Source organism: Saccoglossus kowalevskii, chromosome 20 (assembly GCF_978046115.1).
Source record: "Saccoglossus kowalevskii chromosome 20, keSacKowa6.1, whole genome shotgun sequence".
NCBI lineage: Eukaryota > Metazoa > Hemichordata > Enteropneusta > Harrimaniidae > Saccoglossus > Saccoglossus kowalevskii.
In genome coordinates this window covers 22,289,172-22,350,119 of record NC_140660.1, presented here as the reverse complement: position 1 = coordinate 22,350,119, position 60,948 = coordinate 22,289,172, and the positions used below count along the sequence as shown (strand labels likewise).

At 37.7% G+C, this 60,948-nt stretch overlaps 2 protein-coding genes across 2 annotated transcripts; both read left to right on the top strand.

Annotated features, from left to right (window-relative positions):
- Positions 1–2,572: 2,572 nt before the first annotated feature.
- LOC102803935 (visual pigment-like receptor peropsin) lies at positions 2,573–9,046 on the top strand. Its single transcript, XM_085494457.1, has 6 exons — positions 2,573–2,596; positions 2,866–2,989; positions 4,965–5,075; positions 7,570–7,749; positions 8,045–8,448; positions 8,678–9,046. Exons 1-6 carry the CDS (start codon positions 2,573–2,575, stop codon positions 8,960–8,962), a joined length of 1,128 nt encoding a protein of 375 aa, XP_085350583.1. The 3' UTR covers positions 8,963–9,046.
- Positions 9,047–15,344: 6,298 nt separating this feature from the next.
- On the top strand, positions 15,345–35,079 carry LOC102800811 (methionine--tRNA ligase, cytoplasmic-like). The gene is made up of 18 exons (XM_085494291.1): positions 15,345–15,543; positions 17,912–18,002; positions 18,623–18,704; positions 18,979–19,098; positions 21,022–21,294; positions 21,685–21,800; positions 22,282–22,398; positions 22,660–22,863; positions 25,456–25,657; positions 26,002–26,076; positions 26,559–26,828; positions 27,465–27,582; positions 28,116–28,329; positions 29,718–29,849; positions 30,899–31,003; positions 32,881–33,064; positions 33,176–33,358; positions 34,062–35,079. Exons 1-18 carry the CDS (start codon positions 15,432–15,434, stop codon positions 34,233–34,235), a joined length of 2,772 nt encoding a protein of 923 aa, XP_085350417.1. The 5' UTR covers positions 15,345–15,431; the 3' UTR covers positions 34,236–35,079.
- The last annotated feature ends 25,869 nt before the right edge of the window (positions 35,080–60,948 follow it).

The following is a 60,948-nucleotide window of genomic DNA, read 5'->3' as shown; positions in this document are numbered from 1 at the left end:
TAGTTAAGCCAAGATAATTGAAATCTTTAACTATATTGATTTCTTTTCCTTCATAAAAGAATATTTCCTTGTTAAGGAGTCTGTTACACTTATTGAATATCATTATTTTTGTTTTATCTGAGTGCATACTTTGAGGTATCTTCGTAATAATCTTATTATTATACCAACAAATGTACATCTTTTCCTTCCAAGGATATATCATGAGAATGCCGGAAACAGAATCAGCGAACTTCTTTGTGTGGAGTCTGGTCAAACCCTGGTTGCAGCCATGTTGAACATTAAAGGGCGGCAGTCGTCGTGCCGCGTCCTGTTCGATATGGGACTCACAGCGACGTATACAACGCGTGTAAAATACATTGTTTATTTACATGAAATTCGAACAGGCGCTGCGCGACGACCACCGCGCTATAATGATGCTGCATATCAGAAATTGTATGCCTTACAAAAACACTAATCAACACGACATGGGGATATAGTAATAAACAAACAAAAAAAGAGTGCACTTTCGCAAAGAACTTCACATACAAAGAACACGCATGCGTCAGAGTTGTCGAGAACAGGTCGGATTAGGAACTTCCGGCAGCTTATTACACTACTATATATAAGTAACTAAAATCCGCACAAAAATAGACCTGTCATAGTAGTCAGAACGAGAGATTTACCAAATTCGTGTTTTCAGAGGAATTATTATATAAAACAATGAATTGAAATGAAAAAATGAAAATTGCAGGCTCATCAAACGAAACATACACCAGAAAGCTTGATTTGTCTTTGTTAATTGCAAATAAAAATAAATTTTGAACGGGAATCATCAGGTAATCACTTCACGCAGTGTAATTAACTGGTCACGTCATTATGTCACGATTTTTGCTATTATGAAGTTGCCATGGTTACTGTGTCATCATTATTCACCATTCGGATTAAAGGAAAACAATGTTTCAAAACCTATATTTATGGCTGTGCCGGAAGTCATGTGATTTGAATCCACCAGACATGTTTATGCCCATTACCAACCATATGCATGGCATTTCTTTTTCATCTCTGAACCTAGCTGGATATATTTTCTACTGCATAATAAAATTGGCGCATTTTCCCAAAATTCAATCCTGTCAACCCCATCACCGTGACTCTTCAATATTTTCACAGATGTTCCCCCCTAAATAGTCTTGTTTAATAAAAAAAAAACATCCTCGACAGGGAGAGGGCGTGTTACATTCTCTTTTCGCTGTTTCCATGGTTACATAGGTCAGCAGAACATTGGACATGATGACGGTAGAACGAGATCTATTTCAGAACACCAAATATTATTAAGATATCAACTGTTTTTATTTTCGTAATAATGTAATTTAAATAAACAGAACACCCAAATTCGTAGACATGAGCAAGATGTAAAATGTAATCAGCTATTTTATTCGTCCGTAATTTGTACAAAGATATTATTTTTTGTAAGCGTATAAATCATTTTCCAAATTAAATGTTGTAATTACTCAAATTATCAAAAATATTATAAAAATGTAAAATATAATTAGGAATTTGCTTTATTCAGTCTGTAAGTGTAAAAACCTATTTTTTCCTGTAAATGGAACTTTCATTTTTTCCCTGTAAAACGGAAAATGTCGTTTTTATTTCCTGTAATCTGTACCAGCTACCCCCCCCCTGCTTCCTCTCTATTAAATATCGGACGTATTCTATGGCGGCCTGTTATACGGCCATCGTTTAAATAGTGTATCCAACGACGGATTACGAAATTAAAGGCACGGGGCTGTGTACACAATATTTTACGACTGTGTTTTGGTATAATAACTGTGAATCGACATTGAAAATAATAATTTGAAGATATGCGTAATTTATTTAAATGAATGTCACGCTGAAATGCATTGTTGGTCTCGACACAATTTTCTTTATCATTAATTTTAACAGATTGTATATTGTATTTATATAAGACAAGTGAATCAATGTGAACAAAGTGGACGTTAGTTTCCAATTTTTGATAACATTATTATATCTCAGTTCTCAGTGAAACTGTATTATAAACGTTTAATCAATCAACGTTCAATGTCAAGCACACGTCATACACAGTTTAGAAATAAAAAAAAAACGATATAACAACACAGTATTACATAATGACCATACACCTGTGTTTCAGATTGATATTTAAGATCCATATTATCAGTTTTTGTTATCTCTTCAGTCCCAATTGTGTGCATTCAGTTACGTAACTTCCATATATATATATATATATATATATATGTATATATATATATGTAGTTTGCACGCATGCGCAATCGTGGTATAAAACCAGTAGATGTTAATTGGCAGTCCTTTCACGATAATTGTATCGCCGTACCAATATTGCTAAGTGTAGGTTGGGTGTTTTTTTTTCGACTGAACTAGCCAATAATTATTAGCATTCCTCTGGCGGTATATGTGATATGAGAATCACTCATTAAAGTCACTTATGAACATTAAATGGTGAAACATATTGTGGTGGACGTTCAGTGACGTCACTTGGATACGTAACAATACTTGTGCTTACGGCATCATGACGTCACAGGGATTCATGAAATAGAAAATGGTTAATAAGTCGATGAAGTTGGTAATATGGTACATAGGTAGATTACACTGATATGGCTGGATGTGTGGATTTTCAAATATTGTTTTCAGCTATTTATTTCAAAAAATGATCTTTTTTACTGCATAATTCCAATACCTACGTCGAAATGGTTTCGTCTCAATAGATAGTGATTCCACAGCTCCTCCTCTCACCACTCTTATCGCCCCCACATAATGAATTGTCCCTATAGTGATAATACCTTGGGATACATTGTCAACTGATCCCTATCTCTTGGTCACTCTTCATTTCAGAACTGTCCTGGTCCCAGCATTGCCAAAAAGATGGACGACAAAACGGGTACCGACGAGCCGTCAGCCTTAACTACATTTTCTGAGAGTGGAAACATCGTCATGGGTATATTCCTTTTGGTAACGGGTGAGACAAATTGATATTTTGGTTCTATGAATTTGTGTTAGTTAAATATTTGCCTCATTGTATATAACTTTACGCAAACTTTATGTTCACAGTCGTTTCATGGTGATATTTTTCTAATTTTATTGAATATTGTTTTTGTCATTTTTTGTAAACGATTTTGATCACTAGAAATATTCTGTGTCAACTTTTGAACTTCCATTAATACTCAGGCTGTCAATTCTACTGTCGTCATATCATACAAATCATTTCATAGATGCGTAGTTGTCTTTGATCATCAAACGCTAAAATACAATTTTAAGATTTTTGAGAATTAGAAAGACAATTTGTGATATTTACAGCGACGAAGACTTGTTGTATGTTGTCACGGTTCATTTCAGCCGTCGGTGGACATTCACCCTGGTAAATCAGAGCAATATAATTACATATATTCCTGTTTCAAAAGTGTTTGAACATTTAAAACAACCCTTAGAACCTTATCAGACCGGCAATAATATCTCTTTGCAAGAGTAAGCACCCCCGCCAAATTCTAAGACAAATCAAAAACATGTAACGTGTTATGCAAATTCTTGAAATTTGATAAAAACAAGCAAGTTTCATCTGTGAGCAACAGCTTAAAATGAAACCATATTGTAAATGACAACGAAATCAGGATATATATATTTTAATGGAGACCAACTACCTCAATTAGTGTCTATGTTACTGATAGGAAATTAACGACTGCACGTGTTACTTCATCACTTCAAATCAGGCTAAACATAACCACATCTATATATCTTGTTTTTATCGCTGTTATTTTTAATATTTCGATATGTGTATTGATGAAAAAGTTCATATATCATTTCCTCGCCCATAACTCATACATACAGACATCAAATATGGCTCTTAGCGTGTGAACAATAGGAAACTTGATGCAGTTACCATGGTTGCAAATAACCGAAAGCGATACATTAATGAATTGATAATTATAATACAAATGAATACAAACCCACCTGTCTGTGATCTACTAATTGAACGAATCCTTTTAGCGAATTTATTTTAGGGTGGAATAACAACTTTAAAACAGAGGAGTCGTCACCTGCGCATGCGTCAGATGGTCATAGCGTGTCATTGTTTACAAACAAACGTCTACCATTAGCCTTTGCGTTTTTAGCGTGTGTTGTTATCGTCGCTTGGGACTCAATTCCCGCGCGTGCGCAGGTGACGGCCCTCCCGCTTTAAGCCTTGAGTGCTGTTTCCGTAATAATCCCTGAGAGCACTAATTAAACGCCATATGTCTGCACTAATTATAACATACACTGCTCTATATAAACAACATTTTAATGTAATATATATATAATATATAATATAAGCATATAGACCGGACTTATGTAAACATCACAACCACATAGGTATACAATGCAATATCTTGCCACTCCATACTAGTTACACTGTTTAGTTGCCACACAGTTCCGAATAAACCTAAGATGCAAATGGCCGCCGAAATCTCGTTGAGAGCGAGAGTACCGCGAGACTTGTTTCCGCCCTTTCAAATAGTGTTAAATTTCTCCCAACATCGCGTCCGCTGTTTCGAATGCCATGGTTACGCAGGTCAGTGGAACAGTCTACGTTATGACTTGGAAAATAAAGTGTGTGTGGTCTATTAGTACGATAAATCGCCAGCGGTGATTGGCTGCCAGTGAAAGTAGCCGCTCGCGTAATGAATTAAAGCTACGGTCGCACCTCTCGTTTCTTCCCTCCGATGTCGGTGTAGGGCCAGCTAGCTTTGAGACACCACTAACGAGAGTATACGATAGAATATCTCTGGGTGCGACAGTGTATTATAAGAAATACCTCAAATCCACCATACTTAAACTTTACCCGACGTGATTTTCAGTTTCTCAAAACTCTACATTATTTTTTTCCCTGAATAAACGTGTTTTCATGACCTGTGCAATGTATTGCACTTAAATAATCACCGTATGGTCTATATTTGTAGCTGTACTTTCAGTGATTGGTAACAGTGTCGTACTTGAAATGTTTCGCCGTTATAAAGAACTATTATCGCCATCTGCTATTCTTCTTATTAGCCTGGCTCTTGCTGATCTAGGTAAGTTTCCTATTTCGTGACTTTTAATGAAACGCATTTTAATGATTTTGTCGTCATAAAAGATTACGAAGAACACTAAATGTAACGTTTTTTTGTGATTTGTACAACAAACTGAAGAAACGATAGAGAACATTCAAACAGTCTAAATGTAATAATCTAAGCAAGTATCCAACGTCATCAGTCACGTGATATCCGTCCATTTCAACGATATTGTCTGGGCTTAAAATAATCCTAGTGACCGACAACACAATTTCAGTTTTAAAGCGGGGGAGTCGTCACCTGCGCATGCGTCAGATGGCCATAGCGTGTCATTGTATACAAACAAGCGTCTACCTATGAGCCTTTGCGTTTTTAGCGTGTGTTGTTATCGTCCCAGTCGCCTGGGACTCAATTCCCGCGCGTGCGCAGGTGACGACCCTCCCATTTAAAATATTTTTTGATTAGATGGTTATGAACATTTACACTGTCCATATCATTGTGTGAGTACAACACAGATTGTGGCTAATGTTTCATCTTGTCTCACGCGATCGTGGCGTCATAATGAATACGTAAACTTGTTTCATGATTGGCGTTATTCACTATTTCTTAAATGTTGGTTTAGATCACAACATAGTAATCTTTATTTCAGTGTCACTGTCATGTAGATGTACACACACATTTAATAACAATTTATCAATTGACTACTTGTAAAATTAGAATCAATAAACAATATTCTCCCTTCAAATAAAATTCCATGCTTGCTTGGAAAATGAATATTCATATTATATTAACGATGTCATTAAATTATGTTCAAAGGTGATTAGCCGTGTAGGGGATTATCACGGATAATGATGATTAAATTTACACCGTCTTCCATATATCATTAAAGATCAACAACAACTACTGACAAACACAGAAAGCCAGGATGCCTGGATACTCGTTACTATGGCAACACATGTAGCTAACAATGTAAAGTGTGTGTATTACGTAATCATTACTCAATTACTATCAAACATCATGGTACCAGTGAGCGACAACAATGAATTCATTCTGTATAGTTCATATTTCCCGATTTTACCGCAGGCTAGTGATTTGGTAATGACTTAAAGCCAAACGAAAGCGACTAATTCCGTGTTCCTGGCCATCTTATCGGTTTATAATTAAATGGTGAAACAATTAATTCCCTGTTCTGTATAGTTGATATTTTCCGATTTTGCAGTGGGCTATTAGTGATTTGGTAATGACTTGAAGTCAAGCGGAAGCGACTATTCCCGTATTCCTTGTTCCTGCCCATCTTTCTGGGCCATAATTAAATGGTCTCTATTTTAAAGCAGGGGAGTCGTCACCTGCGCGTGCATCAGATGGCCATAGCGTGCCATTGTTTACAAACAAGCGTCTACCCATGAGCATTTGCGTTGTTAGCGTGTGTTGTTATCGTCGCTTGGGACTCAATTCCCGTGCTTGCGCAGGTGACGACCCTCCCGCTTTAAACCCAAGGACTACATCAGACAAGTGACATTGGTGTTATCTAGGATCATCTGTGTAAAAGTGTTATTGCATTTAACAACACGCTCACTGCATCTGCCAGAAAAAAATAAACGCTAATCGTTCTCCACAAAACCGCCGTATTAATAGTATAAGACCATTTGTTTTAATATCTGCATATCTTCCGCAGGCCCGCCCGGGCATGGCGAATTAGTTTGAAAGTGTACACCCGATAGTTAGGAAAGAGTGGGATATTACTGTAAAGGTGTGGGAAAATTAAAGTAAAATCACCTCTCTTGTAAAATAGTCTGATAAAAAGCTAGCACTTAAAATTCAATGCACTGATTTACGAATGAAGCTGTAGAAGAATCAGATTCTGTAGTCTCTTTCATCTCCTTCACGTACATCATCAAAATATCAGAATATGGCTTTTTTGTTTATTTTTAACAAATTTTCGTAAACAATCAATTTGCATATTAATTAGGGAATCTGCCACCAAGAGAGCACAATTTGCTTTCAAGAAATGTTATGTTGTCAATGAGAAATTCTAGCAAATTGGTAATGTAAATTTCAGTGTGAAATGTTTTGCATCAGTGTAACAAAGTAAGTAAATTGGAAAACAGATAACAATGTTATTTACGTGAATGAAAAAACGCAAGAGCAGAAATAATTAATTAGTTATTAGTGTCAGACCAGCCAATATTTTCTGATTCTAATTACAAACTACGATTGGATACTTTTATAATAATAATGGTCGTCATGGTCGCGCAGCGCGTGTTCGAATTTCATGTAAATAAACAATGTATTTTACACGCGTTGTAAACGTCGCTATGAGTCCCATATCGAACAGGACGCGGCACGACGACCACCACCCTTTAACCAACACTAAATTTTACACCTTCATAACAATTATTAATATTAAAATAAAACACAACTATTCATGTCTTATAGCTAACTTAATGTAACACACTTTCATAAGTATAATATATGAGCCCCGACATTATTTACTATTTTTTTCTCCTTTCAACAGGATTGACAATCTTTGGAATGTCGCTTTCGTGCGTCTCTAGCTTTGCAGGGCGATGGCTATTTGGAAAGTTTGGTTGTTATTTCCATGGATTCGCCGGAATGCTGTTTGGACTTGGAAGTATTGGCAATCTGACTGTTATCAGTATTGATAGATATATCATTACATGTAAGAGGAGTCTACGTAAGTATTACTTAAAGGGCGATGATTGTCGCGCTGTGCATGTGCGACATTTGTGTTGATAACATTGATTTTCCCACAATCCGATGTGCTCTTCAATGTTAATCAACACAAATGTCGCACATGCGCAGCGCGACGATCACCGCCCTTTAAGCGGTTACTGTTACGTCAAACGTGGTGTGTGTCATTTTAATGCGAAACAAATAGGGGTCGCGTATTGCAAATATTTCATTATTTTACGTTTTCTATGTTTACTCATGCAATCAGAATTTTAATTATAAACTTCATCTATTCACAGAATGGTCATATCGCCATTACTACGCTCTACTCGCAGTAGCCTGGTCAAATGCCTTATTCTGGTCGATGATGCCGCTGTTTGGATGGAGCAGCTATGCGCTAGAACCAGAAGGTACATCGTGTACCATAGATTGGATGAACAACGATAATCAGTACATTTCTTACGTAAGTTGTGTTACTGTCACGTGTTTCATTCTACCGTGTGCCGTGATGACATATGATTACCTCGCGGCTTATATGAAGATGGTGAAAGCTGGATACACACTGAGCGAAGAAACAGAGAAACCGAACAACGATGGCGAAAAAATTGAGAACATTGAAACTGGAACTCGTGTGAAAGGCGTATCCATTCGTGTCAATTCATTTATCCGTCCAGATTGGAAACAAACAAAGTATGCCACTAAGGTAACAATAATAATACTGTAATAATAATATTCGAATTCTGTGAAATTTTTACAATAATTTCATACAAATTGACATAATGTGGGCGCAAGTAGCATACAATATGAATCAAGGCATTGCTATAGGAATATGAACCACGGCATTTCTGTAATAATATTTTAACACATAATCTGACAAAACGCACCTGGCCGTAACCGCAAAATATCATTTCCCTATTTTGATTATTTTTCAGATGTGCATTGCCCTGGTTGCTGCATTCCTGTTGTCATGGTTCCCATCTGCCACTGTATTTCTCTGGGCAGCTTTTGGCAATCCGGGGAATATTCCATTATCATTCACAGGGGTGGCAGATGCCTTCTCCAAAATCCCAGCAGTCTTTAATCCTGTTATTTACGTCGCCCTCAACCCTGAATTCCGTAAATATTTCGGAAAGACGATAGGATGCCGAAGAAAAAGGAAGAAACCAATAGCTGTACGACTCAATGGAAGTGAGCAGAATGTAGTAAACACGATTTAAATACGTAAATACGATTTAAGGTAGAGATGCAGTTTACCTGACAGGTATTTTAATTAGTTAATTAGGAAATCAAGATGACCTCCCTTGTCCACAAAACTATATATTTTCGGAAAGCTTATTGTATGAATTTTAAAGTTTTGTTAGTATTTTATTTTTATGAACACTGTAGTTTGAAATATGCACAAAAATGTGCTTTTTTGGTCAAAAGTGATTTTAAAAAAATAGCTTCTAAACCATGCTTCTGTTTCCTGTCAAAATTGATATATGGGTACATCTGTTTACGATGAAGAAAGCGCCGTCTTGAAAACTGTCTACCAGTTGTCAATTTTGTAGGGCAGCACTACTTCAAGTTTATGCATAAATTAACAGCCAGGCTAGTTGTCTGTAGATTGCTGTAACACTATTTAACTAAAACAATGCCCCGACGACGGTTTGAAGATAAACACATTGTCAATCATTTGTGAAAATTTCAAAACAAAAGGTCAAAGCGTCTAGAAGCTATTTTTTTTTCTGGAATGTGCACTAAAAAGAAGCTAAGATAATTGCTAATTTGCATAACAATTAACTGAGTAAGAAGTTTGCAAATGCTCATAATTAAAATGGCTGTTACAGTTTCAAATTTAAATGTATTATCGTTTTGTAAAAAGTTAAATACAGTGCATAATATGGAGATTCCGTCATTTCTTTTTTTCACCATGTTTTTTTTTTATTATTTTTGGACAGCCTTGCTAAATCTTGCTAAGAATTCAAAAGAGATGATTTTGCACCTGTTATCTATATTTTAAAATCGTTTTTTGAGTATGTTCCACTATTCACAATTCTACAAAATTTCAACAGTCTATAGCCAAGACTTTTTGGATAATAAAAAGCAAAAAAAAAATATTCACTCCCAAGTGGCCACGAACCTGCATCTCTACCTTAAATACGTGGTTGTGAAATAAATGCATTACATAATCAATTTCAACGCAGCACTAAATTTCTTTTGAATCCACAAAGAATGGAGATAAAGTACATGTAGTATAGAAGAGAAAACAGGTTGATATAGGGGAGGGTTTTGAGAAGAGTGTATCATAGAGGAGTTATTGGTGGGGGTGTTATTGCAGGCATATTATATAAGTGCTAGTGTGGGGAATAATATAAGAGGGAGTATTTTAGAAAGACGTGTTAGTATTATGGGATGAATTATTATATGTGTCAGTGTAACCCTAAAGTGCGAGAATTACCAAGCCACCATTTTTTTTGTTATTCACAACAAGCTTAAAGCGGGGGAGTCGTCACCTGCGCATGCGTCAGATGGTCATAGCGTGTCATTGTTGTTTTTTTTTTTTTTTTTTTTTTTGGTTTAACTATCTTTTATTCCATACAATAGAAATTCTTTAAAGCACAATGTCAACATACAACAAATGTCACAGCTAGTATAACCCATACAAAATAGACACTGAATACCCATTAACAATTGAAGTCTCCCCACTTATCCAGGAAAATGGACATTGTATTTCTTCTATTTGAAATTTCTAACTCTATCTTCTGCGTGTAACGTATGTCAGATTTTATGAGATTAAGGCATGGTAGTTCCTTTTTTAATTTACACGTATAGATATTTCTTTTAACAATTATAATTATATGGTTTAGTAGAGGGGAGAAGTCCTTGTCTCCTAATATAATCTGTTTTGCTGACAATGTTCTTGGGCATCCTAGTTTTGTTCCCCATAGATTAAAAATTGATGTCCAGAGGACTTTAATAGACTCGCATTCAACAAAAAGATGCACTAGGTTCTCGGTGGTACCATGACAAAATGAGCATAAATTTGACGATACTAATGGTGAATTCATATGGAATAACATTTCATTTGTGTACAGGATATTGTGGTTTAATTTCTACTGAAACTCCCGTAGTTTGCTGCATAGAGTTACCAAAAAAGGCATGGAATAATAAAATTCCCAATCCTTGTTGTCCAGATTACACAAAGTATTAAGAAAGAGTTGACTTTTGGGTGTTGTAAAGACATGGGAGGTGAACAGCTTACGTAATTGCTTTTGGGTGGTATTTTCAAGTATAATTATTTGTTCACCGGTGACTAGACTAATAGGAGGCTCTGGACGTACACAAATTGCACGACTATTTTTCCAGTCTAATGGCAGTGCAGAGATAATGCCATACCACTGAAGTAGCTGAACATAATTGAGCCCCAGTGCCTGGAAATTAGCCCAATTTTTAATTTTACCATTTGTGTCAAATATATCTGCAATATAAATTATTCCTGCATTAAAAAACGCTCTGTAAAAGATACTTTTATTTTGAATGAGGATATTTTTGTTATTCCATATGATTTCATATTCATGCGAGATGTTTTTATTAGGCCCAACTTCACTCCACTGTTTTAGTAAAGTGTAATAGAATAATGGGAGTTTAACATTGAGTAAGTCAACAGAAAAATTACATTTAAAAATGAAATCTCCTCCCACATATTCCAGGTAATTGGAAAAAATAATTTCCAAGGGTGAAATTTAGGAGATAGGTATCGTTTTACCCACCCAACATTAATGGCTTTTTGCATTGCATGTATATCAATTAGAAAGACGTGTTAGTATTATGGGATGAATTATTATACGTGTCAGTGTAACCTTAAAGTGCGAGAATTACCAAGCCACCATTTTTTTTGTTATTCACAACAAGCTTAAAGCGGGGGAGTCGTCACCTGCGCATGCGTCAGATGGTCATAGCGTGTCATTGTTTACAAACAAGCGTCAACCCATTAGCCTTTGCGTTTTAGCGTGTGTTGAACGTTTTTAACGTCGCTTGGGACTCAATTCCCGCGCGTGCGCAGGTGACGACCCCCCCGCTTTAAGTGACTTTACCAGTGTAATTTAGAAGGATTCTGTATTTATATTAGCATTGTTTTGAATATACTTGTCTTCATTTTTCATTAGGGTTTGGATCTTTATTTATTTAGTATCAGTCCGTATTGTATATTTCAGTCTGCAATGATTATTGTAATATTCAGCGAGCTCAGATATTTCTTAAATTAAGTTTTTTGTCATATCAAATTTATTACTCAGCCCGGAGTAACACATTATTGTATTCGATTTGTAGACAATTCAATGGCACTTGTACACTATTTTGTGGTAGATACTAATACCAGTATGTTGCAATTATTTGATCCTCTGCACTGGCGGATCCAGAAATTCGATAAGGGGGGCGAGCTCCGTGACGTGGCCGAAGTAGACCTCTGGTGAGCTGGGTTTGTCAATTGATTTGTCAATTATTTTGCGGGCTGAAGGGAGGGGGCGTCTGGCGCGCCTCTCTCTAAATCCGCGCGTGCTCTGTAAGTTGAAATAATACTATCCAAACACGTCGGGCATTCTTGGAGCATGATATAATAGTAATTAATGTTATGAGTAATTATTTTTGAATTCTTCAAACTTGTGGTAAGATTAAGTATTTGTCCAATCGGTGATCTCGATATTGTAGTTATGTGATTAAACTTAAGTTTTTACACCAAATGTTCATTTCCGGGTTATTTTTGCGTAAATGTTAAATGTTTAACACAATTCCATTCAAAAAAAAAAAAAAAAAAAAATGTTGCACCGGTTCCCATGGTCCCAATGTCCACGAACAATCAATAGGGTTCAAATAGACTTGGACCTTAACTAAACCTGCTGACTGCTAACAGCCATATTGTGGGTTAAGTTTAGACTTAGGGACGATGTCATGAATTAGTTTTCGCATATCTGTTGACTGACTTATTTAGCTGATCACTAGTGAATGGCTGTGTTATATCTGTCATCATTTAGGCTCATAGCGTGTCATTGTTTACAAACAAATGTCCACCCATGAGCCTTTGTGTTTTTAACTTGCGTTGTTATCGTCGCTTGGGACTCAATTCCTGCCCTTGCGCAGGTGACGACCCTCCCGCTTTAAAGAATCAAGTCAGGTCGGCTTTCTGACTAAGTTTTTTCACCTACTGTGGGTGGCTACTTTTATACTAACACGATAAAGACTTTCCGTTTTCGACATTGTGAAATTCTTTCGTTTTTTAGTAGAAGGAACCCTGAAAAAAAAATTATTTTGACAAGATAATTCAGAAATTTATATTAAGAATAATTTATAACGAAATGTATTCCCTGTGCGCACATAAATTATTTCCATTATTACCGATTACACAATAATATATACGATGTATTGCTATACTCTCTGTATTTTTTACTTTTATTTGAATGTCTTGAAATATGACTGAATGAAATTACAAACTATTTAGTGTGTTCAACATCTCATGTATGAACAATAACTTTGATAAATATGACTTTTACTTGGTAAAAAAACTGTATTTTTCTGCATAAAAACGAAGGAATTTCACAATGTCGCAAACGAAAATTAATAAGGAACTGGCAAGTTGATAACCACTATCTGAGGGGCACTTTCACTGCAATTTCTATATAATTTTACATTACATTATCAATGACAGAATGGGTATCGAAACTATATCAACTATACGGAGGCGTTATATCAATGATTGGAAGAGACTATATCAACGATGGGGTGGGGGAGGCTTTTGGAGCCATATCAATGGTTGGAAGGGAGCATCTCAACGAGGGTGGGGCATTAAAGCGATGGGGAGAAACCATATCAACGACGGGGTGGAACCATATCAACGATGGGGTAGGGTATTGGAGCCATATCAATAGTTGGAAGAGAGCATCTCAACGAGGGTGGGGCATTAAAGCGATGGGGAGAAACCATATCAACGACGGCGTGGTACCATATCAATGATAGGAGGGGACCATATCAACGATGGGGTAGGGTATTGGAGACATATTAACGATTGGAGAGAGACATATCAATAAAACCTACATAGAAATTATGATGTTGGGAAAAAACTCGATCAAATCTGCGATTAATTGAGCTATAATTGTGTCATATAATTTTTTCCGAATTTTCACACTGTTGTGCAGTTCAAAAGTGACTTTGAAGGCAGTTGGGATTATTCGAATGTCGTTGCTGATATAATTAGACAATACATGTACAAAGCACATATCTAGGGCAAAGGTCACGTCGTTATGGTAATATACACCAATCAATAGGCTACTGTACCACTATGTCCGCCAAGTGTCATTTAGATTAGATACTTTTGTTGGTGAAGATGAAGAGAACTAATGACAGGCGGTACTTGTTTAATTTAACTGATAAACAATATTGGCAGCATATGTTATTTTCCATGCAGTCTATGACGTCAGTGATGACTGTAGTGTCCTGTACTGCGCTGAACACACAGTCTCAAATCTTTTGTCCGAGTCTCCTTATTTGAACTCAAAGTTTTACGATATAGTCTCGCCAACTGGTTGTCACGCGAGAATCCGTCTTGCAATTAGATTATAGACTGTCGACAGTTCTCGGGCCTAAAAGAGTCACTTACTTCCAAATGCCGTAGGCGTGTTAACGGAATGCCGAAGGCATTTCAAGCGAGGGTCGTGAGCCCCGAGAGACTGTTATAGCATGTAACGCCCTCGTGCGGCATTACGTGGAATTTGCTCGGTGACGTTACTGTTGAGTCTTGTCACTCAAACTACTACTACTTTTATTGGTGACCCGTTTCGCTCATGATTGGTTGGTCAGTGTATGATGTAATCGTTTCCGGCCTATGCCAGTGATACTGATATTTTCACTGAAGACAATTATTCCTCGGTCCATCATATTTTTTGTTTCACTATGGACACAATATATTGTCGCCATGGTTACTTCTCCTTACAGCACATGTTTACCTTAACTGATAACTTGATTAGATAACTAAAATCGATGACAATTCATTGTTTACGAATACTGAATACACCGCACAGAAACGCAAGTTCCAAAGTTCTTACTTAACCTTTATACAGATAAACATATCGTCAATATAGTTTTAGTGTTTTTAACTCATAGGATACACAAATTGCTTTTTAAGATCTTAGGAAAATGTACACTGGTGTGGGGCAGTGGTCAGCATGTTCTCATACGAGAGACTGTAGGTTTGATCACACAAGCTTAATTTTTGGTGAGGCAACGCCCCCAACATTTTTGACAAACTTTGACACATATACATGATTTTTGCTATTTTTAATGGCTGTTTATTTTTCTGTAAATTTCAAATGACGGTTAAAAACAACCAGGCCAAGCACAGTGTTTTAACAATATTTTATAAAAGTTCATGCCTTTACGAAATTCACAGTTATATCATTTACATTTTTTATCGTTTTCTTATTTTACTATATTTCCGAGTCGATGAAACAAAAAACTAACACGCACGGTGCGTTTTTCACATTTCCGTCAATCTGCTTGTTGCTGGGAGACTGCGAAATACGCCATCTACGACGACGATGACGACAACTTAAAGATTCACTTCCGGTTGAAAAGTGAACGAACTAGCGTGTTGCAAGACCACTGAAATCTATAGTAAATTCCGTGTTATTATCAAATAATTATCAGACTTCTGAAATGACAGCTATGAAACTGTATTGTGATCGAGGAAATCAGCATTACTTGAAAATAGCGATAGCAGCTGATATCGCCGGTGTCCAGCTGTCCGTACAGGAAGTGGAGCACAGCGGTAAGTTCTCGTGTCATTTATCGCATCCAGATCTGACGACTGTTTTGCCATTTTAAAATGGCTGTAATTATGGTTGGAGCTGGGATTAAATGTATTCATTTTCAACAGCATTACACGTGTACTTACGCCGACTTAGTCAACCGGTTTGTCTAATTTTAGGCTGGGTTGGATGTTGGGAGTTCAAAGCAAATAAAACAAATACAGTACGTACGTGTGGTTCTGATTAAACCATGCCCCCAACATTTTTTTGGAAAGACCCCACCCCTTACCCTAACTCTAACTCTCCAGCCTCCCAATTCAGTACATGTCCCTCTAGATAACTATAAGTGTCCTCAAGAGGGGAATATACAGTTACTTTGAGGGGGAAATAGGAGGGTAGGGGGTCGGTTACGAAGTACTATACAATAAAAAAAAATATCCGATTACAATACTTTATTTTCACTTGGAATTAATTTCCGCTATTTTCGCTGAAGGAATGATTCAGTGAAAATAAAATCCAATGAATATACATTTTTTTGTATATTTTAAATTCCATACAAAGCACCAAAAATATCTTTTCAACAAAATTAATTCCAGCTAAAATAAAGTATTTTGCAGTATTTTACAGTACTTGGATTAGAGGCTGTGGTACAGTGGAATAACATACAAAGATAATTTGACCTATACAATATTTTCTTTGAACTTCTTCAGAGAACTGATAGTCTGAGAGTTAGGGTGATCAATGGTACTCCCAGGGAGGGGTAGTAAATTGGAAAAAATGCTCATACAATAATTCTAATTAAGTATAAATTAATTTAGTTTTTTGGAGTGTGTGGTGGGCCCTGAAAATGGCCGTTTTGTTAGTGTTTTTACGTAAAAACTCGTTGGAACTTAACGACGTAAGATGAACCACGCAGCATGTGGCCACAGTCAGCTGGCATCGGTGTCACTGGGTGTATATGATAAAGGGAAGTCTTTATTACAAAAATGCTGAAAAACTGTGAGTTTTTGCCTTAGTTATTTTTTTATCGGCGAAAAAACTGCGAACTCGGCAAATTTGGTTGCACAACTTCCCTCTATCATATACACCCAGCGACACCGATGCCAGGTGACTGTGTATACACCCAGCGACACTGATGCCAGCTGACTGTGGGCATTACGGTCATGTGGATTATTTTTCTGTCGTTGAAGAAAAAACATTTTGCCGACCTCAAGTCCATTACGATAACCATAATGAGGCATGCCGACGATGGGAACTTGTTGCATCATCATTATTTTTGCCATTTAGATATGTTTATGTATTCACAATAGTTTGTAAACATTTCACATCAGTAATAAAAGGTTTATTTGTTTCATAACCCTGTCTGCTATTCTTCAGTAATTACGATGCGATGTATCAATACGTGCGTGAACATAATTATGCTAATGAGGTCATCGCCTTCTTGGATTACAAGCGGTAGTTTTTCCCGGCCGTTTCGACTTGCACTGATCACGGTTACTAAAAAAGTAACCGTGCATTGATTGCAATACTTACCATACTTTGTAGCCAATTTCAGTGAGTAATACAACTTCATTTGCTGACATAAAACAAGTTTTATTCTTGAAATTCGACCCTGTGTCTTAGTGTTCCCACAGTTCTTGACCCAGTGCTCACGTTTATTGAAACCTCGCATAAATCAAGAAATAAGTACGTGTACAAAGTGTACGAAAGCATTCCTTTATTTGACCTTATCATACGATCACAAAAACAACTTTTTTAAATCCTTTTTGAGGTGGTCCTCGGGTAAGCGCCCACCCCCAATTTTTCCCAATTTTGTATGTTCAGGCCCCTGGGCGCATGCCCGGGGTAATACGGTAGTAGAGTCTGATGTAAAACAAGTATTATTGAAATATTCTCAATTTGTTGGTCTGTGGGAGAATTTCTAATTGTTACATGAGGGTAATTTTCTAAAAATGACAGACAAACAAACATTCACATAACACGAGATTCCAAGTCAACCACTCAACATTACTAACTGACTCCAAATAAGTGAACACCCCCCACAAGTGACTAATGGAAAAAAAAGATTAATTATGTACTGTTCTTGTGTGAAAATGCAGGTTTGGATGACCTTTAACCCCACTTTTGTCACCTTCCACAGACTATATAAGCCTGCCTAATTTAATAATTGAACTGAATAAAAAAAATACATCATGAATTCAGACACCTCCAAAAATAACCATTTTCTCATGGTTCAATTTATCCCAATTTATTTATAATTTAAAACATAAATAAAATTTTAAAATAAATTTGTATTGCAATATTGTGGCATACGTATGCTACTATTGTCATGTACCAAATAATGTTATTTTGTCTTCAAATAACCAAGTATTCTTGATTTGTTTTTAGCACGCATTGTTCCGTATTTAGCAAGGAATAAACTACCTGTACTTGAACTGAACTCTGGGGATTTCATCTTCTCAGCAAACATAATCACAAGGTCAGTTGAAGAGTGCCATCTAGTGGTGACCTTTGTTTTTGATTTAACATTTTTTTGTCTGTATTTGCTGCGTTTAAATGACAGCATTTTATCAGAGCCCTACGACTTGTGTCAGCAAAATTGGTCATGTGTACGCATTCAGCTCGAGACGGCATGAGCCAAGTTTGGCTCCAATAAACCTTCTGGGTTGAGCTCTGATAGGATTAGGCCACAACATTAACTCTGAACATGTAATCGCATCAAGCCCAATGATCAGGCCGAAATCGAATATAGCTATCTCACCCCACCAATGACTACTATGGGTATCTTGCCACACTGTGCGGATAACTAAAGATGAACGAATGGTAGCGCACGATTGCAAAAATAAAGAGCTATTTAACGTTGGCCAATAATTATTCACAGCATCGTTGCTCGTCTTCTTTGAGCGTACCTGTTTCCCAAGGAGAGTATATTCTGCATTGACCTTCTCTGTCGCTTTCATCGTGCCAAAATCGTTTTCACCTTATTTTCATCTTCTCACAAATATGATACAAATATTTAAAATAGAAATATCCAGGGTACATGTATTTGTGGTCAAGTGCAGCTTGTACAAAGATTCTGTATTATTGATTGATTTTTAGGTATTTGTTATGTAAAGCTGGCAAAGATTCTGATGATATAGAAGTAGATGAATGGATAGAATGGGAAGCCTCTCAATTACAGGTAACACTCCATTAATTCATAAGTGATCTTGACCTTAATTGGCTTAATTTGATATTGTGGAGTAATGAGCTTGATTATTTGTTTATCCATTTATTTTATAATTTGTGAGTGCGTATTCAAGTATCTGTGACATTTGCATGAATAATCACTTTTCTGTTTGGTTCACAATAATGTTGTGTACAGACACCCCCCCCCCCCCTGTTTAACATGTGACTGTGATACATGTATGTTTCACTGTATGTGTAATTAATAAATATGTTCTTGTATATTACAGCCTGTATTGCAGCCTTATTTGGTTGGCATGGCAAGTAAATCCAAATGTGATGTTGGCTTGGTAACTGGAATTTTAAACTACTTAAATTCATCTTTGAAAGGCAGTGGATATCTGGTGAAGGTAGGTGATATTCATAGATAAAATGTTACTTAAAGACATTTTATCTGTTTTGTAAAGTTTATTTTCACTAATTTTTGAAGAGTTGAATGTAAAATATAGGAAAAAAGGTGTTTTTGCTTGATTTTGTTTTCACTGATTAATTTTTTCAGCAAAAAATAAACTGTAAGTGAAAATAAAGTACTGTACTGTTTGTAGCTGATAGGAACTAGTGTATCTAATTTTTAGATTTCATATTGGTCTTATAGTTTGGTGGCCGTATTGTGTTGTTTGACTTTTCTATTAAGAAAACCTGAAGATGTACTCTTAGACTGTTTCTTATACTTTGGGGAGTCTAGTAAATTTAAATTTGTTGTTGAACATTACCATATTGGCGACTTGCAATTAAAGTAGTGAGAGGGGAAAGGCAATTAATACTGTAGGATGGGAATTTTTGCGCAATGAAATTTTTGCGTGAAAGCAAATATCTTCTAATTCGCGCATTTTATTATTTGGGTTCTCCTTGCAGACAAATTATTAGTATTTAACTTTGACCTTTCATTTATACGTGTTTGTCAATAAATTTGAAACAGAATCTTAACGAATAAGAACATTTATTATTCAATGTCTGTTATTAATTCACACATTAAAAACACTTCTACTAGCCAAAACACTATTATTACTGCAGTTCACACTCGCCAGCCATTTTGCCAAGTAAAAATTACGGAAAACAATTCATTTGTATTTAGACACTGTTATCATTCTGTATGTGACATCGACATGCAAGAAGCTAGGGTTACCCAAAGAACAAAAAGCCCTGGCAATATTTTTTATGTATTTAGATCACATCAATGTGAAGATTTTTTATTTTTTGAAAAAACTAAATGACAACAACATCGTGACTGTGTTTGTTCCGGCCTGTTGTACCGATCTGCTGCAACCCCTTGAATCTTGCCATCAACAAACCTTTCAAGAAATCTAGTTTTTAATTTTGCACACTTACAGACTGAGCTCATATTGCCAATCTCAAAGTCAATCTTCATCTTTTGGAATTAAATCCACTTCATGCTAAATGGTTAGTTGAAGCCATGCAGTCTATTGAAAATCGCCGGGAATTGTGTAATTTTTACGTTTTTAACTACTATTTGTGTTAAAAAATATTTATTGACTGTAAATACATTTTTTAACAATGAAATAAAAACTTTACAGCGGGGGCAAGATATTTTACATACAGCCAACTCCTGCACCCAGTTGACAATTACCAAGGGAATTTGCAACATCCCCAGGCACTTTCCAATGACTCCAATGATCATTGTAGATGCAAAAAAGTTACATACACACCTACGTGACAGTTAATCAAAACACCGGACGTTGTATGCCTTTGATGTTTGGCCATGAGGAAGGAAGGATAGTTGGACTATTCTATTGCTATGTAGTAACAAAAATTATTGCTGTGTAACACTTGAGAGAAATATAATGGAAAACCTGGGAATGAATATTAACAAGAAATGATAAATGTAAATTCTTTTGGTTTGTTGAGATGTTGTCAATGTTCAATATCAACAATGATTACAGCAATTCCAGGCACTGATTTGACGCTGAAGTAGTGCTAGATGTTGATAACTTACTACAATAGGTTACACACTTTGTTTTCACATTTACAGAAGTTGTAACTAGAAATATAAACATCTCCTGCAAATCAGAGGAATGATTGACAGATATTGCCCACAATGTTTTCTATATTTGCTACAAAGTCAGGTACACCTTGACCTAGACTTTGAGGTGCGTCTGTCTTTCAGTCACTTTTTGTCAGTCATCGTGTTGACGCATTTTTTGTGGCTTTTGTAAATTTGTTGGAAACATTATTTTAAGTGATAACTATTTGTCTTTAAACTAACTATTCCTCATTTCTCTTTGTGTTGAATTCTTCATCATTTCTGTTGCTAGGATACACTGTCTGCTGCTGACATCATTGTCTGGTCTTCACTCTATCCCCTATTTGCTGAAAATACAACACTTCAATCCCAGCATGCATCAGTCAATAAGTGGTTCCAAGAATTACTCAAACAGCAAATGTTTCAATCAGCTGTTACTATGGTAACCCAGGGGAAAGGTGTCAAGATGTTTTATGACTCCATAGCAATGCAACCTGTAACAAGTCCATCAGTGGTTCATCATAAAAAACTACAATCAAAAGGAATAGTCAGTGAAGACACAGAGGTAAATATGAATAACTCAAATAATGTAGTGTTATATGTATTCCAGTCACATGACATGCTGTAATCTGGTCAAATGACATTTCTTAACCAATCTCTTACAGAATATCAAATAAAAATCAGTAAATGAAATACTGTAAAACACTTTGAAATAGCTACATGTACACACAAAAATGTACATATCATTTTAGCGAATTTGACTCGATGCGTGAATTAACTGAATCTTAATTTATCTAAAGTGCCAATAATCTTACTTACTAATCTTAAGAATATACTTTATTCTAATTAGTGACATCTTAATTTCGGATTAGCTAAAATAATGTGGTAGCTAAAAAGACATGTTTTACAGTATTACGTACATTAAGTTCACAAATTTTCACATTGTTATTTGTAGGTTCAATCAAACGAGAAGTGTACTGTGGCTAGTCCATCAGAGGTTGCTATGGCAACAGATGCATGGTATAATGGTTGCAAGTCAGCTCCATTGCCGTATAGACCCAGCCATCCAATGTGAGTTTTAATAATCTTTTAGCCTTTGGTTTAGGTCACATGATTGCCAAGATCAAAATTAAGACAAAAATGGGACAACTATTGTGAAAACTAGTTGTAAACGTAAAAATATAGTTGTCTGATAAAGTTTTTTGTACGTAATTATTTAAAGGCCAAAATTGTCTTTTGTCAGCTTTTACAAAATAAATCTGAAAATGTTTTGGCATCTACAACGTGAGTCAAATTCATGGCTGGACTTCAACTCCTCAAAAGAAATGTCTAAACTATAAATTGTTTCAGCAAAAATATTGATTGTGTGATGAAATTGTTATTTTTGTTAATTTTAATTTTAATTTTAATGTTTGTCCAAATGACAACCACTTTTGATATTTAGTAATACTTCAGGACATCCACTAATATAATTCCTTTGAGTGTATTACATCATCTTGAGCTATTTGTATTTTGGTTGTTAATTAATTTTGTTTCTTTTTGTTGACATTAGATATCCAGTTGAAAATAAAGAAAATATTCTTATTACAAGTGCATTGCCTTATGTTAATAATGTACCACATCTTGGTAATATTATAGGATGTGTCCTCAGTGCTGATGCATTTGCAAGGTTAGTGTCTGGATATATAATCTTATCATGATGACCTCTGACCTCGGTCATAATTGGTTGCATGCATATTTTGAAAAGAAATAACTTTTGTATTTACATTGTCAATAGTTATAGTTTCTTACAAGCTTTCTGGGAGATGACCTCTGACCTTAGATTAACTGCATGCATGATTTTGACAAAAAATAACTTGTACTTTGTCATTTGTAATGGTGTAGTACCATGCAGTAGACACAAAACAGACCTAAAATATTTTTTTTCCAGGTATTGTCGATTACGAAATCGCAATACACTCTATATATGTGGGACTGATGAGTATGGCACTGCAACGGAAACCAAGGCACTGGAGGAAGGATTAACACCCCAACAAATCTGTGATAAATATTTCAAGCTGCACGATGAGATTTACAAATGGTTCAACATTAGTTTTGATTATTTTGGACGTACTACAACTCAACAACAAACAACGTAAGTATCACAACACACCAACAAACAACATAAGTACCACAACACACCACCAAATAACCACAGTACCACAACACACCACCAAATAACCACAGTACCACAACACACCACCAAATAACCACAGTACCACAACACACCACCAAATAACCACAGTACCACAACACACCACCAAATAACCACAGTACCACAACACACCACCAAATAACCACAATACCACAACACACCACCAAATAACCACAGTACCACAACACACCACCAAATAACCACAGTACCACAACACACCACCAAATAACCACAGTACCACAACACACCACCAAATAACCACAGTACCACAACACACCACCAAATAACCACAGTACCACAACACACCACCAAATAACCACAGTACCACAACACACCACCAAATAACCACAATACCACAACACACCACCAAATAACCACAGTACCACAACACACCACCAAATAACCACAGTACCACAACACACCACCAAATAACCACAGTACCACAACACACCACCAAATAACCACAGTACCACAACACACCACCAAATAACCACAGTACCACAACACACCACCAAATAACCACAGTACCACAACACACCACCAAATAACCACAGTACCACAACACACCACCAAATAACCACAATACCACAACACACCACCAAATAACCACAGTACCACAACACACCACCAAATAACCACAATACCACAACACACCACCAAATAACCACAGTACCACAACACACCACCAAATAACCACAGTACCACAACACACCACCAAATAACCACAGTACCACAACACACCACCAAATAACCACAGTACCACAACACACCACCAAATAACCACAGTACCACAACACACCACCAAATAACCACAGTACCACAACACACCACCAAATAACCACAGTACCACAACACACCACCAAATAACCACAGTACCACAACACACCACCAAATAACCACAGTACCACAACACACCACCAAATAACCACAGTACCACAACACACCACCAAATAACCACAAATGCACTACACTCAATTACCAACCATACACTCCAGCCAGTCAACATTTTGAACTGTAGGCATTAATCTGCGATTCAGCCAATAACGGAGAAATAAATCTGGGTCTGTGGAAAGCATCCTTCGCTTGGTCCGAGAGTGTTACTCGTCTCTCCAGTTCTCATATGTGAGCCTCGTGTTGTTACAAAGTGCACTATACCGGATGGCTGTGAAAAGCGGCCCCAGAGAACTACCCTGTAAAATGAGGTCATCATTCTGATGATCCGCATATGTTCTCGGAGGGACACAGAGAACGCTGACTAAGCATTCGGCTAGGTCGCTTAGGCAACGTGCCTGCAATGACCGTACCAAGCCCCCCTCCGTGTCGAACTCCATGCTCAGACCAACTATTGTGTTGGGCAAGGAGGGACTTTGCTTGATTTACTAGGAAGCCCAACTGGTGTAGTAAATCCTGTGTTAGCCTTACTGTTCGGCTAACCACCCCTTGTTTGGGTTGTGTAGCAACCAGCCTTAGGTTGCGGAAATGTTATGCTCAACCCTTTCATGCTGGCCAAAGCGCTACCCGATCGAGCGGTGTTTGAGACCGGAGCCAGCAAATCTGGAGTCAAATCTTGCGCCCGAGGTTCGGTTCCTCCTCGACCCCGGTACCTTGAATTTTTGGTTAGGTGGAACGTGCAAAGTTGGGTGGCTGCATTCATGGAATATTTTGACAGCTTATTCGGAAACAATCCATGCACTGAGAGCAGAGTGGCGACCCTCAACCTTTGAGTTGTAGCCAGCCCACTGGAATGCATTGTTTTGCGCCGCCAGCACTCTGAAGTCTCAATGGCGGAATGCACCAGCTTCCTAGACCAGCATACGCAGCCATTGGTGGGACACCACACGGCTACCCAGGATATCCTGCAATTTGATCTGGCTCTCGTGGCAGGGGCTGCCTCTGTACAGCGGAATGCGGTTTTGACTGTTTTCACTGTAACCACCTCAATTACGCAGACTTTCTCTACCCTCCTTTTTTTGAGGATGGAAGGAGCAGTCTCTGTGCTTTGGGATCCCACTTACCAGTTGGTACAGGTTAGACCCGCGAGCCAGTTTGGCTTCTGCCAAAAGACCCCAAGCTGAGAAAATGTAACGTAACCACAACACAACAACAAACAACATAAGTACCACAACACACCAAGAAACAACACAAGTACCACAACACGCCAAGAAACAACACAAGTACCACAACACAACAACAAAACTGGTAGGTTCCCAATTCCTGATCTCTGATAAATACTCTTTCTCAATTTTTAATTTTTGATAAAGATAATTACTAATTAATATGAATTTCTATTAGATACAACCTTCCAAATCTGAATTTATAATAAAATTTACTTCCCAATTTCTTATAGACTCTTTCCTAATTCTGAATTTCTGATAAAAATTACTTCAATCAAACAGTATTTGACATGTGTTTTATTTGTTCTATGGAACCAATATTAAACACAACACATCATGATGATTACTGCTCTTTAAATTGTTGTGTGCATTTTAATGGCAGTGTTGTTTATTGTTTCAATTGTTTACTATTTTACAGAATTGCGCAGGACATTTTTTGGAGACTATATGATCGTGGTTATACATTGAAAGACACTGTAGAGCAGTTACTTTGTGTGAACTGTAGTCGATATCTTGCGGATAGATTTGTTGAAGGAATCTGTCCTCTTTGTAACTATCCCGATGCTCGCGGTGACCAATGTGATAAATGTGGGAAATTAATTAATGCAGTAGAACTAAAGGTGAATAAATTACTGTAAAACATGTTGAAAAAGTGGCATGCAATTTTAGCGAATTTTGGTAAAATGACGAAATGTTGATTTAGCGAATCTCTCTTTTCATTGTTGATTTCTTTGTTTGGTGGCCATTTTGAATTGAATTAAAGTCATTAACGACATCTTGAATAAGCAAACCAGTTCTCTCACTTATTTCGCGAAAAAGGCATGCTCGCGAAAAAGACATATTTTACAGTATTTGAAATAATCTTATAAGTTTCACTTCAGTCAAACCAGAGTTTATTCCATTCACTAATAGATGCGACTTTGAAGGAATATATTTTAACCTTTCCATATTTTATCTTTCATAGTCTCCTAGATGTAAGGTGTGTGGTGATTCACCGGTTGTCAAGTCATCAGAGCATCTATTTATAGATCTACCAAAGGTATGTCAAAGTTCAAACTCTCTCATGTCATAGTTCACAGACTCCATCATGTCGTAGTTCACAGTTTCATCATGTTATAGTTCAGACTCCAGCATGTCATAGTTCACAGATCCCATCATGTCATAGTTTAGACTCCAGCATGTCAAAGTTCACATACTCCATCATGTCATAGTTCAGACTCCAGCATGTCGTAGTTCAGACTCCAGCATGTCAAAGTTCACATACTCCAGCATATCATAGTTCAGACTCCAGCATGTCAAAGTTCAGACTCCATCATGTCAAAGTTCAGACTCCAACATGTTATAGTTCAGACTCCAGCATGTCAAAGTTCAGACTCCATCATGTCAAAGTTCAGACTCCAACATGTCATAGTTCATTATTTAGTTCATATTCACCCTGAATTTTTATTTAATCATGATTCTCAATGGGCAAGGTTTTAATAGTTAGGCTATGTTTTTAAATTGATCATTTGTAACTTACAGTTGGAGCCAGCGTTAAAACAGTTCTTGGCAAAGAGTGCAACTGATGATTCCAATTGGACATTTAACGCTAAAAATATCACGCATTCATGGATACGAGATGGACTCAAACCACGGTGTATTACCCGTGATTTGAAATGGGGTACACCAGTGCCGCTAGAAGGATTCACTGATAAGGTATTCTACGTTTGGTTTGATGCACCTATTGGTTACCTTTCTATTACCGCTAATTATACCGACCAATGGGAAAAATGGTGGAAGAACCCACAACAGGTGAGTCTCTTAAAAGTGGATTAGAATGATATCTTTTCTCTACAATACATCTGTAATACAATTAGCACACGCACAGGAGCCAAGAGTTTTGTCCTCTTGGTGGGCTATTATTGCACAAACCAAAAAGCATAATATAATATAATATAATATAATATAATATAATATAATATAATATAATATAATATAATATAATATAATATAATATAATATAAGGTTTTTACGGAGATACCTCAAAGTATGCACGAAGACAGTACAACAGCAGTATCGGCCGACGCGCAGCGGAGGTTGATCTTCGTAATAATCTTATTATTATACATCTTTTCCTTCCAAGGATACATCATGGGAATGCCGAAATCAACAAAGTTTAGAACAGAATCAGCGAACTTCTTTGTATGGAGTCTGGTCAAATCCTGGTGGCAGCCATGTTTGTTTTTATTTTTAGAGGACGCGCGTAATTATTCCATATGGTCATTTGCAACATGTTTAAATTGTTTAAAATGTTGGTTAAATTTTTCAACTGAATTTTTTTCCGCCAGAAACTGATACTATAGGCAATATATTTAATACAGTAAAGGGCTTTTCACCAAAATTCTGAAATAATTTCTTAAGTCAATATTTATTTTATTTTCTTTACAGGTGACATTATACAATTTCATGGCTAAAGACAATGTACCATTTCACAGTGTTATATTTCCAAGCACACAATTGGGTGCTGAAGATAATTATACAATAGTAAATCATTTAGTGGCCACAGGTAGGTCAATATCATTTCAATAATGCCCTCAATTAGTAGACAATCATTCAATAGCTACATAATTTAAATATCAATTTGATGATGTCATCCAACCATCTAAACATACTAGTCAATCGTTTAGTAATTAAGTAGGTCAATACCACTTCAATAATGTCCTTCATTTCAATAATGCCCCCAATCTATCGAATTAATGACTACAGATATGACATTATCACTTCAATAATGCTCTCACAGAGTAGCCAATAATTTTATGGATACTTGTACATGTATGTCAATATCACTTCAATAATGCCCTCAAAATTTGTAAGCATAGTAATCATTATTTCAATTAATACACTTTTGTCAATACCTCTACAAGGTTGGGCTGTATATACCTATAACAATAAAGGTGGTGCATTCTGGGACTGAACTAAATATTACCACTTGGTGGTGTTATGCATGTCAGAAGCTAGGTTGGCCACTTGGTGGTGCTATTGCCTTTTGAATCTACCGGTAGATTAAATATACTGCCAATTAAAAACTCATTTTTTCAGAATATCTAAATTATGAAGATGGTAAATTTTCCAAAAGTCGCGGAATTGGAGTATTTGGTAATGATGCACAGCATACTGGGATACCATCAGATGTCTGGAGGTTTTACTTGTTTTTTGTGAGACCTGAATCTCAAGACAGTGCTTTCAGTTGGGGTGACCTGGCACTCAAGAATAATAGTGAATTATTGAACAACTTAGGAAACTTTGTCAACCGGTAAGTAGACCTCCTAAGTATGTGATGCATCTGTAAGTAGACTCTCTGAGCTTGTGATACACAAGTAGGTAGAGCCCCTAAGTAAGTAATATATCTGTAAGTAGACTCCTCAAACATGCAATGCATCTGTAAGTAGACTCCCTAAGCATGCAATGAATCTGTAAGTAGACTCTCTAAGCATGCAATGCATATGTAAGTAGACTCACTAAGCATGCAATGAATCTGTAAGTAGACTCCCTGAGCATGGAACGCATCTGTAAGTAGACTCTCTAAGCATGCAATGCATCTGTAATTAGACTCCCTGAGCATGAAATGCATATGTAAGTAGACTCCCTAAGCATGCAATACATCTGTATGTAGACTCACTAAGCATGTGGTACATCTGTAAGTAGACTCCCTAAGCACACAATGCATCTAAGTAGACTCACTAAGCATGTGATGCATCTGTAAGTAGACTCCCTAAGCATGGAATGCATATGTAAGTAGACTCCCTAAGCATGCAATACATCTGTATCTAGACTCTCTAAGCATGGAATGCATATGTAAGTAGACTTTCTAAGCATGCAATGTATATGTAAGTAGACTCTCTAAGAATGCAATGCATCTGTGAGTAGACTCCCTGAGCATGGAATGCATCTGTAAGTAGACTCCCTAAGCATGCAATGCATCTGTAAGTAGACTCCCTAAGCATGCAATGTATCTGTAAGTAGACTCCCTAAGCATGCAACACATCTATAAGTAGACTCCCTAAGCATGCAATACATCTATAAGTAGACTCTCTAAGCACACAATGCATCTGTATGTAGACTCCCTAAGCATGCAATGCATCTGGAAGTATACTCTCTAAGCATGCAATGCATCTGTAAGTAGACTCCCTAACCATGCAATGCATCTGTAAGTAGACTTCCTAAGCATGAAATGCATTTGTAAGTAGACCCCCTAAGCATTCAATACATCTGTAAGTATGCTCTCTAAGCATGCAATGCATCTGTAAGTAGACTCCCTAAGCATGCAACGCATCTGTAAGTAGACTCCCTAAGCATGCAATGCATCTATAAGTAGACTCCCTAAGCATAAATGCATCTGCAAGTAGACTCCCTAAGCATGCAATGCATCTGTAAGTATACTATACTATAACAACATTTATACATCAAAAGCCCAACCAGATGAATGTAATCTCTAGCGTACATATTCATGCCCTCATAGAAATGTATTTGGAATCACAGCTTGATCTCTAAACATCGTAAATGGCATATTTCACGGAGCTCCCGCCACGATGTTAGCGTTTGGTTCGGATTAGCATACTAATTGCGGTGGCCATCTTGCCCCTATTTATAGAAGTGGTTTTCTTTTAAATAAATAAAATTATTTATAATTCTATTTTTCAGTGCATTGGTGTTTTGTGATCGTAATTTTAATGGTGAAGTTCCAGTTATGGATCTAAATGATGATGACAAACAGTTGCTTGCCATGGTAAATAGAGAACTACAGACATATATACAGTGTTTGAATAAAGCACGGTAAGTGAACGGTACAACTCTAGTACACCTTCACATAAAGCACGGTAAGTGAACGGTACAACTCTAGTACACCTTCACATAAAGCACGGTAAGTGAACGGTACAACTCTAGTACACCTTCACATAAAGCACGGTAAGTGAACGGTACAACTCTAGTACACCTTCACATAAAGCACGGTAAGTGAACGGTACAACTCTAGTACACCTTCACATAAAGCACGGTAAGTGAACGGTACAACTCTAGTACACCTTCACATAAAGCACGGTAAGTGAACAGTACAACTCTAGTACACCTTCACATAAAGCACGGTAAGTGAACAGTACAACTCTAGTACACCTTCACATAAAGCACGGTAAGTGAACAGTACAACTCTAGTACACCTTCACATAAAGCACGGTAAGTGAACGGTACAACTCTAGTACACCTTCACATAAAGCACGGTAAGTGAACGGTACAACTCTAGTACACCTTCACATAAAGCATGGTAAGTGAACGGTACAACTCTAGTACACCTTCACATAAAGCACGGTAAGTGAACGGTACAACTCTAGTACACCTTCACATAAAGCACGGTAAGTGAACGGTACAACTCTAGTACACCTTCACATAAAGCACGGTAAGTGAACGGTACAACTCTAGTACACCTTCACATAAAGCACGGTAAGTGAACGGTACAACTCTAGTACACCTTCACATAAAGCACGGTAAGTGAACGGTACAACTCTAGTACACCTTCACATAAAGCACGGTAAGTGAACAGTACAACTCTAGTACACCTTCACATAAAGCACGGTAAGTGAACGGTACAACTCTAGTACACCTTCACATAAAGCACGGTAAGTGAACAGTACAACTCTAGTACACCTTCACATAAAGCACGGTAAGTGAACGGTACAACTCTAGTACACCTTATCACACAAACGTTGTGATGTAATTTATTTTATGTGAACAAGATGGACAAGCAATCAGTACACAACCCATATATAATCAATAGATTACATCATACTGTTGTGTATATTACTGAATACATGCTTTTGTTTTTTGTATAGTATCCGTGATGGTCTTCGAACTATTTTGAATATTTCCCGCCTTGGCAACCAACATATCCAAGCAAATATGCCATGGAAACTGATTAAAGGGTCTGAGGAAGAAAAGTAAGTTTTGAATATTTTTTGCATTTATGTATTCAATGAAACGCAACACTCACATGACTCAGAATTCTTCAGGATATATAACAGAACGCCATAACCTCTCTCTGATGTTTTATGTATCAGTTATTTTCTGTCTGAGAAGTAGTGTATCCATGCTGTATATCCATACCTTCTGCATCTGTAAGTAGACTTCCTAAGCATCCAATACATCTATACATTGTGAAAATATACCCCAGATATACCAGCTGATGGCATATTGTTATGATGTACACCAGGAAGTAATAACCATGCAATTCAAGTGTACAAACTGACCTATGTTAAACTCAGTAATAGGATAATGTAGTGTTCCATTCAATTCTTTGTAAATGTTGACAGATGTTCACTTGTTTGTTAGCACAATGCTAACTGGAATATGTAGCAAACAGGAAACAATTGAAGAGTTTTTCAAAATAAAAATAATATAATCCAAAGACACTTGTTGTGATGCATTGCTTTTTAAAATGTATTTTAATTAACATCAATATCAAAAAACAACTTTCAACTCAGACTACAAAACAGCAATGCAATGCCGATTACATTAGGTGTTATTTAGCTGGATTAGTAAAACCAAACTTGCTTTGAATAAAGTTTAGGTTGACACCAAGATTTCAGAAACATTTACTTTTTCAAAATTCTTTGTTGTATTCACAATAAAAATACACTAACAGCTGAAACCAAAATAATGATACTATAGATCCCACACCCTCCCTGTGGCTTTCATTGCATATGGAAGTTATTTTCACAAGTGATGCAGTGTATCCTGTGGCTGTACTTTCACGAGCGAAGCGACTACAAAACGAAAGCCACAGGGAGAGTACGGGGTATATTCATGTTCCCCAAGAGAAAAATATTGTACTGAATATTGTTTAAATTCTGCTATGTTTCGAGAAATGTTACTCTTGAAGGGACTACTTTGTTTGCTCTCAGACCTCATTTGCATATGGGGTGTGGAAATACCGATTTTGATTTCAAGGATGAATCAAAATAAACTGCAGTACATATGTAATACCCCTGGTAATACACAGACTCAAATAATTCTGCAATTTAATTATCAGTGCATTCCTATCCCGGCATTTGAACAGTTTCAATGTTTAGATGTTGTTGTAAACATAGGTTTCCCAGTTTGATCATCAAAATATGACTTACTTTGTCCATAGACACACCTGTCATTTTCAACAGAGCATACACTTCCAATAGAACAAATATGGTTCATGATTTAATCTGGTTATGGAGGGAAATCAAGATCAAAGTGCGACAACTCTGAATATCAAATGTGCAACAAATTGACTACAAATTAGTCTATATGTATATTAACGACAACAGTTTTGATTGGCCGAAACCTCCCTAATTCAAAACACATAAACTACTTGGATTAGTCTTTTCCACGAAACGAAACAACCCTAACCCTAACCTTAACCCTAACCTTAAATTTTGAACGATTTCAAACATCGCCACGTCAAATAAATAAATTTGTCGAGAATATTTATTTTCCATGACGTTTCCGCCTACTTTGCAGCTCGATTCATTTGTGCTGACATGATGTGACAGCCATTTTGGAATTGTTGAACACTAATGGTGCTATTCATTTCATGTTTCAAATCTTCTGTGAAATTTTCGCAGATATTATTAGGCCAATGAAAAAAAATGCGAGTTAGGGTTAAGGTTTGGGTTTGGGTTTTGTTTCGCTTTGTTTCGTTTCGTGGAAAAGACTAAGCCAAACTACTTATAAAACAGTCAATGAATGTACATGTCATAACCATCCCATAATCATGATTTAAAGAGTTTATAAACCAACCCTGTTTATATATAATACATGTAATACAATGTGTTTCTACTTGTAGGATTCGTGCAGGCACAGTGACTGGTCTGAGTGTCAATATATCCTGTTTAATCTCAGTTCTACTACAGCCATATTTACCCAATACAAGTGATGAGATACAGAAACAGCTACAAGCACCAGACAAGTGTAACATTATTCTTGATCAGTTTGTCTGTTTTATTCCACCTGGTCATAAAATAGGACAGGTAGGTACAGACTTAGAACACGTTGAGAACATTCCAGAAACACATACTTTAATAGATTCCAGAAACACATTCAAAACACTGGAATAACTGAAAAGTTGTTACTATTTTCAGCCTAAACCACTGTTTGATAAAATAGAGCCATCAAGGGTGGAAGAACTACGGAAGCAGTTTGCTGGCAGTGGTCAATCCCAGAAACCATCTACCATAAATCCAATCAAAAGTGATGATGCACAGAAAACTGCTATGAATGATGGGAAAACAGTGGAAGAACTGACAGCTCTAGTCACTGAACAGGTAGGTCATATGAATATGAAAGAACCAATCACGTTGCTTGATATAGATCATGTGACACATGAATATTCTAGTAACCAATCACAATTATAGGTATTATTAGCCATTGATTGGATGATACCTAACACACCATGACATGTTTTCTATCCCAGGGACACAATGTTCGCTCCAAGCTAAGCAAACAATCTTATTTCAAGTCATCTGTTGCAACATTTTGCAATATTTTGTTTAATTTGCTTATATTTTTTGTTTCCATGGCAATAGCCTTCATTATTGCATTTGGCTGCATAGCATACTTTCATGAAGGGTTCAGTTTCTTCTCCAGGTTTTGATAGTTTGAATTCTGGCATGTTTTCTTTGGTAAATATATTAAAACATTTTCAGTGAAAGCTTTGACTGATTGGTCCGTATTTATCATTATATTATAAATTGATATAATAATCGAAAATCTGAGCTTGAACAAAATTTTCTAATTGAATATGAAATTACATCTTGGTGGAATATTTCACCATCTTGGTTTTAAGATCTATCTTGTCAATTTTGAATAACATATTGCATGGTACAATATATATGTTTATACAATTACATTACAGCGGAATTGAAAATTTATTTGCCATTTGTTTGTTTTTGAAATGTTTTAAAGCATGAATGCTTGCAGCTTTCTTTTTAATGGAGTGGACCCCCTGGGAATATGTTTTTTCATCAGGGTGCTGTAGTACGGACGTTGAAAACTGCCAAAGCTGACAAGGTGAAGATTGAAGCTGAAGTGAAGAAGTTACTGGAATTGAAGCGACAACTGTCACTGGCAAAAGGGGAGGAGCCTGCTCCTTCTTCAGGAGGAAAAGGAAAAAAGAAGAAGGAGGAAATAAATAAAATATGATGTTAAAACATGAAGTACATGCTATACAAAGTTCAAAACATAAAATATTTAATTACAAGCAACTATGAAACATAATTTGAAAAGTTTTTTAGCTCCGCTGTCGAGCGAAGCTTATCATATGAGTGATTGTCCGTCGTCGTCTGTGGTCATCCGTGTCAATGTTTTACTTTTTCGACTTCTTCTTGAAAACTACAAGCCTGAATGCTTTGATACTTGGTGTATATGTACCTTGGGTAGGCCTCTCTTAGATTTGCTCATTTCATGATATCTTCAATTCTCTAATTTTGATGAATATTTTTGGCATTTTTGGTAAAAAGTGATATTTTTGGCTTCTTGTTAAAAACCGCAAGTCTGCTTGCTTTGATATTACATTATATAGGTACTACATGCGGACCTCTTTTAGATTTGTTCATTTCGTGATGATATTATCTAATTTTGATGAATATTTTTGTCATTTTTAGTGAAAATTTCGACTTCTTGTTGAAAACAGCAAGTCCGATTGCTTTAATACTATACATATTGTTCATTTTCTAATGATATCTTCTGTTCTTTGATTGTAATGTGCATTGCTAACAGCGATGCTATCTCAGCCGACAGGTTGCTTGTTTAATTAACCGGTACAATTAACATAACTTTGTTCAAAGGCATAACAGAAAACAATTAATTATCAAAAAGTATGATAAATAATTTTGAAATGAAATTTGAATTTACAATGCTTAACTGATTTTAGTATGTCTTTAAAACAGCATGATTGTTTTTATACATGCACAGTATTGATGACAGTCACTTTAAAGTGGAATTCCTCAAAGCTAACAGTGAATAAAAACATAGATAAACTATCTAAGCCTTGCCTAGTTTGTCACTTGATGGAGTGTAAATGCTTAAAGCGCGGTTGTTGTCGTATATGTGTGACCATATGTGTTGATAAACATTGATTTTCCCATAATCCAATGCGCTTTTCAAATGGAAATCACAAGTATAAGGGTTGACCTGTGTGCGACTTGCACTGAATACTGCCGGTGACTCATTCGATACTTTCCAGTCACCTAAAAATTATCTAATTGAAGCTTGGAAACGTCTCAGTTCGTACTCGTTGATCTGCGCAACAGTCAAAGTCGCCATCTTTGTTTATATGAGACCCATATATCTCGTGCATGCGTGGCGTTATGACTACTGCCCTGTCTAAAAAAAAAACACCCATGATATTCAATGTGAAGGGTTTTTAGAAAACAAACTACAAGTTGCTGTTTTGCCAACAACCACATTTTTTACTTTTAAAAATTGCCTTATAACACAATTTTGTTCATAACATAAGTAAAAAAATGTTGAGACAAATAATTCTTAAATTCTGGCCATTTTTTTTCTCTTCAAATTCAGGACTGTAAGATTATATTGTTAGAACCGCTGTACTGCACATGGTTGCTCATTTGTTCAACCAAAGTTGATGAAATTATAAATTACATGGATTACAATATACTTGCATACAGTCTCTTGTTTTTTTCAATGAAATAATTTATCATGTGAGTGTGTAAATAGCAAAAGCTGGGATACCGCGAAATAAACAAGGGACTTGTGACCTTCTGTAGATGCCCTTATGCGTAGGTGATGATTGTCACTGGTCTGGTTTCAGTGCGTGATGCAATGATTGACAGGTTCATCAATATTCCACCAATCAGCGTTAACTCATCAAAATTGGAATTAGAGATTTGTCTTGATAGAAAACATGCCTAACCAAAATTTCGCATGCTTACATTTCACATTATTCTTATATGACATTTTTTTATGATGGCATTGCAAGCCAGTGTTGAAGGTGCACTAAAGATACTAGGTTATTCATCGCTTTGATAATACCAATGACAGATCATTGATGCATACACTTCTGGTCACGATGTTTGTGTGAGTGTTGGTCTATCAAATCTCCGACTGCCTGAACTCAATTTCCTCACATGTGTCTTCTGGCCAGCTTTGAGCACTATTCTACGGTTATCCAATTGTTCTGTCTTTGACCCAACATAGAATGCATACAATGCATTCCAGATTCCTCGGTGATACAACAGTTGTGACGCTGGTTTTTAGTCAATGTGCTAGCGATCGCTTGACCGCTATTTACTATTTTCAATTACCCATCATAGACTCTGGTCAGTCAAAATGACTATTTTGAACTGTAGGCATTAATCTGCGATTCAGCCAATGACGGAGAGAGAAATCTACGTCAGGGGAAGCCCCATAATCTCGTGGATGTTCTTCCATGTTACACAACACGTGACCGAGGCAAAGAGACACAGCCCCATCTTGCCCCATGATCATTTCTGTTTTTCTCCGCACCGAGTGTGCATCGTAGCAAAAACAGTGCAATTCAGTCTCCAGTTTTTCAACTAAGTTTTCTGAAGAAGCTGTGAACTGTTGGTAACAGTAGATGTGGCTAGTAGGATAAGTTTTTTTTTTATTTTGGGGCCTGTGTTTTTGTTTGCGTACAAAAAAACTCGGATGACACATTCGGCCACGGGTCTCTTTATGTCAGTTTTTAACTGTAATTCGTTCCACTCATGCATGCCTTGTTCACTTTACTAGTGTGGCTTTCAAAATGGATAGGAAGAAAGGGAGCAGTCTGTTCAGGCCTTTGATTTCAGAGGGCAATTTCAATTTCATGATCGAAAATGGCCAGCAGCCAGAATCAAGGGGGATTCGCACAGAGTTCTGGGTAAATCAAGTGCACATACTCATTTTCAGCCAATCAGGCGTGCCGTAACAGCGAGTATTTCCTTCATTTACCCAGAACTCTGTGCGAATCCCCCTTGATTCTGGCTGCTGGCCACTTTCGTTCATGAAATCGTCGGATATCATCAGAAAACGCGCGATTTGTGCAGTTTTGAATAAAACCAAGTTAGCGATTATGAACAATGGTTATTAACGTAACACCTGGCCCCCTCTAAAATTTTTGTTTCGCATTTTAAGGTAAGAAATCGACATTTGAAACCGACAGGGTGTCGATTTACTAGGTGCCATGTTTCACAACTTGTTTATTTATATACGTATAGCGGACCTTTTTTTTTTTTAAATTAGTATTTATTGATTTTCAGCCCCCAAGTGACTGTGGTTGTCTCTTATTTAGTTGTATGCGTCATTCAAAATGGCGGCCCCCATATAGTAAATATCGTATTTATTTTATTATCACGTGTGCGCTAGCTGACTGTGCATATAGGATACGAGGGTGTGACATTTCTAGTGTCACCTGCATTGACATTCTCGTGCAAATATTACATTTGTCTTTATCTACTTCACATTCCAATGTGTTGTGCATGTCTAGACCATATTCACACTGTAAGACTCGCAACGCAGTGTCAAGAAAAATCTAGCATTCTTCATTTGCCAAAATATAAAGCTCTAACCAATCACATCTACTTTTTCTGGGCGTCGTGATGCCGTCACATGTCACGTGGTTGGACTAGAGACATAGACGACTGAGGAGGCACGTACCGACACTAGACTCATAGTAGCCTATTAGGTTACTCTGTGGACTTGGTCCATTTTGCCAACGCCCTGAGATAAACATTGTACTATTTACTCATGTATTCCGTGCCACCACCACATTATTTATTCCTTTTTCATTATTACAAAAGGTTACACGGACGTCTAGATAAGTTCTGATCTATGCACAATACATTATAGTAATGAATTATGACAATTCAAATAATTGTCATCGATTTTAGTTTCCCAGTCAAGTTATCAGTTAAGATAAACATTGCTGTGAGGTACAGTTTTGTTTAATCAATAGTTGTGTTGGTCTCCAGTGACACTGATAACCTCGATAGTGTATAAACACGAGTAAAATAGGAACGCAATCAATCAAATATTCTTGATACCAGATACTGAATTAAGTATGCCTTTACCATCCATCTCTATGCCAAGTCTGTATGCTTCATGGGGTCATGGGCTAGCGTGTTTTCATTCTTTGTTTTTATTTTTAGCCAATATTTTATCATTTGTTTTATACTAGTCAGTAAAATAGGGTGTCTATCTAATTTTAAAATACATGTGAAATTACTGGCTTTACAGTTTACCTGTAAAATGTATTTGCAAATTTTGTTATAGAATGTTTCCATAGTTAGCGCACTATCAAAAATATCTTTTATTTGTTGTACGCAGTCGCTCGTCCAAATTTCGCTGCAATAGACCAGGACAGGTTTAACCATACTATCAAATAGTTTTAGGTATGTTTGGACTGGGATATTGCTTTCAGAGTATAACAATTGTTTTATTTTGAAGAAAGCTTTCATCGTTCTATGGCTGAGATCTTCTTGAGCTCTGATAAGTTTAGCTCATAAGGGTGTCAGTCATTGACGTTTATTCAGTGTAGGGAACGTATGGCGTTGTATATTATATAATTGAATATCGTCTCGTCGTAAAATGCTGTCAACACACAGGCTGCTCTCTTATTGTTAGGTTTTAGGTCTGGGTAGCCAATCAGGCAAGTCTTGTAAGTAGATTCGCATTAATATTGACACCAACACTGAGGAGACTTTCGGGACAACTGCTTTAAAGCGCGGGGGGGGGGCAGGTCATCACCTGCGCATGCATCAGATGGCCATAGCGTGTCATTGTTCACAAACAAGCGTCTACCCATGAGCCTTTGTGTTTTTAGCTTGTGTTATCGGCGCTTGAGACTCAATTCCCGCGCATGCGCAGGTGACGATCTTCCGCTTTAATTGATTGAAAGGCGATCAGAATAGGGAGATTGAAAATTGTGTAGACGCCGTGGGTAAGTTTGTTGTGTAGGGGTTGTTAGCAAGCAAGTCCCTGTGACCTTAACTACCGGTAGTTCTTGACACGAATCCCATAATGCAAAGGGGAGGGTCACAGCGAGGACTGATGTAATCGATTCCGAATATAACTTTGTTGTTGTCACGTGACTATTTTCATTATTGATTGTTTGAGCGTAGATTTGCCTCCCAGTGATAGTCTTTATACGAATCTACAACCACACAACGTTGACGAGAAAACAGTAAAACATACATATGTGGCTTAGTCAGCTAGTTTTGGTCTCCATGTAACTTTATTTCAATATTTGTCGTAATCATAGCAACGCTGTAAGAATTGGTTAATGATTGACGAATATAATCATGTCTTCTCAGACAGGTATTCATGAAATTATAAATATACCACAACGTTCTGTACTCCAGGGTATTCTCGCCAAAATATGGTGGTGTAGATTTTGTTTCAGAACAGGGATATACGTGCAATGGCGTAGCTTTGAAGTCGGGGAAAATATCGTACTCCACTTGGCCTTAGTTTAGGCTCCATAGATGCTAGTAACAAGACATTTATGGATATTGAACAATAATAGCATGCTAACAATGTTGTTTGTATAAAGGACACGATTTCCCATGCTTGTGAAATCGAAAAATTGGCCGAAGTACTATAGACATGGTTTCAGTTTCGTTTATTTTACAAGTTATACCATCACACGAACAAACTTTATTTCAATGTATGTCGTATTTATAGCAACGTTGTTACAAGAATTTGTTAATGATTTACAAATATAATCATGCACAAGGAAGGTATTCGCGACATTATAAATGAACCGCAACGTTTTGCATTCTATGGTGTTCTCACCAAAATATGCTGATGAAGATTTTATTTCAGAACAGGAATATAGGTGCAATGGCGTAGCTTTGAAGTCGGGGAAATATCGTACCTTGCTTGGCCTTAATTTAGGTTCCATAGATGCTAGTAACAAGACACTTATGGAAATTGAACAATATTAGCATGGTAACAATGTTTTTTTTTGAGTGGCACGATTCCGCACGCGTTTGCAATCGAGAAACTGACCGAGAAAGGTATAGACATGGGTTCAGTTCCGTTCATTTTACAGGTGATACCACCACCCGAACTCAGAACTCGTGCACAAATACACTGTATGTAGTATGTAGAGCTTCACTCCCTGGGATAAGATTTGAGTAGACTATACCGGAACAGAGCCAAGCACATCAGTCGTAGGGAAAACACGATGGTTGTTTTAAATTATGAGATATTAAGATAATTTCTAGTTATTTCTAGTTGAGTAGCGTGTATCTTAGCCACAAATACACACCCAGGAAGGCTAACACGTTTGCTTGGTTTGTAGTTTTTCAACGTTAATTGATTGAAAAGCTTTCAAAATAGAGAGATATAAAATTGTGTAGCCGCCGTGGCGAAGTTTGTTATGTGAGGTTTGTTAGCAAGCAAGTCCCTCTGACCCTGATTCCCACAATTAGCACAATCATTGCTAAAAATACGACACACATTGAAATAAGTTTACATAGAGACCACAGCCAGCTGACTTAGCAACATCTCAACTGTTCACCGCTTCCTCGTCAACGTTGCGTCGTTGTAGATCCGTATAACGCCTGTCATAATCCTGATCGCTGGCGACTGAATCCGAACACACCCAACACACAAACGGTGAGTTTTATTTTAGTTTAATTAACTAATTAGGGATACTCATAATTATATTTAGCCTTTCTCAGACTAGGATTCTTTTTTTACTTGAGTTATGTATGATGCGAATATTTTCACGCTAGGCATTTATGACGATTTTAGCGAATTTCGAGGATTATATTTATAATTTCAACAGAGAAAGATATGAAAAACAGTTTATGCTAGACTTGAAAATATTCAGGCAAAAACACAAACTGCGAGTTGAAAAAAGACAGTCGCTTATTTAACTATATCTATTGGTAGTTTTGTTATCACTATATTTGCAAGTAAAACATGTTGTTATGAATACTTACATTGAATGAGTTGGGACTTCGTCTCGCTTTTCTAATACTGCTTCTGCGTAGAGATATCGGTTTCGACCCAAGGAATACACATTAGTTCATTACAGATAGCCTGATCCCGGCAATTATAGAAGAGTAGAATTATCGAGCTACTTCGGCAAACTTTATACTGTATTTTTAAATAACAGGCTAGTAGACTACTTGGAAACTAAACAAATTTACTCCCCATTTCAATTTGGCTTCCACAAGAACAGGAGAACAACATATTGTTTATTTATTCTAAAATCAATTATCGATAGATATGTATATTATCGATATATAATGTCACGAATACCTGTTGATAAGTCATGATATGTATTAAACAATTCTTACAGCATTGCTATAAATACGACATACATTGAAATAAGTTTACATAGAGACCACAGCCAGCTGACTTAGCAACATCTGAACTGTTCGCCGCTTCCTCGTCAACGTCGCTTCGTCGTAGACCCGTTTAAAGTCTGTGATCTTCACGTTCGCTGGTGACTGAATCCGAACACACCCAACACACAAACGGTGAGTTTTATTTTAGTTTAATTAACTAATTAGGGATAAGAATAATAATATTTAGCCTTTTTTCAGACTAGGATATTTTTTTACTCGAGTTATGTATGATGCGAATATGTTCACGCTACGCATTTATGACGATTTTAGCAAATTTCGAGCATTATATTTATAATTTCAACCGACAGAGCTACGAAACACAGCTAATGCTAGACAAACTACGAGTTGAAAAAATACGATCGTTTTATTTACGTATATCTATAGGTGGTTTTGTTATCACTATATTTGCAAGTAAAACATGTTGTTATGAACACTTATGTTGAATGAGTAGGGACTTCGTCTCGCTTGGCTGATACCGCTTACACGTAGAGATATCGGTTTCGACCCAAGGAATACACATTAGTTCATTGCAGATAGTCTGATCCCGGCAATTATAGAAGAGTAGCATTATCGAGCTACTTAGGCAAACTTTACACCGTATTTTTAAATAACAGGCTAGTAGACTACTTGGAAACTAAACAAATTTACTCCCCATTTCAATTTTGCTTCCACAAGAACAGGAGAACAACCGATTTTTATTTATTCTAAAATAAATTGTCGATAGACATGTATATTATCGATTCCGCATGCGTTTGAAATCGAGAAATTGGCCGAGGAAGGTATGGACATGAGTTCAGTTCCGTTCATTTTACAGGTGATACCACCACCCGAACTTACTCGTGCACAAATACACTGTATGTAGTATGTAGAGCGTCACTCCCTGGGATAGGATTTGAGTAGACTATACCGGAACAGAGCCAAGCAAATCAGTTGTAGGGAAAACACGATGGTTTTTATTTTATTATAAGATAAACTATTATACTAACCTGAAGCAATAGGGAAACACATACAAAAATACATAAAGCCAGAGTATGTATACTCATATAACGAACGTGAGAGAAAGCACATTTGTATAAAAGCAGCTTGCATTTTATATATGAACGGCAAGATAAATGTTGACAGAAGTAAGTTTATTGCCATGCCAACAGAGTGACGTAAATTAAGATCAGTCAAAGTTGAGTAGCGTGTATCTTAGTCACAAATGCACACCCAGGGAGGCTCAAAAGTTTGCTTGGTTTGTAGATTTTCAACGTTAATTAATTGAAAAGCGTTCAGAATAGAGGGATATGAAAATTGTGTAGCCGCCGTGGCGCAGATTGTTATGTGAGATTTGTGAGCAGGCAAGTTTACAAGTCCCTGTGACCGTGAATCCCACAATGCAAATGGAAAGGTCACTGAGAGAACCGAAACAATAGATGCCGAATATTACTGAATTGATTTAATGTCACGTGACACACATATTGCGTAGCTAGTACAACGTCTGATTGATAACAGAACGATAAGCGACATTTCTGTTTCTGCTAATTCCATTATGGATTGTTTGAGTGTAGATTTGCCCCACCCCATCACAGTAAGAATTTCCCATTCTTAGTCATAGACACCTGTTGATTTGTATGTGTATTCCTACCATAGAAGGCGATACTGCAACTCAATAAAACTTCCAAGTACAGTGCCACCAATCTAAACGTCGTAATATCGACGTCATTTTAATTAAAAAAAACTATTGTTTGTGAACTAACCTGGAATGCAGAAGGTCTTGGTATATTTATAATGTCACGAATACCTGTCTGATAAGACATGATATGTATTAAACAATTCTTACAGCATTGCTATAAATACGACACACATTGAAATAAGTTTACATAGAGACCACAGCCAGCTGACTTAGCAACATTTCAACGGTTCACCGCTTCCTCGTCAACGTGGCTTCGTCGTAGACTTGTTTAAAGTCTGTCATTTTTACGTTCGCTGGTGACTGAATCCGAACACACCCAACACACAAACGGTGAGTTTTATTTTAGTTTAATTAACTAATTAGAGATACTCATAATAATATTCAGCCTTTTTTCAGAATAGGATTCTTTTTTACTCGAGTTATGTATGATGCGAATATTTTCACGCTAGGCATTTATTACGATTTTAGCGAATTTCGAAGATTATATTTATAATTTCAACAGAGAAAGATATATGTAACACAGCTTATGCTAGACTTGAAAATGGTTGGGCACAAACACAAACTACGAGTTGAAAAAAAGACGGTCGTTTTATTTAACAATATCTGTAGGTGGTTTTGTTATCACTAGATTTGCAAGTAAAACATGTTGTTATGAATACTTACATTGAATGAGTGGGGACTTCGTCTCGCTTGGCTGATACTGCTTACACGTAGAGATATCGGTTTCGACCCAAGGAATACACATTAGTTCATTACAGATAGTCTGATCCCGGCAATTATAGAAGAGTAGCATTATCGAGCCACTTAGGCAAACTTTATACTGTATTTTTAAATAACAGGCTAGTAGACTACTTTGAAACTAAACAAATTTACTCCCCATATCAATTTTGCTTCCACAAGAACAGGAGAACAACCGATTTTTATTTATTTTAAAATAAATTATCGATAGATATGTGTATTATCGATTCCGCATGCGTTTGAAATCGAGAAATTGGCCGAGGAAGGTATAGACATGAGTTCAGTTCCGTTCATTTTACAGGTGATACCACCACCCGAACTTACTCGTGCACAAATACACTGTATGTAGTATGTAGAGCGTCACTCCCTGGGATAGGATTTGAGTAGACTATACCGGAACAGAGCCAAGCAAATCAGTTGTAGGGAAAACACGATGGTTTTTATTTTATTATAAGATAAACTATTATACTAACCTGAAGCAATAGGGAAACACATACAAAAATACATAAAGCCAGAGTATGTATACTCATATAACGAACGTGAGAGAACGCACATTTGTATAAAAGCAGCTTGTATTTTATATATGAACGGCAAGATAAATGTTAACAGAAGTAAGTTTGTTGCCATGCCAACAGAGTGACGTAAATTAAGATCAGTCAAAGTTGAGTAGCGTGTATCTTAGTCACAAATGCACACCCAGGGAGGCTCAAAAGTTTGTTTGGTTTGTAATTTTTCAATGTTAATTGATTGAAAGTCGTTCGGAATAGAGAGATATAAAAATTGTGTAGCCGCCGTGGCGCAGTTTGTTGTGTGAGGTTTGTTAGCAAGCAAGTTTACAAGTCCCCATGGCCATAACTACTGGTACCTCTTGACACGAATCCCACAAAGGGAAAGGTCACTGAGAGGAGGGAGACAATATGTGCCGTAAATAACGTGATTGATTGATGTCATGTGACAAACATATTGCGTAGCTAGGACAACGACTGATATATAACAGAAAGATAAGCGACATTTTTATTTCTTCTAATTTCATTATGTATTGTTTGAGCTAGGTTTGCCCCCCTCCCATAGTAAGAATTTCCTAAACCAAATCATAGACACCTGTTGACTTGTATGTGTATTCCCACCATAGAGGGCGATATAACAACTCAATAAAACTACCAATTGCAAAGCCGCCAATCAAGGCGTCGTAATATCGACGTCATTTTATTAAAATTCTGTTGTTTGTGAACCACCCTGAAATACAGAGCGTTGTGATATATTTATACCTGTCTGATAAGGCAAGATTATATTCGTAAATCATTAACCAATTCTTACAGCGTTGCTATAAATACGAGAAAACATTAAACCTTTCAGATGTGACTAAGTCAGCTGCCAGCCTGAGTGGTCTCTATGTAAACTTATTTCAATGTAAAATATAGCGGTGTAGATTTTGTTTCAGAACAGGAATATAGGTGCAATGGCGTAGCTTTGAAGTCGGGGAAATATCGTACCTTGCTTGGCCTTAATTTAGGTTCCATAGATGCTAGTAACAAGACACTTATGGATATTAATAATAATATATTGGTAACAATGTTGTTTTATGAGTGACACGATTACGCATGCATTTAAAATCGAGAAATTGATCGAGCTAGATATAGACATGGGTTCAGTTCGAAATAAACTGTCATAGTAACTAATAGCAATAGAGGAACACATCCAAAAACACATAAACCAAGAGTATTTATACTTTCGTAACGAACGTGAGAGAAAGCATATGCATATAAAAGTAGCAAGTATTATATACGTTAACGGCAACATAAATGCTGACAGAAGTGAGTTTGTTGCCATGCCCACAGAGTGACGTAAATTAAGATCAGTCCAAGTTAAGTAGCGTGTATCTTAACCACAAATGCATGCCCAAGGAAGCTCAAAAGTTTGTTTGGTTTGTAGGTTTTTAACGTTAATTGATTGAAAGGCGTTCAGAATAGAGATATAAAAATTGTGTAGCTGCCGTGGCACAGTTTTTTTTATGTGAGGTTTGTTTTCAAGCAAGTTTACAAGTCCCTGTGAACACGAAACCATTTCCGTTCACTGTGACACCCCGCGTTATGTGTGAAATCGAACGTAAAACAGGACAAACAAAGGTCATAGTGTCGACAAACATCGCGTGGGATTCGACAAACGTGAAAGTATTTGATGCTTAATTTTGTGCTGTACACATTTGATGACGGTCAATTTCGATGAAGTGAAAGGTATTCAAAGGCAATATTCTCCTGTCAAAAATCGGTCTTTCGATGTGAGCTACGAAATAAGGTAAATCGAGTTCAAAATCAAATCGTTTGATTTTTGCGGCAAACGTTCGGCAAGCGTTTTTCATACAATTCGCGAGATCTCGCAGTTGTATCAGGGGGAAATTCTTTCTCTCTCTGGGTTCTCTACACGTGTCAGGGGGAAATCTCGTCTCGTCTCTCTATCGCGTCCCCTTGAGGTACGGGATCGGGAAAGTCACTTTAACTTTACAGTCAAATAAGGCACACACAACGAAATACGTTTCAACTCTCGTCTTAGTCGATCTTTTGGAGCACTCTATAAGCCACAGCGCCCTGGGGAAAAGTCCCCAAGACTCTCACAAGGCTGAACCAAGACTCGCCCAAGACTGGACTGCCTCAAGGCTCGCCCCTGGACTGGACTCTCGACTGCACTCTCTCTACTGCGTCTATCGTGCTGTGCTCCCCAAGACCAACTCAAACTCTCTTTATTCATTTTCAAAACTCTAACCAATTACAAAACAGTAAAAAGACTCTAGGGCGTAACCTTCATTCATAAAGCCAATCACACTAAGTACTGAATACGTCATATCTTTTGATTAATCGTTCACTACATTAATAACTATGAATACCAACTGTCAGAATCGCGACGGATATCTGGTAATTAGTTCCAAATCACTGAGCCAAGTTCCGTCCAAAACTTCAAATAGACCTAAACAATGACAGACATAACACAGCAATTCAGCTAATAATCAACTAATTAAGTCGGTTAACATATACGCAAAAACAAATTCATGACAGTTGAACAGAAAATCGCCTATCGCATTTGACTTGATTGATAGAAGAACATAGAGAACTGTTTCAAAATAAGAGAGGAAACACTGAAAACAATATAGTCAGCTATCTCAAGATAAGGTCATGTACATGCATTAGTAAACCAAATATTCTCCAATTATACAAATATGGAAAACAATCTAATTTATTTTACCATTATATAGTTTTTCTACTTTTATATGCTTGTCAGTTTTGTTATTTTCTTGTGCGTGTTTTGTTTTATTATTCTCTGTTTAATCTACAATTTGTCCTCTTTTGATTGACATAAAACATTCGAAAATAAATTTGTGTTTGACGTGACTGTCGATTTGATCGTAAATGTATTAACGCATTTTTGATGCCAAAAACGTGAAATATAGGAATAGTTTAGGGCGTGGTTATAGAGTGACAACATATTGTGCCGGAAGAGGGACTAATACACTTTTAATCTATTGTTAATTCCCCATCGATTGAAATAAAAATAAATTTGTGCTGGAAGTGGCTGCAGCAGATTTAATTATAAACGCAATGGTTGTGCAAACAACGTCAAATATTGCCCCAATCTGATTAAAATAAGATCCTTGTGGGGATATGTTTATATTTCATTCATTTTATTAAAATTGTTGTTTGTTTATTGTTTTATTTGTTAATATATTTGTTTTCATTCCTTTCTACGATTTTTTTTTTCGTTCGCGGAATTACAAAAAACCACAAAATCAAAATCAAAGTAAAATAATGAAATAAAAAGGCATTGATAACAAAAGTAATAAAAAATAAAATAAAAATAAATGTATAGCCAAAATAATTAAAACCCGTACACTACATCAGATTTTAATCAGATTGATATTGCCCGTACATTGGCATCGAAACGCAATATATATCACCACTTTTATTTTGTCTTCAATTGGTTTATAATGTGTAAACTAGGATTGTTTTTTTTATTTAATATTGAATGAGCAGTTTAAATCGGCTATCATATATCTCAATTTTGATTATTTTATTTTAGTCACACCACCACTGTATAGAACAAAAAACGCCGGTCAACGCCAGTTTAATGGTTTTTTTTTATTGTCTGCTTTTATTGCGTGCCAGCTTCTTTTGCGTGCTCTTATTGCGTGCCAACTTCACACTGGTTGCTTGACGGTCAGCAGTGACCATCCTGATTGGTTGACAAGTTACCGAGCGGAGATTTCTAAAAGTAGGGCGAGGCATAGACCTGAGTACAATCCTTCTTCCGCTGATTAGTGGGGGCCGAATGATCAGCGGAAGAAGGCCAGCCTACAGGATTGTACTCAGGGCTAGACGAGGCAAGGAGAGAAAAACATACTGAACATGCTATCGTTTAATGATCAGCCGTCGGAAAGTGCGGTACTGCTAATGTCGACAATGTTGTAGTGAAATTGTCGTTGGGACGTCTGTCAACATTGAAGTGGAATTGTCGAGGGGTGATGTCGTCTACGTTGCGTCTGTCTGAGCATGGAAGGTAAAATGGTCTGAAGTTGCATCGATTGCAAATGACCAAGCTGTCGACATTAGCGAATACGTCGAGTTGTCTGCTTTTATTGCGTGCCAGCTTCTTTTGCGTGCTCTTATTGCGTGCCAACTTCACACTGGTTGCTTGACGGTCAGCAGTGACCATCCTGATTGGTTGACAAGTTACCGAGCGGAGATTTCTAAAAGTAGGGCGAGGCATAGACCTGAGTACAATCCTTCTTTCGCTGATTAGTGGGGGCCGAATGATCAGCGGAAGAAGGCCAGCCTACAGGATTGTACTCAGGGCTAGACGAGGCAAGGAGAGAAAAACATACTGAACATGCTATCGTTTAATGATCAGCCGTCGGAAAGTGCGGTACTGCTAATGTCGACAATGTTGTAGTGAAATTGTCGTTGGGACGTCTGTCAACATTGAAGTGGAATTGTCGAGGGGTGATGTCGTCTACGTTGCGTCTGTCTGAGCATGGAAGGTAAAATGGTCTGAAGTTGCATCGATTGCAAATGACCAAGCTGTCGACATTAGCGAATACGTCGAGTTGTGCTAGTTCATTGAAGGTCGGGTAAGCGTAACATTTATCGCAGTTCGTGAGTTTGGAAATTGACATTTTACAAACATTTTATTGACTCTTACTCTCTTACTCTCTTACTCCACGACTTGAACTAGTCAGTATTTCGGCTTACACTTGTGTGATAGAGTTTGTTTGTTTGTGAATACTGACATGTGCTATCATTTGTTCTGATTTGCCGATGGCCTTGTACTTGTGAATAAATTTGGATACTTTGTGGCGACATATTTGGCGTTTTTTTTAGGAGTGTTGCCTTAGTAATGATAATGATGATTTTATTAACACTTACATATTCCCCGGAAGAATTGGCAATGGTTACAAAAGTTTAAGAAGGAATAAAAGGTCACAAAACAGTAAATAGATAAAATAAAACAAGCTAAGCTAATACATTACAGATAATAGCAAGTATAAAATTATGATACTACGATAGATAGAAAACAAAATGTAAAACTTAAATAGTGAAAGAAGGTTGTCACTGGGGTTGCTGTCTTATTTCAAAACACTTCTTTAGGTACATTGCTAAAGGGAGTGTTAGGCCACTGTTTTTTAGCAAGGCTATGAATTGTCTTTGGTGGCAAATTTTTAAAGTTTTGGTTTTTGCCGTTTCGAATAGGACATTTCTTTTGAGGGTATATCTTTTACATGACATCATGAGGTGATACTCATCTTCTACTTCATTTTGATCAAATCATGTCGTTTTCTCATCAAAATCCAAGCCAAAAGATTGTACTACAACATCAACAAATCTCTTCCGCGTTGTGTTCAATAACATTAACATATTTAAATGAGCTATGGTAATTTGAACACGTTGGCATCATTACAGCATCGAGCACTTATACATGTATGCGACCGGAATCATTTGCTTACAATGAAACTAAGTTGAATTTACTTGCATTTCATAACAATTCAACAAATCTATTTTTTGTATGTTATTATAACCACTACTGAGAAATAATCAACAATTGTGAAACTTCGGATTGCCCAACCGTGAAGTCCCCTAAAAATATTTGATGATCTTTTTATGAAATTTTGAACCCCAAATACGCGCCGTGAAATCGCCAAGGATGATTTTTTTGATGGGAAAATTTACGACAGAATCCGGTAGGTACTACATGTGGACTGCTTTCAGATTTGTTCATTTCGTGATGTTATCTTTGTTTTGATGAATATTTTTCTCATTTTTGATAAAAAGTTATATTTTCGAATTCTTGTTGAAAACAGCAAATCTGATTGCTTTAATAGTATCGTCAGTCCGTCCGTCCGGAGTGATTTCTCGGAGATAGCTAGATCAATTTTTTTAGCTCCGCTGTTGACAATGTTGACTCAGCTGAGCTGTTCTTATTACTGATTGTCCATCGTCGTCAAATTGACAATTGCAACTTCTTCGAAAAAAACGCAAGTCAGAATGTTTTCAAATCTGATATGCAAGTACCTTGGATGGTTTTTTTTTCAGATTTGTTCATTTCATGTCAAAATCCTAATTTCTCTATTTTTGGTGAATATTTTTGTCATTTTCGGTCAAAATTGGAATTTTTGACTTCTCTTTCAACACTGGATCTCAGAATGCTTCCAAATTTGATATGCAAGTACCTTGGGTGGTTCTGTTCCAGATTTTTGTGTCAAAATCTCAAATGTTGGATTTTTGCTGAATATTTTGGACATTTTTGGTAAAAAGTGATATTATCGACTTAAAAACCACAAGTCCAATTGTTTTGATATTACATATATAGGTACTACATGTGGATCTCTCTCAGATTTGTTCATTTGATGATAATATCTTCAATTCTCTAATTTTAATGATTATTTTTGTCTTTTTTGGTAAAAAGTGATATTTTCGACTTGTTGAAAACCGCAAGTCCAATTGCTTTGATATTTCATATATAGGTACTACATGTGGACCTCTCTCAGATTTGTTCATTTGATGATAATATCTTCAATTCTCTAATTTTAATGATTATTTTTGTCTTTTTTGGTAAAAAGTAATATTTTTGTCTTCTTGTTGAAAACCACAAGTCCAATTGCTTTGATATTACATATATAGGTACTACATGTGGATCTCTCTCACATTTGTTCATTTTGTGATGATATCTTCAATTCTCTGATTTTGGTGTATATTTTTGGTAAAAAAGGGATATTTTGGATTTCTTGTTAAAAATCGCAAGTCTGATTGCTTTGATATTACATTTATACGAAGGGTATTCAATAAGTAATGCCCCTGACCCATTTCCCATAGCAATATATTAATGAAACTTGAGACAGTTATTAGTCTTTTTTTACATGGAAACCACCCAGAGTTGTGCATTTCTCCCATGCAGCTCTGGACACCATTTTTGTAGAACACCCAAGGTTGGTCCTCCAATCTTGTCGTAACTTCAGAAATCAAGGCTGCATCATCTGGGAAACGCTTTCCTTTCAAAAACAACTTCATGGCTGGGAAGAGATGAAAGTCAGAGGGTGCAAGGTCAGGAGAGTATGGGGAAGGATTTCATAGCCACACACATGTGCTTCTGAGCTGACGACATACGAGTTGTGGATCGGAGCGTTGTTCGGCAGGAGGATACCTTTGCTGATCTTGCCCTGCCTCTTGATAGCTTCTTTTAATTTCATCAAAAGTGAAGTGTAATAGACTCCAGGATATCTGTCATCACTACTCCGTCCTGGTCCCAGAAGACTGTGAGCATGACCTTGCCAGCGGAAAGCTGCACCATTGCCATCTTTGGAGGTGGTGAGTCCAAGTGCTTCCACTACATTGACTCGGCTTTGGTCTCTGGATCATAGTGATGGACCCAAGTTTCATCTTGTGTGATCAGTTTCTTGAAAAACTCATTTTCTTGGCACATCTCGAAATTCATCCTTGAGCACTCAATGCGTTCTGGAAAGGTGTGAGCAACCTGGGAATCCATCTGTACATGAATAGTACATACCCTGTACTAATTTTGATCTCTTGGGCTATTTGGTCAACAGTAATGCGTTGATCTTTCAAAATGGCTGCCTCAACTTGACAGACAGATGTCTCATATAATGGCAGAAGAGGGACGACCATGTTTGAATTCACGATGCCAGCGTTTTCAAGGTCATATGATAGGGCATCATCATTATAAGTTTCTTTCATTTCATCGAAAGTCTCCTTTGGTGTGCGACCTTTCAAATACAAAAACCGGATCACTGTACCACACTGGCTCCATTTCAGTTCAAACACCTGTAAATCAGAAACCACAATTAGTTCAGAGCTGTTTTTTGCAACATAACCAATAGAGATGTGAATCATTACACATGCAAAATTTCATTTAGGTCAGACAACTGGAAGTGTGTTGGGGGCATTACTTATTGAACGCCCCTCGTAGGTACTACATGTAGACCTGGATTTTCACGTTGTTTTGCATTGTTTACATTGTGATCATTTGTGTTGTTGATTTCGAAAGGTTTGACATCGCCGGATAATCCACAATTTCATGGCTACTAATCAACTCTATATCAGGATTAGTAAGGCAAGTTTCCTACAACTGGCTCTTCCATTTTGAGAACAAAATCCCAGTCAATGTTGTCATTGTCAAAATCTATGAAGTCACTTACTGTCACTGTACATTTTCCGTGGCATGGTTTCAATGTTTTGGTTTAAAGAGCTTGCGGTCGATGTATATGTACTACGCTTTGCATACTTGGCATATTAACATGGCCGCGATTCGTCTCTTGAAGGTCAAAAACAATGCTAATGATATACACGCTAATCCGCAAGTGTGAATTGTTTATTTACCTTTTACGAGCACTGTTTCAAAGAAATACGTTTCGTTTTCAGACAAGTTAATAGAGGGACTGTGACTTAACCTAGTAATGTATGTATAAGGTCAAATATCACAGATACTTATACACACGGTTTTGAGAGTATTTGCGAAACGGAACTGACAGGTTGTGTTTTCAGAATGGCAGACTACAGTTTAATGATCATGTGATAACAATTATGTTATGTTCTATTTTTAGGTGGAATGTGCGAAATTGGTGATTAGTGTTGTTGTGGTCATTGTTATAGCTACCCTGATATGTCATGACTTCAAGTACCTCAAAGTGGTCACCGGATGGTGAGACGTACATTGCTGCGGACTGTGGATTGAATGTTTTCCCGCCTGAAATCTTTGATGAAAGTCATAGGAATGTTAAGGGGATATTGCTGAGTGGAAACAATATTTCAGAAATTCCAGAAAATATTTCTTCTTTGCGTCACCTGGAACGGCTGGACTTATCTGACAACAATCTGAGAACAATTCCAGATAACATTGGAAAGCTTTCACAACTAGAATACCTGCACCTGAAAGGCAACCCATTGATAAATCTACCCGTGTCTTTGAGAAGACTAAATAATCTGCATACATTTACCTGTGACACCATAGATGGTATTTGTGAACAAAATGTGTGGATTTGGAACAAGAAAACGGAAACCAGACAACTATTTGATAAAATATTTGAAACAAAAGGTAAGTGTAGTAAAGAATGGAAATAAACAAACATTGAGCATGTGACTAAAATAAAATATTTCTTTCAACTGAGAAAAAGTGAAAAAATAAAATAAAAGTGGAATTTAAAAGGTTAAGACCTGTTGGGGGTCTCGCCCATAATCTCCCACATAATACAAATACCTATGTTAGGTTGTAAAAGTAAGATATGTTAGGGGTTTGAGTGACTATAGTAAACAATGTGCATGGCTACAGTGTTTACCAGTATATACATAGTGTCAATCTTTAAAGTTGTTTTCTTTCATTTAGCGAATTTTTTTTTCAACATAATCTTTCAAGAAATATTTAGTAGTAGGGGTTCTTCTATGGTTATTTTAACAATCTTCCACTGATGTAAAATATTGGGGTAGAAATATTTCCTGTTTTGGCTCCTACGCACAGGTCGTAATCGATACCATGACTTAACACTCACAGTTTTGTTGCCATTTTTGACTCCCATGTGCGAAGCACAAAATGGGAGTCTTTGCAGTTAGTGTGTGTGTGTGTGTGTGTGTGTGTGTGTGTGTGTGTGTGTGTGTGTGTGTGTGTGTGTGTGTGTGTGTGTATGTGTGTATGTGTGTATGTGTGTCCGACTGTTCCACTGCTATCTCAAGAACCATACATCGGTTTTTGATGAAACTTGGTGCATAGATGCTTTGGGCCAATGCGCAGATTTGATTAGGTTTTGGTAAAAATCCATGCTCGTTAATTACCTAATTTGCATGATAATTAGCTAATTTTTAGCTGTTCTATGACTGTTCCACTGATATCTAAACAACCACTCATTGGATTTTGATGAAACTTTGTACATACATGCTCTGAACTAATGCTAGGTTTTGATTAGTTTTTGGTAATAATCCGTGGATACTAATTACCTAATTTGCATAATGATTAGTCAATTTTTGGTTTTTCCACTGATATCTCAAGTACTAATCATCACATTTCAATGAAACTTGGTACATAGATGTCATATGACACTGCACAGACCTGATAGTTTTTATGGTAATATCAGTACATATTAATTACCTAATTTGCATAATTAATTAATTTTCAGCATTTGATATAAGTACTAATCATCACATTTCAATGAAACTTGGTACATAGATGTCATATGACACTGCACAGACCTGATAGTTTTTATGGTAATATCAGTACATATTAATTACCTAATTTGCATAATTAATTAATTTTCAGCATTTGATATAAGTAGTGAGCATTACATTTCAATGAAACTTGGTACTTACATACTCGAGGACTATGCAGAGATTGATTGTTTCTGATAAATATTTGTGCATATTAATCACCTAATTTGCATAATTAGTTAATTTTCAGCTTTTCCACGGGTATCTCAAGTACTAATCATCGCATTTCAATGAAACTTGGTACATAGATCCTTTAGGACTATGCAAAGACCTGATTAGTTTTAGGGCAAATAATTGTGCATATTAATAAATAATTTGCATAATTAATTTTCAGCTTTTCTACTGATATCTAAAGTACTAATCATCACATTTCAATGAATCTAGAATTATGCAGACCCAATGAGTTTCTGGTAAATATTTGTGCATATTAATCACCTAATTTGCATAATTAACCAACTTTCACACTGATATCTCGGGTACTGTAGGACAATAGACAGACCTGGATAATTGTGGGTTAAAACCTGTACATATTAATTACCTAATTTGCATAATTAACCAATTTTAAGCTTTCACACTGATATCTAAAGTACTAATTATTCCATTTCAATGAAACTTAGTACAAAGATGCTCTAGGACAATGTACAAACCTAATTAGTTTGGGGTAAAAATCTGTTCATATTAATTCCCTAATAAGCATAATAATTCATAATTTTTTGGTTCTAATCACATTTCAATTAAACTTGGAAACATAGATTTTCTGTTACATTGCGCAGACCTCATTAGTTTTACACTCAAATCTGTTCATATTAATTTTCTGATTTGCATAATTAGTTTTCAGCTAAGTAATTTCGAATTATATTTAATGTGTCTCCAATACTCTCAGCACATGGGAGTTCTTTCTAAGCTTTCTTTGATTGCTAATTTCAATAAATTCTCCCATCCAATGGGAGACACCAATTTACACTGTGCAATCATTTTCGATGGCAATTTTAAACTGTGTTTAGAGACTTGTGCATTTCCGCTGGCGAGTATGTTTCTTTTGCTTGATTTAATGGGTGACTTCAACCCAGCTGGTTTGATCTTGGATGCTCACGTTGGAGCTCATTGTCAGTGTTGCACCTTGGTTTTGAGCTTCTGCTGTGAACAATGTCCCAAGCTCAAGTTTAAGCTCAGAGTGGAGCTCAGGTTGACTCTGAGCAAGCTCAGGTTGAAGCTCAAGATTGCCATTACATACCTCTGTATGTTGTTTAGCTATATAATACCATGCACATGCCGCACACTCTGCCATACATGCGTTGTGCACTCCGGTGTGTGTATGCATGTATATTGTATAGCTGTACCGTGCACATGTCGCACACTCTGCCATACTTGCGCCGTGCACTCTGGTGTGTGTATGCATGTATATTGTATAGCTGTACCGTGCACATGCCGCACACTGCCATACTTGCGCCGTGAACTCTGGTGTGTGTACGCATGTATATTGTATAGCTATACCATGCACATGCCGCACACTCTGCCATACTTGCGCCGTGAACTCTGGTGTGTGTACGCATGTATATTGTATAGCTGTACCGTGCACATGCCACACACTCTGCCATACTTGCGCCATGCACTCTGGTGTGTGTATGCATGTATGTTGTATAGCTGTACCGTGCACATGCCGCACACTCTGCCATACTTGCGCCGTGCACTCTGGTGTGTGTATGCATGTATGTTGTATAGCTATACCATGCACATGCCGCACACTCTGCCATACTTGCGCCGTGAACTCTGGTGTGTGTATGCATGTATATTGTATAGCTGTACCGTGCACATGCCGCACACTGCCATACTTGCGCCGTGAACTCTGGTGTGTGTACGCATGTATATTGTATAGCTATACCATGCACATGCCGCACACATTGCCATACTTGCGCCGTGAACTCTGGTGTGTGTACGCATGTATATTGTATAGCTGTACCGTGCACATGCCACACACTCTGCCATACTTGCGCCGTGAACTCTGGTGTGTGTACGCATGTATATTGTATAGCTATACCATGCACATGCCGCACACTCTGCCATACTTGCGCCGTGAACTCTGGTGTGTGTACGCATGTATATTGTATAGCTGTACCGTGCACATGCCAGACACTCTGCCATACTTGCGCCGTGCACTCTGGTGTGTGTATGTATGTATGTTCTATAGCTGTACCGTGCACATGCCAGACACTCTGCTATACTTGCGCCGTGAACTCTGGTGTGTGTATGCATGTATATTGTATAGCTATACCATGCACATGCCACACTCTGCCATACTTGCGCCGTGCACTCTGGTGTGTGTATGCATGTATGTTGTATAGCTATACCATGCACATGCCACACTCTGCCATACTTGCGCCGTGCACTCTGGTGTGTGTATGCATGTATATTGTATAGCTATACCATGCACATGCCACACTCTGCCATACTTGCGCCGTGCACTCTGGTGTGTGTATGCATGTATGTTGTATAGCTATACCATGCACATGCCACACACTCTGCCATACTTGCGCCGTGCACTCTGGTGTGTGTATGCATGTATGTTGTATAGCTGTGCCGTGCACATGCCACACACTCTGCCATACTTGCGCCGTGAACTCTGGTGTGTGTATGCATGTATGTTGTATAGCTGTGCCGTGCACATGCCACACACTCTGCCATACTTGTGCCATGCACTCTGGTGTGTATATGCATGTATGTTGTATAGCTGTGCCGTGCACATGCCACACACTCTGCCATACTTGCGCCATGCACTCTGGTGTGTGTATGCATGTATGTATGTTGTATAGCTATACCATGCACATGCCACACACTCTGCCATACTTGCGCCATGCACTCTGGTGTGTGTATGCATGTATGTTGTATAGCTGTGCCGTGCACATGCCACACACTCTGCCATACTTGCGCCATGCACTCTGGTGTGTGTATGCATGTATGTTGTATAGCTGTACCGTGCACATGCCGCACACTCTGCTATACTTGCGCCGTGCACTCTGGTGTGTGTATGCATGTATGTTGTATAGCTGTGCCGTGCACATGCCACACACTCTGCCATACTTGCGCCGTGCACTCTGGTGTGTGTATGCATGTATGTTGTATAGCTATACCATGTACATGCCACACACTCTGCAATACTTGCGCCGTGAACTCTGGTGTGTGTATGCATGTATGTTGTATAGCTGTACCATGCACATGCCACACACTCTGCCATACTTGCGCCGTGCACTCTGGTGTGTGTATGCATGTATGTTGTATAGCTATACCATGCACATGCCAGACACTCTGCCATACTTGCGCCGTGAACACTGGTGTGTGTATGCATGTATGTTGTATAACTGTACCATGCACATGCCACACACTCTGCCATACTTGCGCCGTAAACTCTGGTGTGTGTGTGTATGCATGTATGTTGTATAGCTATACCATGCACATGCCACACACTCTGCCATACTTGCGCCGTGAACTCTGGTGTGTGTATGCATGTATGTTGTATAGCTGTACCGTGCACATGCCACACACTCTGCCATACTTGCGCCGTGAACTCTGGTGTGTGTATGCATGTATGTTGTATAACTGTACCATGCACATGCCACACACTCTGCCATACTTTCGCCGTGCACTCTGGTGTGTGTATGCATGTATGTTGTATAGCTATACCATGCACATGCCACACACTCTGCCATACTTGCGCCGTGAACTCTGGTGTGTGTATGCATGTATGTTGTATTATGTATAGCTGTACCATGCACATGTCACACACTCTGCCATACTTGCGCCGTGAACTCTGGTGTATGTATGCATGTATGTTGTATAGCTGTACCGTGCACATGCCACACACTCTGCCATACTTGCGCCGTGAACTCTGGTGTGTGTATGCATGTATGTTGTATAGCTATACCATGCACATGCCACACACTCTGCCATACTTTCGCCGTGCACTCTGGTGTGTGTATGCATGTATGTTGTATAGCTGTACCATGCACATGCCACACACTCTGCCATACTTGCGCCGTGAACTCTGGTGTGTGTATGCATGTATGTTGTATAGCTGTACCATGCACATGCCACACACTCTGCCATACTTGCGCCGTGAACACTGGTGTGTGTATGCATGTATGTTGTATAGCTGTACCATGCACATGCCACACACTCTGCCATACTTGCGCCGTGAACACTGGTGTGTGTATGCATGTATGTTGTATAGCTGTACCATGCACATGCCACACACTCTGCCATACTTGCGCCGTGAACTCTGGTGTGTGTACGCATGTATATTGTATAGCTGTACCGTGCACATGCCAGACACTCTGCCATACTTGCGCCGTGCACTCTGGTGTGTGTATGTATGTATGTTCTATAGCTGTACCGTGCACATGCCAGACACTCTGCTATACTTGCGCCGTGAACTCTGGTGTGTGTATGCATGTATATTGTATAGCTATACCATGCACATGCCACACTCTGCCATACTTGCGCCGTGCACTCTGGTGTGTGTATGCATGTATGTTGTATAGCTATACCATGCACATGCCACACTCTGCCATACTTGCGCCGTGCACTCTGGTGTGTGTATGCATGTATATTGTATAGCTATACCATGCACATGCCACACTCTGCCATACTTGCGCCGTGCACTCTGGTGTGTGTATGCATGTATGTTGTATAGCTATACCATGCACATGCCACACACTCTGCCATACTTGCGCCGTGCACTCTGGTGTGTGTATGCATGTATGTTGTATAGCTGTGCCGTGCACATGCCACACACTCTGCCATACTTGCGCCGTGAACTCTGGTGTGTGTATGCATGTATGTTGTATAGCTGTGCCGTGCACATGCCACACACTCTGCCATACTTGTGCCATGCACTCTGGTGTGTATATGCATGTATGTTGTATAGCTGTGCCGTGCACATGCCACACACTCTGCCATACTTGCGCCATGCACTCTGGTGTGTGTATGCATGTATGTATGTTGTATAGCTATACCATGCACATGCCACACACTCTGCCATACTTGCGCCATGCACTCTGGTGTGTGTATGCATGTATGTTGTATAGCTGTGCCGTGCACATGCCACACACTCTGCCATACTTGCGCCATGCACTCTGGTGTGTGTATGCATGTATGTTGTATAGCTGTACCGTGCACATGCCGCACACTCTGCTATACTTGCGCCGTGCACTCTGGTGTGTGTATGCATGTATGTTGTATAGCTGTGCCGTGCACATGCCACACACTCTGCCATACTTGCGCCGTGCACTCTGGTGTGTGTATGCATGTATGTTGTATAGCTATACCATGTACATGCCACACACTCTGCAATACTTGCGCCGTGAACTCTGGTGTGTGTATGCATGTATGTTGTATAGCTGTACCATGCACATGCCACACACTCTGCCATACTTGCGCCGTGCACTCTGGTGTGTGTATGCATGTATGTTGTATAGCTATACCATGCACATGCCAGACACTCTGCCATACTTGCGCCGTGAACACTGGTGTGTGTATGCATGTATGTTGTATAACTGTACCATGCACATGCCACACACTCTGCCATACTTGCGCCGTAAACTCTGGTGTGTGTGTGTATGCATGTATGTTGTATAGCTATACCATGCACATGCCACACACTCTGCCATACTTGCGCCGTGAACTCTGGTGTGTGTATGCATGTATGTTGTATAGCTGTACCGTGCACATGCCACACACTCTGCCATACTTGCGCCGTGAACTCTGGTGTGTGTATGCATGTATGTTGTATAACTGTACCATGCACATGCCACACACTCTGCCATACTTTCGCCGTGCACTCTGGTGTGTGTATGCATGTATGTTGTATAGCTATACCATGCACATGCCACACACTCTGCCATACTTGCGCCGTGAACTCTGGTGTGTGTATGCATGTATGTTGTATTATGTATAGCTGTACCATGCACATGTCACACACTCTGCCATACTTGCGCCGTGAACTCTGGTGTATGTATGCATGTATGTTGTATAGCTGTACCGTGCACATGCCACACACTCTGCCATACTTGCGCCGTGAACTCTGGTGTGTGTATGCATGTATGTTGTATAGCTATACCATGCACATGCCACACACTCTGCCATACTTTCGCCGTGCACTCTGGTGTGTGTATGCATGTATGTTGTATAGCTGTACCATGCACATGCCACACACTCTGCCATACTTGCGCCGTGAACTCTGGTGTGTGTATGCATGTATGTTGTATAGCTGTACCATGCACATGCCACACACTCTGCCATACTTGCGCCGTGAACACTGGTGTGTGTATGCATGTATGTTGTATAGCTGTACCATGCACATGCCACACACTCTG

Coding starts and splice junctions, on each gene's coding strand:
- LOC102800811 (XM_085494291.1), top strand. CDS start 15,432: ATGACAGCTATGAAACTGTATTGTGATCGAGGAAATCAGCATTACTTG. Junction 15,544..17,911: donor ACAGGAAGTGGAGCACAGCG/GTAAGTTCTCGT, acceptor ATTTGTTTTTAG/CACGCATTGTTCCGTATTTA. Junction 21,801..22,281: donor TATAGACCCAGCCATCCAAT/GTGAGTTTTAAT, acceptor TGTTGACATTAG/ATATCCAGTTGAAAATAAAG.
- LOC102803935 (XM_085494457.1), top strand. CDS start 2,573: ATGGTTAATAAGTCGATGAAGTTG. Junction 2,597..2,865: donor TTAATAAGTCGATGAAGTTG/GTAATATGGTAC, acceptor TCTTCATTTCAG/AACTGTCCTGGTCCCAGCAT. Junction 8,449..8,677: donor AAACAAAGTATGCCACTAAG/GTAACAATAATA, acceptor ATTATTTTTCAG/ATGTGCATTGCCCTGGTTGC.